At 39.5% G+C, this 72089-nt stretch overlaps 5 protein-coding genes and 3 pseudogenes across 11 annotated transcripts; all 8 read left to right on the forward strand.

Moving 5' to 3' along the window:
- Window positions 1-6204: 6204 nt before the first annotated feature.
- Window positions 6205-10861, forward strand: LOC311490359 (annotated as a pseudogene). Its single transcript has 6 exons — window positions 6205-6304; window positions 6482-6586; window positions 6671-6708; window positions 6938-7028; window positions 9113-9182; window positions 9279-10861. The product of its transcript is annotated as an uncharacterized misc_RNA (transcript).
- Window positions 10862-11926: 1065 nt separating this feature from the next.
- LOC311490360 lies at window positions 11927-13781 on the forward strand (annotated as a pseudogene). The gene is made up of 3 exons: window positions 11927-11987; window positions 12030-12099; window positions 12193-13781. The product of its transcript is annotated as an uncharacterized misc_RNA (transcript).
- A 2239-nt stretch (window positions 13782-16020) lies between these two features.
- On the forward strand, window positions 16021-19048 carry LOC311491202 (uncharacterized protein). The gene is made up of 2 exons (XM_084549061.1): window positions 16021-16300; window positions 16404-19048. The coding sequence occupies exons 1-2, from the start codon at window positions 16141-16143 to the stop codon at window positions 18416-18418; spliced, it is 2175 nt and encodes a 724-aa protein (XP_084405187.1). The 5' UTR covers window positions 16021-16140; the 3' UTR covers window positions 18419-19048.
- Window positions 19049-21311: 2263 nt separating this feature from the next.
- On the forward strand, window positions 21312-26917 carry LOC311490512 (uncharacterized protein). Of its 3 annotated transcripts, none has more exons than XM_084548037.1 (3): window positions 21312-22466; window positions 22551-22636; window positions 24724-26917. In XM_084548037.1, exon 3 carries the CDS (start codon window positions 24736-24738, stop codon window positions 26446-26448), a length of 1713 nt encoding a protein of 570 aa, XP_084404163.1. In that variant the 5' UTR covers window positions 21312-22466; window positions 22551-22636; window positions 24724-24735; the 3' UTR covers window positions 26449-26917. The 3 variants fall into 3 exon arrangements, with proteins under 3 accessions (XP_084404163.1, XP_084404164.1, XP_084404162.1); XM_084548038.1 differs by having other exon boundaries at window positions 24729-26917; XM_084548036.1 differs by having other exon boundaries at window positions 21312-22636.
- Window positions 26918-28261: 1344 nt separating this feature from the next.
- Window positions 28262-36281, forward strand: LOC311490611 (uncharacterized protein). Of its 2 annotated transcripts, none has more exons than XM_084548202.1 (2): window positions 28262-28342; window positions 33312-36281. In XM_084548202.1, the coding sequence occupies exon 2, from the start codon at window positions 33315-33317 to the stop codon at window positions 35676-35678; it is 2364 nt and encodes a 787-aa protein (XP_084404328.1). In that variant the 5' UTR covers window positions 28262-28342; window positions 33312-33314; the 3' UTR covers window positions 35679-36281. The 2 variants fall into 2 exon arrangements, with proteins under 2 accessions (XP_084404328.1, XP_084404327.1); XM_084548201.1 differs by lacking the exon at window positions 28262-28342 and adding an exon at window positions 31758-33170.
- On the forward strand, window positions 28361-31615 carry LOC311490614 (annotated as a pseudogene). Its single transcript has one exon. The product of its transcript is annotated as an uncharacterized misc_RNA (transcript).
- A 155-nt stretch (window positions 36282-36436) lies between the features above and the next one.
- LOC311490613 (uncharacterized protein) lies at window positions 36437-40338 on the forward strand. The gene is made up of 2 exons (XM_084548204.1): window positions 36437-38588; window positions 38739-40338. The coding sequence occupies exon 2, from the start codon at window positions 38742-38744 to the stop codon at window positions 40329-40331; it is 1590 nt and encodes a 529-aa protein (XP_084404330.1). The 5' UTR covers window positions 36437-38588; window positions 38739-38741; the 3' UTR covers window positions 40332-40338.
- Window positions 40339-41384: 1046 nt separating this feature from the next.
- Window positions 41385-50090, forward strand: LOC311490612 (uncharacterized protein; the record flags this gene model as incomplete). Its single annotated transcript, XM_084548203.1, has 15 exons — window positions 41385-41519; window positions 41839-41993; window positions 42087-42152; window positions 42257-42467; window positions 42551-42626; window positions 42909-43237; window positions 43449-43531; window positions 43791-43841; window positions 43926-44131; window positions 44231-44333; window positions 44463-44625; window positions 44891-44994; window positions 45120-45264; window positions 45348-45474; window positions 45756-50090. 15 exons carry the CDS (start codon window positions 41385-41387, stop codon window positions 46079-46081), a joined length of 2280 nt encoding a protein of 759 aa, XP_084404329.1. The 3' UTR covers window positions 46082-50090.
- Between the last annotated feature and the right edge of the window lie 21999 nt (window positions 50091-72089).

A 72089-nucleotide genomic window follows, 5' to 3' on the forward strand; every position in this document is an offset into this window, starting at 1 on the left:
TAACTTGTTTCATTTTAAGTTTGAAGAGAAAATGACAAACGTATTAGTGGCAAGTATCTGATCTTGTCATTTTTTTTTTTTTATGGATTTAGTGCATTTTAAATAAAAACTGCCCCATTCACATTTTTAGACTCTTGAGTAGAAAATTAAAGGCTGCACACAAGACAAAGACCATTCGGATCAAGATGCAGAAAAGCTGTTTTGATTATTTGAATGGGTATATATACAAACTTCCAAAGCCAGTTCCTTGAGGACCATCTGCCCATGGTGTCTGTGGAGCATTACATTTTTCATTCAGAGTGAATAATGAACCTAAACCTAAAGTCAGTTTATAGAACTCAGTGGCCCACCTCACTTTCAGTGCAGCGTCCACAGACTGGACGCTGCACTGTAGTTAGCAGTGAGGAAGCGTTCAGTGTAGCTCCTTCCTGCTGAGAAGATGTGAGCTGCTCCAGTGTTGTCGACCAGCTGGTGCAGGTGTTATACCATGTTCTCTCTTACAGCAACACAGTGATGACTGAGGTAAGACAAAGACAGAGGAATAAGAGACACACAGATCAAGAGATGATGTTCCACTATACTTCACTTCAGTGTTCCTACTGATAATTAATGCAGCCTCTCCTCTACTCTTACCTCAGCCCAGTGTTCAACAGAGCGCTCACTATCTGTCTGTGGCTGCAGTGTTGCACCATGGCATCAAGGGCCAGATTGGTCTGTTGGTGAATGAAGGAGTTTGTTGTTTGTGCCAGTTTAAGCAGCAGGGCTCATCCTGTGCCCTCCTATTCTGGGTCCATGGCCTTCTGGAGGTGAACATCCAGCTCTGCTAAGCTGTTCATAGCTGCACATGCAACTGCAGAGTGTAGGTTTTCCACCTGTACAGGAACAATGAACAATGAACATCACAAGCTTTCCATTTTCTTCCCTCTGTTTATTTCTATGAAAATAATAAATTAATCTGAACAAACGTGATGTCAGGAACAAAACAAATGACACCAACATTGGTAAGATTTCTGAAAATGAAGTATATAAAATGCATTTTTATGCAACACAGTAATCACAATATTTACTGTCTCCTCACTAAAATTGGCAGTATGTATGAATATCACACTGAAAGGTTTAATATCAAAACAGCTAGCTGTAAAGTATGTTGTATGTTTAAAACATGTGTTTTATTGTTCAAAGGTAAAGTGTATCTACAGACCAGGGTCTGTCAGTGAGAACGTGAGAACAGTTTCTATCTTTTGTGAAGGGCTGGTGGTTGAGGTGAAGACAGAATGATAGGATGAACACAGAGTCTCTCAAGAAAACCATCTTTGCAGGCTTTCTGCAAAGTTCACAACCCCGCTGCATATCCCATTAAGGCATCCCTCTAAGATTTGTCAGCCTTTTGTACATCCAGTATCCTGGACTCTACAGTGACACCACAATAGTTTTGCTGTCTACAATGGCTTCCAGTGTGCACTGATGCACTTTCTGTGGGTCCACTTCCAAAAGTGATGGAAGATGTTTGATGATTAGTTTTTTTCCATCTTTTCCAGAATAATCCTTATGAAATCGTTCACAAGCGAAACCAACTCCTTTCCCTCAGTGAGATCAGTGTGTGACTGGCAGGTTCAGGTCCACTGGTTACTAAAGCAGGACATGGAATCCAGGAGCATTCTGTTTTTGAATTTTTGAACATAAACACTTGGATATCATCTCTACTACTGATTGGAATGACCGAATGAAATGACATCAGCCACAGTTTAATAGTTTGAATCACTCATGTATTGCTGTATAAACTCCATTCCAAACAATCCTGCCATGGTTGACCATGTTGTACAGTATCTGTCCAACAGTAGGAGCTACTGTACAACCATCTTACTGGTTTAGAGAACATAGTTTTAATACCTCAGTTTACATATTAAAGCAAAAGCAAATATTGGTCTTCAGTGGTTTTCTGTTGTCAGGGGAATTCACTGATTAACATATAGTGAGAGGAGACGTGTTTGAGTGTTTATGTTCAGGAAAAATAATGAGTTAAATGTTCTACAACAGTTACTAAGTGATTGTTTATGTTCAAGAAAAGATTCTACCAGCTCCAAAGTGTTTGTTGCTGTCAAGTTAATAGTGGTGACAGATTCATTACTCACAAAAGATGATCCTCATTAGGGTACATACTCATTCACTACACTTCCAGCCCATTGCTACTGCTATAATACTGGAATTATGTATACAAATAACATTTATTAGATTTAATTGAATGAACCTGAATGAGTGAGTGAGTATAACTAAATCTGAATTTGTGGTTAATAGTTTATTTAAATAGGGGTGATCTTTGTCAAGTAGCAGAGGACACTAAATGAAATGAAGTTAAACATAAATAATTAAAGTTACTTGTACTATTCAAGCAGTAGTAATTAAGTAATACTTAAACTGAACAACTTGGCTCTAATAAAAGTATTATTACTAACTTATTACTGTACAAAGTTTTCCGGTGATTCAAGTTTTTTTTGGAGCATTTAAGTGCTTTGAATCAAAACCTTCAGTCGATCATTAGTGTTGTTACTTACGTCACCACTGATGCACTTTCTGTGGGTCCACTTCCAAAAATGATGGAAGATGTTTGATGATTATTTTTTTCCATCTTGTACAGAATAATCCTCATGAAATAGTTCACAAGCAAAACCAACTTTGAAAAATGTCCTTTCCCTCAGTGAGATCAGTGTGTGACTGGCAGGTTCAGGTCCACTAGTTACTAAAGCAGGACATGGAATCCAGGAGCATTCTGTTTTTGTTTGATTCAATCAGAAACATTTTCAAAACAAAATACTGACTTTTTGAACATAAACACTTGGATATCATCTCTACTACTGATTGGAATAACTGAATCAAATGACATCAGCCACAGTTTTTTTCCAATAGTTTGAATCACACATATATTGCTGCATAAACTCCATTCCAAACAATCCTGCCATGGTTGACCATGTTGTACAGTATCTGTCCAACAATAGGAGCTACTGTACAAGCATTTTACTGGTTTAGAGAACATAGTTTTAATACCTCAGTTTACATGTTAAAGCAAAAGCAAATATTGGTCTTCAGTGGTTTTCTGTTGTCGGGGGAATTCCCTGATTAACATATTATAGCGAGAGGAGACGTGTTTAAGTGTTTATGTTCAGGAAAAATAATGAGTTAAATGTTGTACAACAGTTACTAAGTGATTGTTTATGTTCAAGAAAAGATTCTACCAGCTCCAAAGTGTTTGTAGCTGTCAAGTTAATAGTGGTGACAGATTCCCACCCTAAGTCTGATGGTTGGAGCGTTCATTGGACCATGTTGATGATGTTGCTTTGTGGAAGAAAGAGAGAAATCTTTTAATTAAACCTCCTGATCCGGGTCTCGTGGCATTACTGTCACCATAAGACTAAATGGAGTTATCTGCTCTGTCATAGTAGATGTTCTGACTGTACTCACACCACTGCTATAATACTGAAATTATGTATAAAAATAAAATGTATATTTCAAATTTATATTTATATTTAATTGAGTGAACCTGAATGAATGAGTGAGTATAACTAAGTCTGAATTTGTGGTTAATGGTTTATTAAAACAGGGAGCAATTATTCTTAAGTAGTAGAGGACACTAAATGAAATAAACAAACTCAGTTACTTAAAGTTAGTTGTTCTACTGAAGTAGTAATAGTAATTAAGTCATACTTAAACAAAATAACTTAGCTCTAATTAACTATTTTAAGTTTACTTTTGAGACAATGAGTTTACATATAAGGTCAACATATTAGATTTTACAGGGTACCAAACGTCATGAAATTGGTCTAATTTTAAAAACTGAGCCATGCAACTGCAACTATAACATGTTAAAGTTTGTTCACATCAATGTGCAATAAATGTGAATGAATACCTGAGCAATTATGACCCGGATTAAAGAATTTAACTTATAATAGACTTTTTTTTTTTTTACTTAGTCTGGTAGGCCCATTTACTGTTTTTATTTAGATGTTTTTCAATACACATTTGTATTCATTCATACATTCATTTTCTGTAACTGCTTGTCCTTTAAACCCAGAGCCTTCTTGTTCTGAGGCATCCATGCTAACCACGTTTGTACAGTATGTACCTAATTTATTTGTATGGATCCTATTATTTATTAATGTTTTACTCCTTTGCTGCTGTAACACAGTAGAAATTCCCCACTGTGAAATTAATAATGGAATATATTATCTTGTGTAGGACTGGTAAGATTCCAAGACTCATGTTATACATCAAATTGTGGATATACTTAGTTTTTGTTTTTTAACAATGCATCGTCCAAAATTACCATTAAAGTACACTGTTCAATGTTGCTGAAAGCTAGTGAAATATATTTCTAATATTTTAGCACAGACGTAATTGTGGATTTAACTATAGCACATATCCTTGTCACTGTTTTTATAAAATGCATCATAGCTTTCGGTTTAAGTTGAAAGACCGGGTTACCACACTTCCGGTGTAATTTTAGCGAAACCTTTTTAACTTGATGCAGCTCGTTCAGTAAGGTTCAGTGCCTGTGGACCTCTGCAGCTGCAGCTTTAATCTTCACGCGAATCCACCCTGTGCCAAAACTATCCACCTAAAGAGACATGCGGCTCTGGGAGAAGTTTTTAAAACAGGGAAGTCTCGTAGACTGACCACACCTTTGTGTTTGCAAAGAACATGACTCACATTTCTAAGTAACAAAAAACAAATACGCACTGGCGCGTCACGTGATCTCGATTATCTTAATATAATTGCTCCCTCTAGTGGTCAGCACTTCAAGTTGCATGTGTCTGCCATACCTGCGTCACACCTGTCTCCAAATATTCATCTTCTGTAACCGCTCGTCCGGTAGGAGTTGGGGGTTGGGGCGGAACCTTCTTGCTGTGAGGCATCAGTGCTAACCACCATGCCACTGATGTTTAATATCTGTGTACATATATATATAAAATGAATAAATACAAATCATTAATTAGAATATATTGATAGTTGCAGTCCATTTACAGTCCACATATGCTCACAGACTGTGCGCAAACTTAATAGTGAATTAGTCTCAAAGTTTATTTTTCAGTGACAGGCTGTGAGGTCAACATGACCCTGACCTCTTTCATTACTGATGCGGTTTAATTGGCTGGAAACAGAAGCCGGATTGATGGCTTCAGGCATTTGACTCACACACTTTGCTCATTTCTCACATCAACAAAACTCTTAACAGAACTCAAGGTTGCCTGGTCTTTGTGCAAGAACGTGACATTTACTTGACATGAACATTAAGAAACTGCCTCCTTCTTATTTATTTCCTTTGCTAATTATTTCTAGCTTCTCTGGATTTGCTACACAATCCTCCCATGAATGCATTTTATTTTACTTTACATGACTAAATCCACAAATTTAGACTCATAGATTCTGTATACAGTCACCCCTTGTGTATGTCCTCACCCCTTCAGTTGTTCCACATTAGTAGTTCTTTCATTGGGTCAATGAGCTGACAGCTGAATAGCTAAAGTACTGGGTTCATGAAAAGTTCTGGATGTGAGGCTCCTAAGTAGTTAGTTAGTTTTAGGAGTCCAACACCAGCCAAATCCAGCAGGTGCCAGCTCATTTCCCTGACACCCAACAAGCAGAAAGCCTGCTCCTCTGGCAAAGGCATGACACGTGATTTTCTTGATGCACACAGCATCAGTGACCTAGGAGGTATTGGATGTTTGGTCTGAGTGATGGATGCTCCTTCATCTCCAAATATGTCCTGAAGCCAAGACTGAGGATCTCATCTCCGTCTATGGTGCACTTAGCCACTGAATCAATTTACTCCCCTCTCCTTTCTCAAACCAACACACTCCTGTGTAGCTATTTAAAGAAGCAATTAATGTAAAAGAAAAAGACTAGCAGGTGCCAAGAACATCTGATTCTGGTCTCTCATAAGCAACAGGCTGATTGATAACTTCCTCTCTGTTTGATTTGCCCATGTCAGAGTGATGTAGGGTTATTGGCTTTGGGTGCAACGTCAGATCACCGTATTTCACTCTATTGACGAAACCAACGACGACTAGCTGTGGATCTAGACTGCCCCCTCCTCCTGGGCCGTGAAAGTATAAATGTACCGACGGGACGGACTCAAGGCAGCGGATTGCTAACCTTGCTTAAAGGAGGGCACATAGTGCAGAGTTTGTTTGAGACCAAACACCGACTGCCATGGACAGGGTTACAGTTGTGAGCTATTGTTTAGGACTCCTGGGTTTGTTACTACTGCAGGGAGTGCTTAATGTGGAGGGGCGGAGCATATTTAACCCTGGTGAGTGTGCAAAATTTGATTCTTTTCAGACAAATTGCAAAAAAAATAATAATAATAATTAAAATGCTGCATGCAACTAGTGCATCTTTTTACAAAGATAGTCATGATAGTCAATAGATTGTATTTTCTATTAGTTTGTTATGTATAAAGTGGTAATTATTTTCTTTGTACATGCAGGAAACCCTGTTTTTGATCCCAAAGAAGTCACAGATTCCCAGAGCAAGATTCTAGCACTATTACTACAAAAGAGCTTAGTTCCTGTTGAAAAGGACGATCATCTGGGTGAGATATGAAGAAACACAAAAATAATAATTAACAATACAAATACATCATTGCTTGTATGTTAACTGGATTTCCAATCCGCAGGTATCGAGCTGGCTAATGCATTAGCTGAGCTAGAAGAGGTAAGGATTTTTTTTAAGTGACCTAAGTGAAGCTGCTCCACAAAGTGTGGATTAATCAGGAATCTTATCATGATGTGTTTGTGTAGAAATGGAGAGCAGGCGTCTTGTTTCAGTGCAGCTCCAAAATGTGAATTAAATCTAAGCAGACAACGTAACACATTAAATGAGCCGCTGAATGGACTGTTTATTTAGATGATGGCAACAGTCCTGGTGTGTTGTTTGCTTATAGCTGCGGGCGCTGAGGGAGGACCTGGAGCTGGAAAGGAAGATTCAAGCTAATATAGCAGAAAGCAAATCCCTAACAAAGAAGCGAGGAGAACGTAAGTTTAATAAGAATCCTACACACAGATTCATTTATGGAATTGAGCGCAACCTTTGCACTATTAATATTCCTAATATCCTTCATCGACAGCTTGTTTCTGGAAATACTGTGTCTGACACAAATGCAAGAAGAGGAGGACCACTGTGAAATCTTGCTGCAAAGCCCAACATAGCCTTAAAACTCTCAACACCAGTATTATAATCACACTGTATTTATTCCAGCAATATAAAATTGTGCCATAATCAATGTCATCAATAAATGTAGGTTTTCTGTGCACTGAGGTGCTTTTGTGAAAGCTCTAAACAATGTCTCTGTACATCTTGAATCTGTAAATAATCGCTGACTCACTGGAAATACTTGAGGGTCAGGTATGACAAAAAAGTACTTGACTGCAAAGTCATATTTTTATTTCACAAGGATATGTTTGCCTGTCGCTTGTGTTTTTGTCGCTCTCCTGTGGCAGAAGTAGGAATTGCACCTTTTTACTCCACTGCCGACAAACGTCTCATCTATCACTGCTTTTACAAACGCACTGCTGTTAAATTTACTCTGTAAATAAAATTACAATGTCAATCTGTATTTTATTGTATTGTTTTGCTTTAGATCTTGAAGTGTGATATTAGATTAGATTAGATTCAACTTTATTGTCATTACACATGTACATGTACAGAGCAACGAAATGCAGTTTAGCATCTAACCAGAAGTGCAATAGGCAGTAAGTGCACGTGGCATAAATATTATGGTAAATAAGTATGGTACAGCATATGGACAATATTTACAGATTAGAACCTATGTACAGATGAGACCATATATACAGGTTAATGATCAAGATATACATAACGATTGAGTGAGGTACTATGAACATATTATACAGATGGATTTGTTCGTTAAATTATGGGTACGACTATGTTATGGGTCGTTATGGGTACGACTTGATGTCTGAGGAGGATGTCTGAGGAGAATTTTCTCATCATGCCAAGAAGATTTTATAATATTATTGTTCACTGTATCAGTATTCATTCCCGTCATACTGATTTAAAATTGAAATCAGTGATTTTAAACTGTGGCAGTAAGCATCTAAGTGACGGAATGTGGCACATGGTGCACATTTGCAGTGAGTCACAAGCTTAGTCTAAACAAAGAGAGAGCTGCGGTGAAAAGGCATGAATCATACAGAGCCCGACAGACAGAATGGGTTTCAGGGAAACCAGACTGAATATGACGCTGAGCTACAGTCACAGACTAAAACAACAGCTTCAAATAAACTGGTGACTTTTGCATTGTAGAGTTTCAGAGTATATTAGCCTCATGAACACACCTAAATAACAAATATAGCCCCTCAGTATTTATGCACACATGAAACACAGCATGACAAAAATAGATTTGGTATACTGAAGATTTAACGTTGTAAAAAATCTCAATATCATTATGTTCACCATTAGCATTTTTTAAATTTCAAACATAGAAAGGAAAAAAATGCTTCTAATTCAATTTTTAACATAATTTTCAGCTGCTTACAAAAGCTGCTGCTTGTTTTTGAAAGCTCTTTGTCCCCATCACGATCAGCTCTCTGAAGATTTTAAAGTGACACCAGCAATTAAACTAAATGGCAGCCAAATGAAAATTTGTAGTCAGAGTCAAAACATCTGTACCCAGTTAAGACAAGTCAAACCATTTTTGCAAAATCTGCATATTGCATCCAAAATATTAGGATAAGATGAGAGGGAGCATTCATGTAACATATATTGTAAAGTGCCTGGGGTAAGATTAAGGCAAATGGACACACAAACTCAAAACAAGGACATGAAAGGGAATGAATGAAAAAACACGAGTAGGTCAAGCACTTATAAATGCGAATATACAGTAAGCATCTCTTTCACAATTTTTTCACGAACATGTTGAAATCAACAAACAGTTCAGGCCCTAACTGTTTTGCTTGAAAAGCGGGAGTTAATAATTGAACTTCAGGGTTGAGATCAATGATTTGGCAACATGAAGGGGGTGTGTGTGATGGAGGGCTTCTGGTTAGTCATGTTGGCGGTAAGAACTGATAGACAGACAGAGGGTGTCCATCTCTTCAAGAGAGCGCGCGAGAGAGGAGCAGCACAGAGCACAGCAGACAAAATGGACAAAATGGATTCCTACTTCAGAGGTCAGTAGAATATTTATCTTGTTTTGGTTTTTGCCCTATATCACATTTGAAAAAAAAATATGTTTAAATGTGTGTGCCTTTGTGTTAACTGTACAGGCACCTTTTGGATGACATTCATCCTCTCCACACTGCCACTCCTCAGCTGCACCATGGTTTGCCCCAGAAGCTGTTGGTGCAACTTTATGGGTGCTGTCCAGTGTATTGGCCTCACCATCACAGATATACCACAACAGCTGCCCCTCCACACATACTTGCTACAGCTCAATGCCACAAACATGACCGTCATAAATGAGCAGAGTTTGGTAAACCAGGACCTCTTATTGCGTTTTAGTCTCACTCACAGCCACCTACACACTATCCATCCGCAGGTCTTCCACATAGCTCCTCAGCTCAAGTCTGTCAAGCTGTCATCCAATGATCTCTCCACCCTCCCTGCTCGAGTGTTCAGTCCACTCAGAATGCTGCAACAGCTGCATTTAGATAGGAACCAGTTGGAGATCCTTTCTCCAGACATGTTCGAAGGACTTGCTGGTCTGCTGGATCTGGATCTGAGTAACAACAAACTCACTAGTCCTGCTCCAGACATTTTTGATGGACTAACAAATCTCACCTTTCTGAACCTCGGCAGGAACTTCATCAAGAAGCTTCCACCTACTATCTTTCACTCCCTCACCAAGCTTCAGGTGCTCTTGATTTATCACAATGAGATAGACATACTAGAAGCTGGGATCTTCGATAATCTTGTCAACCTTGTGGAGCTAAAAATCCATCACAACCATATTGCCAGCATTGCACCTCAGGTGTTCTGGTCACTGAGGAAGCTGAGCACCTTAACTCTGTCCTCCAACCATCTTCAGGCTATCCCAGAGAAGAGCTTCTACAACATGCCCAAGTTGAGCAAACTCACCATTTACAACAACCCTCTATTATCTCTGCCAGACGAGCTGATGGGTCACATGCCTGAAATGAGAGAATTTTATCTGTATGGTACCAACCTCACCACTGTTCCTGGGAATTTGTTTGCTAACATGTCTGGGCTGCTGAGGCTTAACTTCCATTCAAACGTCAAGCTAAGGGAGTTGCCGCCAGATCTCTTCTGCTGTCTTCCCGACCTTCAGAAGCTCTCCCTAAAATACAACAACATCGTCCACTTGCATCCTGAACTGTTCTCTAGACTACCCACACTGAACATACTGCTCCTCAATAACAACAAGCTGCAGAGTCTACCAGAGACCATCTTCCAGGGTCTTGGAGGAATTCTGAGCATAGATTTAAGCAATAACAGCCTAGAAACTCTTCCAGGAGATATCTTTTTGTCAAATACAGTTCTGAAGGCTCTTACTCTGAGGGGCAACCCCTGGAACTGTATCATCAGGGATATTGTACGATGGATAAGAAACAATGAGCACGTTGTTCTGGACAAAGAAGACGCGACATGTCACAGCCCAATGTACCATATGCTCCGTACCATTGCCTCTCTGAGAGAGGATGAGTTCTACATTTGCGATCCCATAAGACCCAATACTGATTTTCCTTGAACTGATGAAGACTTCCATGAGCCAACACAACCATCACATGTTGTTTCAACCCACGGACATACCACATTCACGCCAGCAACAGCAACAGCATCTATCACTGCTTTTACAAACGCACTGCTGTTAAATTTACTCTGTAAATAAAATTACAATCTCAATCTGTATTTTATTGTATTGTTTTGCTTTAGATCTTGAAGTGTCTCAAAAAGAAAATGATATGGGTATGACTTGATGTCTGAGGAGAATTTTCTCATCATGCCAAGAAGACTTTATAATATTATTGTTCACTGTATCAGTATACATTGTCGTCATACTGATTTAAAAATGATATCAGTGATTTTAAACCGTGGCAGTAAGCATCTAAGTGACGGAATGTGGCACATGGTGCACATTTGCAGTGAGTCACAAGCTTAGTCGAAACAGAGAGCTGCGGTGAAAAGGTTGAATGTGACGCTGAGCTACAGTCACACACTAAAACAGCAGCTTCAAATAAACTGGTGACTTTTGCATTGTAGAGTTTCAGAGTATATTAACCTCATGAACACACCTAAATAACAAATATAGCCCCTCAGTATTTATGCACACATGAAACACAACATGACAAAAATAGATTTGGTATACTGAAGATTTAACGTTGTAAAAAATCTCAATATCATTATGTTCACCATTAGCATTTTTTAAATTTCAAACATAGAAAGGAAAAAAATGCTTCTAATTCAATTTTTAACATAATTTTCAGCTGCTTACAAAAGCTGCTGCTTGTTTTTGAAAGCTCTTTGTCCCCATCACGATCAGCTCTCTGAAGATTTTAAAGTGACACCAGCAATTAAACTAAATGGCAGCCAAATGAAAATTTGTAGTCAGAGTCAAAACATCTGTACCCAGTTAAGAGAAGTCAAACCATTTTTGCAAAATCTGCATATTGCATCCAAAATATTAGGATAAGATGAGAGGGAGCATTCATGTAACATATATTGTAAAGTGCCTGGGGTAAGATTAAGGCAAATGGACACACAAACTCAAAACAAGGACATGAAAGGGAATGAATGAAAAAACACGAGTAGGTCAAGCACTTATAAATGCGAATATACAGTAAGCATCTCTTTCACAATTTTTTTTACGAACATGTTGAAATCAACAAACAGTTCAGGCCCTAACTGTTTTGCTTGAAAAGCGGGAGTTAATAATTGAACTTCAGGGTTGAGATCAATGATTGGGCAACATGAAGGGGGTGTGTGTGATGGAGGGCTTCTGGTTAGTCATGTTGGCGGTAAGAACTGATAGACAGACAGAGGGTGTCCATCTCTTCAAGAGAGTGCGCGAGAGAGGAGCAGCACAGAGCACAGCAGACAAAATGGACAAAATGGATTCCTACTTCAGAGGTCAGTAGAATATTTATCTTGTTTTGGTTTTTGCCCTATATCACATTTGAAAAAAAATGTTTAAATGTGTGTGCCTTTGTGTTAACTGTACAGGCACCTTTTGGATGACATTCATCCTCTCCACACTGCCACTCCTCAGCTGCACCATGGTTTGCCCCAGAAGCTGTCGGTGCAACTTTATGGGTGCTGTCCAGTGTATTGGCCTCACCATCACAGATATACCACAACAGCTGCCCCTCCACACATACTTGCTACAGCTCAATGCCACAAACATGACCGTCATAAATGAGCAGAGTTTGGTAAACCAGGACCTCTTATTGCGTTTTAGTCTCACTCACAGCCACCTACACACTATCCATCCGCAGGTCTTCCACATAGCTCCTCAGCTCAAGTCTGTCAAGCTGTCATCCAATGATCTCTCCACCCTCCCTGCTCGAGTGTTCAGTCCACTCAGAATGCTGCAACAGCTGCATTTAGATAGGAACCAGTTGGAGATCCTTTCTCCAGACATGTTCGAAGGACTTGCTGGTCTGCTGGATCTGGATCTGAGTAACAACAAACTCACTAGTCCTGCTCCAGACATTTTTGATGGACTAACAAATCTCACCTTTCTGAACCTCGGCAGGAACTTCATCAAGAAGCTTCCACCTACCATCTTTCACTCCCTCACCAAGCTTCAGGTGCTCTTGATTTATCACAATGAGATAGACGTACTAGAAGCTGGGATCTTCGATAATCTTGTCAACCTTGTGGAGCTAAAAATCCATCACAACCATATTGCCAGCATTGCACCTCAGGTGTTCTGGTCACTGAGGAAGCTGAGCACCTTAACTCTGTCCTCCAACCATCTTCAGGCTATCCCAGAGAAGAGCTTCTACAACATGCCCAAGTTGAGCAAACTCACCATTTACAACAACCCTCTATTATCTCTGCCAGACGAGCTGATGGGTCACATGCCTGAAATGAGAGAATTTTATCTGTATGGTACCAACCTCACCACTGTTCCTGGGAATTTGTTTGCTAACATGTCTGGGCTGCTGAGGCTTAACTTCCATTCAAACGTCAAGCTAAGGGAGTTGCCGCCAGATCTCTTCTGCTGTCTTCCCGACCTTCAGAAGCTCTCCCTAAAATACAACAACATCGTCCACTTGCATCCTGAACTATTCTCTAGACTACCCACACTGAACATACTGCTCCTCAATAACAACAAGCTGCAGAGTCTACCAGAGACCATCTTCCAGGGTCTTGGAGGAATTCTGAGCATAGATTTAAGCAATAACAGCCTAGAAACTCTTCCAGGAGATATCTTTTTGTCAAATACAGTTCTGAAGGCTCTTACTCTGAGGGGCAACCCCTGGAACTGTATCATCAGGGATATTGTACGATGGATAAGAAACAATGAGCACGTTGTTCTGGACAAAGAAGACGCGACATGTCACAGCCCAATGTACCATATGCTCCGTACCATTGCCTCTCTGAGAGAGGATGAGTTCTACATTTGCGATCCCATAAGACCCAATACTGATTTTCCTTGAACTGATGAAGACTTCCATGAGCCAACACAACCATCACATGTTGTTTCAACCCACGGACATACCACATTCACGCCAGCAACAGCAACAGCAACAGCATCTATCACTGCTTTTACAAACGCACTGCTGTTAAATTTACTCTGTAAATAAAATTACAATCTCAATCTGTATTTTATTGTATTGTTTTGCTTTAGATCTTGAAGTGTCTCAAAAAGAAAATGATATGGGTATGACTTGATGTCTGAGGAGAATTTTCTCATCATGCCAAGAAGACTTTATAATATTATTGTTCACTGTATCAGTATACATTGTCGTCATACTGATTTAAAAATGATATCAGTGATTTTAAACCGTGGCAGTAAGCATCTAAGTGACGGAATGTGGCACATGGTGCACATTTGCAGTGAGTCACAAGCTTAGTCGAAACAGAGAGCTGCGGTGAAAAGGTTGAATGTGACGCTGAGCTACAGTCACACACTAAAACAGCAGCTTCAAATAAACTGGTGACTTTTGCATTGTAGAGTTTCAGAGTATATTAACCTCATGAACACACCTAAATAACAAATATAGCCCCTCAGTATTTATGCACACATGAAACACAACATGACAAAAATAGATTTGGTATACTGAAGATTTAACGTTGTAAAAAATCTCAATATCATTATGTTCACCATTAGCATTTTTTAAAGGGGTCCTAGAATCAAAACCACATTTACGTTGTTCCTGTTGAATTTAGGCTCCGAGTGGTGTCTAAGGACCACACCAAAAACTTCACCGCCTTCTCCAGCCAGCTTTCGTATGCAAATTCAAAACTAGAAACGGCCGTGTTGAAATGGGCAAATCTGAACAGAGCTCCGATATTACGTAATAGGCGCCCAGCCCTTTTGGATACACCCTCTCTCATTTGCATGTTCCAGCCCACTGTAAGGGCGGAGGCGTTAGCTAGCTAGTCCCAGCGACAGCTAACCGCAGTTTCTGACAAGAAGGATACGGTATGTCGGACTATGCGTGTAATGTTCCAGGATGTTTGGGGCAGGTCAAGACTCTACACAGACTTCCCCAAGAACTCAACTGTCAGCGGGAATGGTTGATGTTCATTTACAACCGCGTTCCACAGAGCTTCAACCCGAGGTTGGTAGTTTGTTCTGCCCACTTCACCCCGGAGTGTTTCTCCAACCTCGGACAGTATCAAGCTGGCTGTGTCGCCGGGATAGCTCAGTGGGTAGAGCTGGCGACCCATATACCGAGGATGAGTCCTTGTTGCAGCAGCCTAGGGTTCGAGTCCGACCTGTGGCTTTTTGCTGCGTGTTATCCCCTCTCTCTCTGCCCCCCTTTCCTGTCTATCTTCAGCTGTCTCTATAATAAAGGCAGCAAAAAGCCCCCAAAAAATATATTTAAAAAAAAAAAAAAAAAAAGTATCAAGCCGGCTTTGGCTCTAGCTTCAGCCCGGTGGATTAGGCCAATCAGCTTTCAGGATATGTGGGCCAATCAGCCTTTGGGTAAACTGGCCAATCAGCACGCAGCTCATTTCATTATTCATGAACTTGCTGAGTGGGCGGGAAAAACAAACTGTTTCATTGCAGGGCTTATTTATGACCTTGTATTAGGCTCTCTAGCAGTGCTCCTGGGGCGTTTTCAGCCCCACAAATTTACATATGCCATTATTTAGGCTCAAAGATCAATTCCTAATGGTCATAAAATGTATTCTAGGACCCCTTTAAATTTCAAACATAGAAAGGAAAAAAATGCTTCTAATTCAATTTTTAACATAATTTTCAGCTGCTTACAAAAGCTGCTGCTTGTTTTTGAAAGCTCTTTGTCCCCATCACGATCAGCTCTCTGAAGATTTTAAAGTGACACCAGCAATTAAACTAAATGGCAGCCAAATGAAAATTTGTAGTTAGAGTCAAAACATCTGTACCCAGTTAAGAGAAGTCAAACCATTTTTGCAAAATCTGCATATTGCATCCAAAATATTAGGATAAGATGAGAGGGAGAATTCATGTAACATATATTGTAAAGTGTCTGGGGTAAGATTAAGGCAAATGGACACACAAACTCAAAACAAGGACATGAAAGGGAACGAATGAAAAAACACAAGTAGGTCAAGCACTTATAAATGCGAATATACAGTAAGCATCTCTTTCACAATTTTTTCACGAACATGTTGAAATCAACAAACAGTTCAGTCCCTAACTGTTTTGCTTGAAAAGCGGGAGTTATCTGTTTCAGTTCAGTCCATGAACTGGAAGCAGAGGAGGCTGAGACTGCAAAGATAAGTTCTAAGGAAATGAACCAGCACCCTCCGTGCCACTCAAAACAATAGCCAAAACATACAGCATTAAGCCAGTTTTATAAAATCAAACAATAATGTAGAATTCCAGTATTAGGATGAAGATAAACCTAGTTAAATATGTCATCCTAGTCGTAACAGTGTAACGTTTCTTTAAATATTTAAACACTCCGTACAATAATTGAACTTCAGGGTTGAGATCAATGATTGGGCAACATGAAGGGGGTGTGTGTGATGGAGGGCTTCTGGTTAGTCATGTTGGCGGTAAGAACTGATAGACAGACAGAGGGTGTCCATCTCTTCAAGAGAGCGCACGAGAGAGGAGCAGCACAGAGCACAGCAGACAAAATGGACAAAATGGATTCCTACTTCAGAGGTCAGTAGAATATTTATCTTGTTTTGGTTTTTGCCCTAAATCACATTTGAAAAAAATAAATAAAAAATGTTTAAATGTGTGTGCCTTTGTGTTAACTGTACAGGCACCTTTTGGATGACATTCATCCTCTCCACACTGCCACTCCTCAGCTGCACCATGGTTTGCCCCAGAAGCTGTCGGTGCAACTTTATGGGTGCTGTCCAGTGTATTGGCCTCACCATCACAGATATACCACAACAGCTGCCCCTCCACACATACTTGCTACAGCTCAATGCCACAAACATGACCGTCATAAATGAGCAGAGTTTGGCAAACCAGGACCTCTTATTGCGTTTTAGTCTCACTGACAGCCACCTACACAGTATTAATCCGCAGGCCTTCCACATAGCTCCTCAGCTCAAGTCTGTCAAGCTGTCATCCAATGATCTCTCCACCCTCCCTGCTCGAGTGTTCAGTCCACTCAGAATGCTGCAACAGCTGCATTTAGATGGGAACCAGTTGGAGATCCTTTCTCCAGACATGTTCGAAGGACTTGCTGGTCTGCTGGATCTGGATCTGAGTAACAACAAACTCACTAGTCCTGCTCCAGACATTTTTGATGGACTAACAAATCTCACCTTTCTGAACCTTGGCAGGAACTTCATCAAGAAGCTTCCACCTACTATCTTTCACTCCCTTACCAAGCTTCAGGTGCTCTTGATTTATCACAATGAGATAGACGTACTAGAAGCTGGGATCTTTGATAATCTTGTCAACCTTGTGGAGCTAAAAATCCATCACAACCATATAGCTAGCATTGCACCTCAGGTGTTCTGGTCACTGAGGAAGCTGAGCACCTTAACTCTGTCCTCCAACCATCTTCAGGCTATCCCAGAGAAGAGCTTCTACAACATGCCCAAGTTGAGCAAACTCACCATTTACAACAACCCTCTATTATCTCTGCCAGACGAGCTGATGGGTCACATGCCTGAAATGAGAGAATTTTATCTGTATGGTACCAACCTCACCACTGTTCCTGGGAATCTGTTTGCTAACATGTCTGGGCTGCTGAGGCTTAACTTCCATTTAAATGTCAAGCTAAGGGAGTTGCCGCCAGATCTCTTCTGCTGTCTTCCCGACCTTCAGAAGCTCTCCCTAAAATACAACAACATCGTCCACTTGCATCCTGAACTGTTCTCCAAACTACCCACACTGAACATACTGCTCCTCAATAACAACAAGCTGCAGAGTCTACCAGAGACCATCTTCCAGGGTCTTGGAGGAATTCTGAGCATAGATTTAAGCAATAACAGCCTAGAAACTCTTCCAGGAGATATCTTCTTGTCAAATACAGTTCTGAAGGTTCTTACTCTGAGGGGCAACCCCTGGAACTGTATTTGTAGCATCAGGGATATTGTACGATGGATAAGAAATAATGAGCACGTTGTTCTGGACAAAGAAGACGCGATATGTCACAGCCCAAAGTACCATATGCTCCGTACCATTGCCTCTCTGAGAGAGGATGAGTTCTACATTTGCGATCTTAGAAGAGCCAATACTGATTTTCCTTTAACTGATGAAGACTTCTATGAGACAACGCAACCATCACATGTTGTTTCAACCCATGGACAAACCACATTCACGCAACCCACAACAACAACAACAGCAACAGCAGCAACACCAACAGCAACAGCAACGGCAACAGCAACAGCAACGGCAACAGCAACAACAGCAACAGCAACAGCAACAACATCAAGTGCCACTTTGGGAGCTGGCCAGGAAGTCACCCTTGGAACGATCACTTTAGCTGCAAAACCACCCACCTCACATGCTACAACACTCTCAACATCCCTTCATTCTACAGCCACCACTCTACCCAATGAAGCTCCTAAAATGTCACCTGTTTTTTATGGCATGCTGGTGGTTGAACAGGGGCCTGAGTTTGTCCACCATAACTTCCACAAAGGCTGGGTGTATGTGTGGTTTCTGCCCTCCAACACAACCATGGCTGGGTTCCTCATGTTTTGCCACATCAGTCTCGTGGCCACAGGCTTGTTGCTCATTCTCGCTGCCATTTATGGCATGTATCGCCTCAACCAAGCTATGCTAAAAGATGAGTGTGCACATAATGAGGAGTAACACGCTATTATTAAGCCGGCTGCACAAGAAGATAAACTGTCCGTCTCCAGAGGTTTCACTTCCTGAACAATTACAGTTGTTGTTTTTTGAGTTTGAAGTTGAGGACAACTGAACTTGGAATAGAGTGTTTAAAACACAGTGACAAAGCTAAACTTGAGGACATTTTAAAATAGTAAAAGTGCTGTAAGTAATACTGCGCAGTAGTATGTAAGCTTAAAAAAAAAGAACTACTGTAATCTATGCTAACATTTTTCACCACTTGTTTGTTCATAATTAGAAATAATATTTGTAGAGCTATAAGGATTCAATTACTCAATTTAAAATATTCAGCAAGTCTTTGAAAGCACATGACAAAACAAAGAAGTTATCTAAATATTTTGGGGTTTTGGACTCTTTGTCAGAAATAGACCAAGCCACTCATCAGTCAGTCCTTCCTCCTTTGCTTTCTGCCTTGTCTAGTGTTGCATGCAAACATTAATTCACGCTGATGTCTGTCCAGTATGTGTAAATGTACCCTGTTTTATCTGCCTGCTTTTACATCAGAAAATCGCATTGCTAAACTTCATTAAGTTGATTCAAGCCACTTCATCAGAAGTGATTTGGTTCCCTCTAGTGGTTTTTGTATAAATACTGAATAAACTTTTTAGTAAATCATACTATGTCCAGATTTTCTTTTTTTATATATATATTGACATGTATTTATTGAGTTTTAACAGTTTACAAAATTACATTTTAATACATTTAACAAAGCTTACAATTGTCAAACTAGAAAAGAATATTCTCCAACCACCTCAAAGAAAAAATAAATAGAGAAAAGAGCTAAGAAGAAAATAAAACTCAAAACTGGGTAACGACATTATCATACACAGCTTAGCATCACATGGTCGACAGTTAGGGACATAGCATCTTCAAGTTACCAGAGCTTCTTCAACTTCACAGTTCTTTAAGAATGCAAGAAAGCCAGATTTATTTTCTCTCTCTCCCTCGCTGTATTTTTTCCCCCTTTCTCTCTGTGAATGAGTCTTGTTTGTGTAAAGGACGTCGGAGATTTGATGTTCACTTGAGGAATGTAAATGGCAGCAAAATATGTCAGTGTGAGGTCATTCCTGCCTTTCCCATCACTAGTTGAGAGTGTAATTTTATCAACATCTGTTATCTGTTTGCAACTGGCCCAACCTTTAAACTTCTAAATTGCGGTAACAAGAATCGCCACCTATTTAGTCCTCCCAATTTCCATCTCTGAATCTTCCAAAACAAAAATGCTTTTTACTGGAACGAAGGAGAACTGTGCTTTTCCAAAATGAATCACTTGTGGGATACAGGAAAAATGGACCATCATTCATGTAACAGGAAGCACATTTGATGATGATTTTACAAGGTCAGTGAGCATAGAAGGTTTCAAGATAACACATTCCTTAGCAAAACAGCATCCCTGTAATTTCCCAAGCTTCCATTATGGAACAAAACCACAGCAATGTGAACACACAGTGATTGTTTTTTCTGGAACATCCAGAAAAGACAATCACTGTGTCTTTTCACAGAAAAGTTTGACATGAGAGCAGATTGTTAAGGGACTAACCAGCTGGTAACAACAGTTGCACAGATAGCTCTAAATAGTGTTCATATTTCGAGACAAAACAATGGAAAGTGCTGGTTAAATCGTTCAGTCCCTTTTAACTCTCACAAAATGACAGCAGATGCCAGAAATCCCATGAGAAGTGATTAGACTTTAAATAAACCGGCAAACAAAAGAGGATGAATTGCTGAACAGCACCCAAGTTCATTGCCATGACAACAGGTTATTAGGCATTTCCAGTACGCTGAGCACACACAGTGGACACACATACACTCACAGCGACAGAAGGTGACACACGCAGAGGAACTTACACTGCAAAGGGATGAGGAACTCTTGACCACGCAGAAAAACAAGTGAAAAGATTCCGTGATGTACTTAGTCGTTGTTCTGTTGGACTTTCCAAGGAACATTGATAACCTTTGGTCTTAACAGACTAGTGTAGGCAAACACAAATTGTTCCACAAGTAAAAGATAAATTATTGTGACATTAAAAACAAGTAGTTATAGCCAAACGTGCTAATGGAGACAAATACAACAATTATAATAATAATATTAATAAGTTATGTTATCTTTAGTCTCTAATTGGCTCATATCAAAATTTACATGTATTCCCATTTTTTCCCATTTCCAAAAGTCTAGGTTAGTCATGCTGAATTTATATTTGTAATTATTCATTTCCAATAATCTCTTTATCACCATGTGGGTCCAAGTCATTGCTACTGTAACTTGTCCATGTATAGCTGCAACACTTCTGATGCAAAGTCATAGTTTAGATTCAAAACTGTCAGCGGTAAAGGTGCATATGTGGAAGCAGCCCGGACTCTTCATTCTTATATTTGCTTGCTCAAAAAGAGAAATTACTGCAATCTAACAGTAGTCATTTTCTTGTGTTTGTCTTTCCCTTAAACAAGGCTAAATTCAGGAAAGTATGAAAAAACAAAAAATAAAAATCACGTTCTCCGAACTTCTAACAGAAAACTAACAGGATGAGTAAGAGCAGCTCCTCTAACTCCTAATTTAATTAGGTATACTTTCCCACACATGTGGCACAAATTACTGACATAACATAACAGCAAGCTCACATGCTGACCAGATGTTTACTCAGGAAAACAAGGCTGCACTTAACTCTTAAACCCAAGCACTGTAACAGTGAAAAAGTCTCACGACACAGCATTAACTCTTTGATTGCCACACAGTCAGTCACAGTCTTTCCAGTGTATCATCCATCAGCTCCTTGTGGACAAACATCTGTAAAAAGATGTAGAGACTGTGGGACAGAGAGAGGCGGTATAATTGATTATTTTATTAGCTACATAATAGCATTGATGGCTGTGGTAAATTAACTATAAAACAATAGTAGGACCACAGTGCTCCAACAACATCTTTCTATACGTTAACTCCACCCTCACTATCTGTTCTCCTGCGGTTTCATGGGTGAGGCAGTCTAATGTCAAAAACAGAAGTGGCTGCGCAACCCATCTTGTCAAAGGACAAACATTTCGATTTCCATGAACCACTTCAGAAAAACTGAGCAAAGACATTTATTTTTTTCCTGAATTAAGTGAAATCCACTTGATTCAGTCTGGATATTTAATCAGTCAGTCTCATCATACGTATTGTATATGCACAAACTAAAACTCTGTACAAGAGCAAAGAAAGCCTCATTACATAATGTCAGCCAGAATTACCAGTACTGAAGAATTTGACCTGAACATGACTTCACACAGGTTGATTATGGTGTTAAAGCTGCTGTGACATAAGAGAGAGTGAACACAACTCGGTTAATCCTTTTATTTTTTGATCATCTTGAAATTTGTAATCCCCTAAAAGTGGATATGTGTCCGAACCTGCCAAGTGGCCAAACCATCTGTTTCGTCAGTCAGTCATGGTGTCAGTCAGACACCATGACTGACAGAATCAGAATCTGCAGATTTATTTCATGCTAAAACAGAGCAGCAGAGCGGTGAGTGGCACAACAGCAGTAGGCTCTCTCAAAGTGCTGCGTTGTTTAACACGGAAAATTAACAACGTTGCGTTCGAAGTGTGCCTCACTAATTAAAGTCCCCTGCACTACATTTACCCCAAAATTAAAATGCATCCGAATTTCACATACCGATGACGTCATACCAAAGATATGTAGAGATGTTACTTTGCACAACCAAACAAAAAGGCATGCACACACACAAACAATACCACAAACCATAAACATGAAACCAACTATTGTTTTCAACTGAACCAGAGTCCCATCCTCCTTTTAACATCTTATGTACATTCACATGCCCATTTAAACACAAAATCAGTTCCGACACCAAGTAGCACCAGAGGGTGGGGCTTCCTCTTGCCTGATCCCCCTCCACCATGTTAAGGAAAAAAAAGAGACTGTGTGAGAGAGGCACAGAAGGGCCAGAGGGGCGGTCGGGAATCTAAACACTGACGCTGAAGCCTCACAAAAAAAGGACCTACAAATTCCAGGTTAGTCTTTCATAGTCAATCTCGGATTAATGAAAAAAGATGACAAAGAGCAGAAAAATGTGACAGTGTTGAAAACTTTTAAAGGATTACTGAAGCTGAAAAGGAAGGACGTACATAAAAGACAAGCGAACACCACCACTCTGTTAACAAATCGACTGCAACCACTGAAGGTAAGTTCGGCAAAATGGCACAACAGCGTTCTATTGAGGTCTACTGCCTGCTGCTTATTTTTAACATACATATAACCATGTGGCAGCAATATTTCAGAGTTCAAATTAAGTGAATATGATACTTCTGTCTGCATTCTGGTATGGTATTTGGTATTTGATTTCATATCCTGAATACTAACACTATATCTGATAAACATAGAGTAAAGTGTTTAAACAAACCTCAGGGTAACTTTTGTGATTTTACTACTGATCTTTTTTAGTACAGCTTGCTGGATTGTTCTTTTCAGATATAGTGCTAATCTATTTAGCTACAGAAGAGGGGAAAAAAATCTAAGCAATTACAGATAAACTGGTTCCAGGTTGTAACAGCTGAGAGATAGCAGTGCCTTTTTTTTGGACTGGGATGTTAATGTACTGTATAAATCAGAGATGGGACATGTAGTTTAGGGGACTTTTTTCCCCTCTTTGTTTTTTTAGTTGTTGTTTTTCATGATTAGATTCTAGTGAAGAGTCACAACAGGCACATGAGCAGCACTGATCCCATTGATTCTGTGTCAATGATTTTGTGAAGAGGTGCTACCATGTCACATGTCTCAGTGGTTCGAAAGTTGCTTAACTCACTTGTTCCCTATATATGGCAATGTTTTCCATTGTGGCACAAACAATCTGTTACATGGTAGTTGTGTAATAAGATACACACCCTATCTGAACGCTGACCTCCCATATTCACAGCAGTAAAGAAAAGGGAACTGTGTTTAATAATAAAACCCCTGGGTGGTGAGCCACAAAATCACAAGTAAATGAAAAAGCGAAATTTACAACTAAAGGTATAATAGCAGCTTACATTTACTTCCATCCCAATGCAGTGGCATAGAACCCCCTTTTTTTAAGCAGGCATGAACACAAAATGTATTAAAAATGCCAACAGCTGTGAGGTAGCGGGGTGTATTTTACAACCTTTAGTTTTTAATTAAAAAATAAATAAATGAAAGAACAGAAAAAGAATGAGAAAGAAATCTGGTACCTTGGAGCTAATAATGGCCTCTTTAGAAAGTTACTCCCGAAGAAAGACACCTCCTGCACCCTAATACATCTCAGCCACTGAGAAACCACTCACACTTGCCAGAACTTTAAAGGGATTTGTTTGGGGAAGCAGGTCATTATACTGGCACGTCTTTGTCTCTGGAGCCTAATGTGCCATTGAAGACAGTCTTTAATTTTAAAATTCTGTCAAAACTCAAGAATCATGTGCTTGTGACAACAAACTAAACAGCTTGTCCATATCCAATAACAATATCCTCTTCAGTACACTCTGGAGATTCACTTCTGAAAACATTGTGCAGCAATTTTTTAAGCACGTATGAGCAGTTGAACTATTGTTGAACACAAAGAAACCAGTAAATGACTTTAATGCCAAAGGCCTGCTAAGCATTGTGATTTAGAATACAATTTAGTTGGCAATGTTAGTAGGCACGGCTCCTAATCACAGGCAACACTGGACCAGTTTATGCAAATGTCTCTGTCTTGGAAAAAAACAAAACAAAACAAGAAAGCTGAGGCTGCAACATGTCCACTGTTACTAATTAGAGTAGCTTTTGGTGTAACCTCCTCATTGTGGTGGAGATTTAAAGTGCAGAGAATCCCTTTGTGGCAGGATGAAGACAAAAATTAACCACAGTCTCTTCCTTTAACAAAAAGTATTGCACAGTGGCCTTCTGGTGAGTGTTATAGTCAGTCAGTCCTTTACAAACTGTATGACTGACTGATGGGATAGAACACTGATTAAGTACTGTGCTTTTACTAAGTTGGTGGACTTGCAAAGAACTGATTTAAAAAGGAATAAAAAAAATTAAAGAAGATATAAATATACTGATATAAAGATATCAACCTACATGTGTAATTGATATAAACTCCTATAAACTTCTTAAAGAATGTGTTCCCAAGCCCAGAATCACTTAAGTCACTTGAGTATCTTCCTTACATTTGAAAAATGCAGACAGACCAAGTAAAAGTAAGAGTAAAATTGGTGCACTGATATAAGTATCATAACCAACCCTTCAACCCTGCAACATATCTGTTTCTTCCAGTATAGGACGAGAATGGACCGGACACTGACGTGGCCTGTGCTCCTGCTGGTCTATTGCCTCAATGCTGTTGTCTGGGCGTGTCCAGATGGATGCCAGTGTGTAGAAGACAAAGTCGGATGCAGTGGCATCTCAGACTTCCCAGCATCTCTGTCCTCATCTACTGAAGCTCTTATCTTTATCAATTGCAAGTTTTATTCACTGAAACCAGAGGACCTGGCTGGTGTTGGTAATGCCCTTCGATCGTTTGCAATTACAAACAGTGTTTTGAATGAAGTGCGCCCAGGCACATTTGATTCTACTCCTGACTTAGTTACTTTAGGTCTTGCAGATACAGAACTTCAAGATCTCCCAGGGGCCTTGTTCCAAAATCTTCAGAGGCTTAATTATTTGTCTCTGAGGAACAACAAGCTCTTGGTCCTTCACCCTCAGTGGTTCACCCAGTTGACAGAGCTGAAAAAACTTGAGCTCAATAAGAACCTTTTCACATCTGTACCTGTGGAAACCTTTCGCCCTCTTACTAAACTCAATTACCTTTCACTTTCTGGAAACAATATCAGTCAACTATCCGGAGAGACATTCAAGGGTCTTTCTGAACTGAAAACATTACGTCTTAATAAAAACATGCTATCAGAATTACCCATTGGCAGTTTGGATGACCTTGTAAACCTGGAGGAACTATCTTTACAAGACAATCTAATCAGTCACCTCCACCATGACGCGTTCTCCAAGACTCTGAAACTCCAAAAGCTATTCCTCTCCCAAAACAGGCTCACATCTCTTCCACAAGGAATCTTCTTACAGCTGCCCCTCCTTTCCCAGATATCTCTGTATGAAAACCAGCTGGAAAGTCTGTTGCCAGGAGTGTTTGGGCCCATGGCCTTGCAGGAGTTGTGGTTGTATGACAACAAGCTCAGCCGTGTGGAAGACGACACTTTCAAAAACCTGACTCAGTTACGCCTCTTGGTGCTTAGTCGCAACCAGATCAGCTATGTGTCCGCTGGTGCATTTAGAGGGTTGGAACAGCTGGGAGAGGTATCACTGCACACTAATCGACTCAACACCTTGCAGGCTGGGACTTTTCAAGGCCTCCCCCGCCTGGTCAACATTTCCTTAGAGCACAACTACTTCAACTCTTTCCCCTCAGGTGTGCTCCAAGGCGTCAGTCAGCTGGGACAGATAGACCTGCAAGACAATCGTCTTTCAAACCTACCACAGGAGAGTCTAGATGCCCTAAGTATAGCAAACGAAATACTCCTGCAGCAGAACCCCTGGCGGTGCGACAAGGATATCCTGCTTCTTAGGGATTGGCTGAGACAGCACCCTGACAAGGTCAACCAAAGCCTTGTGGTGTGTGAAACTCCTTTCACTCTGAAAGGTGAGGTGATAACGTTGCTGACAGATGAGAACCTAATGCCTCTTTACTCTACTGAGGAACCCATGTCAATGTCAACAGAGAAGAGGAGCCAACCCACTACACCTCCTGCCAGAAAAAGCACTTCCTCGCCTGCTGTCAAGACCACACCCTCCTCAGAGTATGAGGATGTCACCAGCAGTGGACAAGGAGATAATGGAACATTTTCTAACAATACTTCAACCATCCTAATCATCATCGCTGCAGTTTCCACTGTCATCATAAGCACTGTCATTGTAAGCTGTGTGTGCTGGAGGAGAAAGAAGAGAGGCAAGGGAAACATAGACACCAGAAATAAGAACTCTGTGCTGTAGACAAGATCAGTCTAAAACCGAGGAAAATATGGATCAGTTGATAGTAGAGCCTGAAAGGCAACAGAAGTAATTACCGCAGTTCCATTCAAACTAACAAACGGTTTTGCTTTTAAATTCATTTACATTCAGTTATTATTATCAAATATGCTATAAAAAGAGAAAGGACATCTTACACACTAGCTATAAAAACACATACCATACCATCTTGTGCCAACACTTGTTGGCACCACTTGTGGTGAATCTAAACCTTGTTTGTCAGCACTAATAATCCAGCATTTTCACTATACATATACAAAATTAAAATTGTAATTTTGAGTCCGCTGTAACCCACTTCAGTGCAATATGCTTCTGTACATTGAATAAATGCACAACCTTTAGTGTGAGCATTATTTATTGTGTTTATTATTTAGTGAACTTCACTGTTTCTGGTATGAATGCAGGCATTAAAACATCACCAACCTGAATCTGAGAGCAAGTTATCCATTGTTGAATTATTGTTCAATTTTTAAATCACCTACAAAGAAAGTCAAAAGTTTCATTCTAAACAGCGTTACAGTGAAATATTGTGCATATCTAATAACAAGGAGACATGAAGGATGTTACAGCCTACTTACTGCAGGTGTCACGCAAAGTTTTAAGTCAGTGATACATTTCTGATCATGTATGACACAATAGCAAAACCCAGTCCAGACTGAGTAGAAAGGTGGTAACATTCATTTGAAATGGAGGCTTGGTTGCTGTTGTTTTCACAGAATTCTGTCTATAAAGTGAAAACTTGACTCTTAAAGGCATGTTTACCAGTCCTTACATCCCTGACGCCTAATGTGAGGGGAGGGGAAAGAGTTGATGAAGTTGTGCTCTAAGGAACCATGTCAGTACTCCCCCTATAGCTTAGACCGGACAAAACTAATCAGTCACAGATGTTGACATGCGAGTCTAAAAGAAAGAAAGGAAGGAAAATAGAAGTTACAAAAATAAAAACATTCTCAGGAAACTAAAGACAAATGCGGGGGGGGGGGGGGGGGGGGGGGGCTGAGCAGTCTGATGCTGTTGAAATGTTACAAATGTAGTTAATAAACTGACTTTGGAAATCGTTTCAAGTTGTTGCAGGTGTTATCTCAGCTCATTTTATTAATCTATTTAGATAATCAGGCGATTGTGTGCAGAATGCTGGTACCTGCAACTGTTAACATTAAACAAATACAAAAAATAGTGCTGTTATAGCACCACGGAGGGGGTGGGATTGGCAGCTACTAAGCCACACCTGCTGATTAGCCTTTGACCAGAGTGATGGGACATGAAAAGGATTGGTTCCCAAATAACTGATATGTATTAACTCTGTCTTTGTCTACTGATTTCACTGAACTTTAGAACAGTCAGCAAGGCTCTGTGGCAAACATATTTTTATGATGTGAGGCATATTAAATGAATGACGTGATCATTTTGTCCTCCTTAATTTGGAAATTTGAGATGTACTTGTAGATATATATATATTTTATTATTATTATTTTTTACATTTGTAGAAATATACTTGATTTTGTGTTTGGAACTCCACTAAGGATTTTATTGTTGAACTGAAAGCACTTTTAACATTATTTTAAGTAATTTATACTTTTTATGAGTAGGGTAAATAATTATTCATCTTGCATAACATTTTACAGGTGTATGTAAAAAAGGTTTTATAATCTTGGATCCATGCTGCAGAGACATGCAGTAGTTTGAGAACGAAAACTGCTCTTATCTCAAGCTGCAGAAGGGTGTCATGCCACGCCTCACGTGGGATGCAACACACTCGAGGCTTGCTGGCTGACATAGATACAGAATGAAATGAAACTAATGACACTGTGCTTGTTTATGTTTCATCGTGCTTCATCCCGGACCGGGAAATAATCAGGTAGGCAAATGTTTCTTTGACATTTGACTGTAAAAGAACATAGATTTAATGATAATTGAACTTGATAAAGCTTTTATAATGTTACTGATACATTAACAAAAGGTGAATTTTTATATGATCACAAAACTGTTTTCCTTTCATAGTGAATGAAAATGACGAGGGGACAAACTGTCATCCTTTTTCTGTCTTTACTGCTCAAGTTCTTATTGACGGACTGCCTAATAGAGAACCAGGCTGTATTTAGTTCATCTACAACAGAAATCCCACGCGTTCTGTCTGGTGTGACAGAGGTGTTTTTTGTAGCTAGCCTGATAACAACAATCCCCACAGCTGCCTTTGCTCAAAACCCCCAGCTTGATAAGGTGGAGTTCATGAACACCAACACGACAACTGTAGAGCTGGGAGCATTTGAAGGTTTGGTACACCTCAAGCATGTCGAGATCTCCAGCACTCCATTAACATCAGTCCCAGTGGGAGTTTTCCAAAACCTCAGCAACCTGGAGAGAATTATATTAAAGTTTAACAAGCTTCGTAGACTTGAGAAAGGCTTGTTTGAAGACCTTAAAAAACTAAATGAGCTCCTCTTACATGGGAATGAGATTGAATCAATTGAAGACAAGACTTTTGATGGTCTTGACAACCTTTCAGTGCTCAGTTTAGCTAAAAACAATCTCTCCGCTGTATCAACCGACTTGTTCTCGAACCTAACGAAACTGCAGACTATACGTCTCTATGAAAATCAATTGACCACCATTCCTGAAGATATTTTTCACAATTTACCAAATCTGAAGGAAATTGGCTTGCAAGGAAACAAACTAACAGAACTGCCACCCAATCTGTTTCCACATAAAGACAAACTAATGAAGCTGTTACTGGACAGCAATCTTCTGACAGCTTTACCTCAAGAATTTTTTGTTGGCTTCCCTCAGCTTAAAACTCTGACCCTAAAGAACAACATGCTAATGAGTCTGCCACCAATACTTTTTGGAGAAATGCCTAAACTGACTGAGTTAAGCCTCAGTCAAAACAATCTTAGCACTCTTCCCAGAGGAATATTCAGTCCCCTTAAGAAAGTCAAGAAGCTAGATCTGTCCAAAAATCATTTTGTCAACCTGTCCACTGAGTACTTTGATGGTCCTGAGAAGCTCACAGAATTGAATCTACAGAACAACATGATAAAGTCACTGGATGGAGACGTTTTTGAAAAACTACAATCACTGATCACGCTCAAACTTGCTCACAACAAACTCCAGACACTTCCTGAGGATATTTTTGAGCCTTTAACAAAACTCAAAAAACTCGACCTCACCAACAACCCTTGGCACTGTGACTGTGAACTGATCGGATTTTATACCTGGATGAAGAATAACTCTGGCAAGCTTGTATCTAATGTTACCTGTGAGTATCCAGAAGATCTAAAATCGAAGGAAATCATATCCTTATCAGAGGATCAATTAATTTGCCCCACCACTCCCCCAAAAACCACTCTGTTAACCACCACCACGCCAACTCCCACAACTCCGGGTTTACCCATCCACAACGCCAACTACAATGACAACTAGACCTCCAACAACTACGCCCACCAGGTGCGGACTGGGGGGGGGGAAAGTGGGCCGGGAGTCACTGACAGACCGCCCCACTTCATGCGCGGCGTGGTGAGCCAGCCAGCCAGCCGACAACACAAGTTTCGTGTACCTTGATGAAAAAAACTGCATTTGATTTGGTTTTGGACCATAATCATATAGTAATCATTAACCTGAACCCTTAAGTAGCCTACAGTAAAATAATTACAGCAGTATAGTGATTTTACAGCATGTCGTGATTTTAATGCAAACAGGTCATTGATACAATCAAATTTGGCCGACCAATTTGCCAGGCTGTTAGAACTGAATGACACTGACTGTCTATACCAGGGGTGGGCAATTATTTTTCCCAAGGGGCCACATGAGAAACCATAAATATCTTGGAGGGCTGTACCAATAGGCTGAACTCAAGTCTGCGCCCGCAGCATTGGTATGTTTTATTTTGTGCTGGTGTTTTTAGTAAAGGGATGATCAAGAAAGCAATTAGTCATACTTATAGCTTGAAATGCTTTACAACAGGGGTGCCCACACTTTTTTGGCTTGTGAGCTACTTTTACAATGACCAAGTCAAAGTGATCTACCCTTATATACATATATATCCTAAGTCAGTGTTTTTCAACCACTGTGCCGCGGCACACTAGTGTGCTGTGAGAAATCGTTAGGTGTGCCGTGGGAAATTATCCAATTTCACCTAATTGGTCTAAAAAACATTTTTTGAAAACAAATTAATTATTAGCTGCAAATAACATGCCATTGTCAAGTGTCTGTGTATCTGTCTGTGTTTATATATAAGACTTTTTTCTTTGTGTTTATTTGATTCCTATTCAAGACACTTTGACAAAAATGACTTTATATTGTTAATATAGGTTACAGAGTTTCTTTTTTTTTTTAACATTTTCGGTTGGTGGTGTTCCTTGATTTTTTGAACGTTTGTCTTGCTGTTTGCTTTGGATGTGCAACAGATAAATGTTAGACTAACAGCTAAAACATTTTTTTTCAATGGCACTGTCATGGTTTTGTCATGTTCAGTCTAGGTTTTGTCATGTTTTCTGACATGCCCTCCGTTCTATGTTTTCTGTCATGTTTGTCATGTCTTCCGTCATGGTTTAGTTTCTCGTCATGTCCTTCGTCATGTCCTGTCCTTCGTCATGTCTTTCGTCATGTCTTAGTTTCTGTCATGGTTTCCGTCATGGTTTAGTTTTCTGTCATGTCTTTTCGTCATGTCTTTTCGTCATGTCTTTTCTGTTGTATTTTGTCAAGTCTTGGTTTTTTCATAGTCATGGTTTAGGGTTTAGGTTTTCTGCTTCCTGTTTTATTTTGTTAAGTTCTGAATTTCCTGTTTTGCTACTCCATGTTTTCTTTTGATTTGATCATTGGTTTCACCTTGTGTTAATTCTTGATTTGCTTCACCTGTGTCTTGTCACCCCTGCTCCTCGTGTGTGTATATACAGTATAGCCCTGCCTTCCCTTTTGTCCCTGTCGCGTCATACTGCTTGTAAACCATGTTCCACGTCATAGTTTGTTCCACGTTCCATGTCATTGTTCTTGTTCCATGCCATAGTTTCATGCTACGTCTTAGTTTTGATAGTGTTTTGGATTTTTGTTTGCTTTTTGGATTTCCTGCCACCTCGGCAGCGCTATTGGTTTTGTAAGTTTTGTTCTTTGTTAATTAAAAACCTTTTTTTGCCAACTCCTGCCTCCTCAAGTCATGCATCTGGGTCCGTACTCCCAACCCCTGCTACCCACCCGTTGTGACAGGCACGCGATCTACCCGCACTACCTTCGCGATCTACCGGTCGATCGCGATTGACGTAATGAGCACCTCTGGTCTAAAAGAAAGGAAGGAAGGAAAAAATAAGTTTAAAAAAATAAATAAAAACATTCTCAGTAAACTAAAGACAAATGCATTGAACATGGGGAGAACTTGTAAACTTGTTGTTTTTCCTAATCAACAGACTGCCTGTTCAACCCAGTAGAAGAAGTACACAGGAACAGGCCGCTCATTATGCGAGGCAAGCACTGTCAGCCTCGTACAAAGTTGTACACCACATCGTGGGGCAAAAAAAACTCATACGATATCCCAGTGAAGTATTTGCAGCATCAGACTGAGCAGTCTTGTTTAAATGTTAAAAATGGAGTTAATAAACTGACCTTGGAAATCGTTTTAAGTTGATGCAGATGTTATCTCAGCTCATTTTATTAATCTATTTAGATAGTCAGGTGATTGTATGCAGAATGCTGGTGCCAGCAACTAATAGTGGTTTTTACAGATAAATACATGATCAGGTTCTCAGTAAATAAATAATAATAAATAAATTCAAGCTCTGTTTTGTTTATACCTGTGACAGTGGTAAACAACCAAATACATTATATAACACAGCAGGTTGTGCAGTAGGTGCTGCAGACATATTTATGTGCAGTGTTTATGTGCCTGGTATAGACATATGATGGTTATGCCTCAGCTGTTATCAAGAAAGTCACACAATTTGCCTACACCTCCTATAGCACCAAGGACAGTGCACACAAGACAAGGAAAAGTTAACATTAAATAAATACAAAAAATAGTGCTGTTATAGCACCACGGAGGGGGTGGGATTGGCAGCTACTAAGCCACACCTGCTGATTAGCCTTGGACCAGAGTGATGGGACATGAAAAGGATTGGTTCCCAAATAACTGATATGTATTAACTCTGTCTTTGTCTACTGATTCCACTGAACTTTAGAACAGTCAGCAAGGCTCTGTGTCAAACATATTTTTATGATGTGAGGCATAATAAATGAGTGACATGTGATCATTTTGTCCTCCTTAATTTGGAAATTTGAGATGTACTTGTATATGTATATTTTTTTTATTATTATTTTTTACATTTTTAGAAATATACTTGATTTTGTGTTTGGAACTCCACTAAGGATTTTATTGTTGAACTGAAAGCACTTTTAACATTATTTTAAGTATTTTATACTTTTTATGAGTAGGGTAAATAATTATTCATCTTGCATAACATTTTACAGGTGTATGTAAAAAAGGTTTTATAATCTTGGATCCATGCTGCAGAGACATGCAGTAGTTTGAGAACGAAAACTGCTCTTATCTCAAGCTGCAGAAGGGTGTCATGCCACGCCTCACGTGGGATGCAACACACTCGAGGCTTGCTGGCTGACATAGATACAGGATGAAATGAAACTAATGACACTGTGCTTGTTTATGTTTCATCGCGCTTCATCCCGGACCGGGAAATAATCAGGTAGGCAAATGTTTCTTTGACGTTTGACTGCAAAATAACACAGATTTAATGATAACTGAACTTGATGAAGCTTTTATAATGTTACTGATATGAACAAAAGGTGAATTTTTATATGATCACAAAACTGTTTTCCTTTCATAGTGAATGAAAATGACGAGGGGAGAAACTGTCATCCTTTTTCTGTCTTTACTGCTCAAGTTCTTATTGGCTCAAAATTCATGCTCAAAGGAGACGGACTGCCCAAAAGAGAACCAGGATGTATTTAGTTCATCTACAACAGAAATCCCACGCGTTCTGAGACCTGGTGTGACAGAGGTGTTTTTTGTAGCTAGCCTGATAACAACAATCCCCACAGCTGCCTTTGCTCAAAACCCCCAGCTTGAGAAGGTGGAGTTCATGAACACTAACACGACAACTATAGAGCTGGGAGCATTTGAAGGTTTGGTACACCTCAAGCATGTCGAGATCTCCAGCACTCCATTAACATCAGTCCCAGTGGGAGTTTTCCAAAACCTCAGCAACCTGGAGAAAATTATATTAAAGTTTAACAAGCTTCGTAGACTTGAGAAAGGCTTGTTTGAAGACCTTAAAAAACTAAATGAGCTCCTCTTACATGGGAATGAGATTGAATCGATTGAAGACAAGACTTTTGATGGTCTTGACAACCTTTTAGTGCTCAGTTTAGCTAAAAACAATCTCTCCGCTGTATCAACCGACTTGTTCTCGAACCTAACGAAACTGCAGACTATACGTCTCTATGAAAATCAATTGACCACCATTCCTGAAGATATTTTTCACAATTTACCAAATCTGAAGGAAATTGGCTTGCAAGGAAACAAACTAACAGAACTGCCGCCTAATCTGTTTCCACATAAAGACAAACTAATGAAGCTGTTACTGGACAGCAATCTTCTGACAGCTTTACCTCAAGAATTTTTTGTTGGCTTCCCTCAGCTTAAAACTCTGACCCTAAAGAACAACATGCTAATGAGTCTGCCACCAGTACTTTTTGGAGAAATGCCTAAACTGACTGAGTTAAGCCTCAGTCAAAACAATCTTAGCACTCTTCCCAAAGGAATATTCAGTCCCCTTAAGAAAGTCAAGAAGCTAGATCTGTCCAAAAATCAGTTTGTCACCCTGTCCGCTGAGTACTTTGATGGTCCTGAGAAGCTCACAGAATTGAATCTACAGAACAACATGATAAAGTCACTGGTTGGAGACGTTTTTGAAAAACTACAATCACTGATCACGCTCAAGCTTGCTCACAACAAACTCCAGACACTTCCTGAGGATATTTTTGAGCCTTTAACAAAACTCAAAAAACTCGACCTCACCAACAACCCTTGGCACTGTGACTGTGAACTGATCGGATTGTATACCTGGATGAAGGATAACTCTGGCAAGCTTGTATCTAATATTACCTGTGAGTATCCAGAACATCTAAAATTGATTGAAATCATATCCTTATCAGAGGATCAATTAATTTGCCCCACCACTCCCCCAAAAACCACTCTGTTAACCACCACCACGTCAACTCCCACAACTACTACGACACTCCCAACAACCACCATCCTTCCAACCACAACACCTCTCACTACAACACCAACAACAACTTTACCAACCACTACATTAACCACAACGCTCCTTACTACAGAGCAAAGCACCACCAACCTCCAAACCACCGCTATACCTACAACAACAACCACTATCTCTACCACACCACTAGTCACGACAACACCAACAACTACAACCACTATGAGCGCAGCCAGGGCCACCACACACATGACCACGGTGACAACAGTTTCACCCACAACCACCATCACCACAACCCCAACTTTGCCTACAACTACTATGACAACAATTCTGCCCACCACAACAACTGAACCCACAACTGCTGCAACGACAACTGCTCCCACAACTACTGCAACGACAACTGCTCCCACAACTACTGCAAGAACAACTGCTCCCACAACTATCACAACAACTACTGCGCCCACAACTACTGCAACAACAACTACACCCACAACCACAACTGTACCAACAACCGTTCTGACAACGATTCAAAAAACGACCACCACTACAACAACTACACTCGCAACAAGTTTACCCACCACAACAACAACTACAATGACAACTAGACCTCCAACAACTACGCCCACATCAACCACACTCAGGACTACCCAACCAACAACCACCCAAACAACAACATCTTTTCCACCAACCTCTCCTGTCATCTATACCTGTCCCACCATGCCAGCCTATCAAGAGCCTCCGCGTTCTTTCAAGTATCGGGGAGGAACAAAAGTTCAGCAGTGCAAATCTCAGATGATGATTTACATTGCACTGCTGGTGGTGGAGATCACCTGTACACTGACACTGGCTAAGTTCACCATATCTCTATACCGCCTGCTGCAGCACAGAGAGAAGATGCACAGCTGGGTCAAGCTCACCCGCTTCTCCTACAGGAGAGAGGTCATCTTGAGGCCTCTAAGACAGGCAGAGACTTGAAGACTTTAAAAAATAGCAGCACCTCAGGGAAGTTCACAGTTTGATCATCGTTATGGAAAATGGGCCAGTATCAGTTGTGTGACCTGATCTCAGTCCTGTAGTAACTTATTTTCTTCAATGGAGTGGGAGAAGAAACATACAAGTAGTGGTGCGAATGCGTGTGGATTTGTGCATGTCTACGTATGAGAAATAATTTATCTTAGTACAGACTGTTTGCCTTTTTACATTTTTTCTTCTTCTGATAAGACAGTAGAAGACCATGACAATCAACCAGGAGGTTAACATTTTTGAGATTGTTTACATTTACATTCAACAAACCCTGCAAAAAAGTACAGTAACCCACACCCCAGAAATATAAAAAGTCACCAGTTTAACCTCAGAGAATAAAGCAAAAATAATTTAAAAAAACTACCCAAAAACACTTAAACGCTAAAACATCTATGGAACAGCAGATAAAAATGTAAAAAATAAAGAAATAAAATGTTTTGGTAGTGAAAAATACATTTGTATATTACTCCTGTATTCATATTGCTATGTTCTTTTTGTAACTTGTAACTTGTAACAATAGCAAATAAGCAAATAAAGCGATAAAGTATTAGATTTTTTTATTTTGTCATTTTTGTTTTTTTATGTAAGTATATTCATATTGTATGTGTATAAAGGTTCTGTCACTTCCCTACTATCACCTCTATCAAAATGAAAACATCTAAACAACAATGCAATTCAATTAAATTTTATTTATATAGTGTCAATAACAATACAAACTGTCTCAAGATGCTTTACAGAACCCAGCCTAAAACCCCCAGAGCAAGCACCAAAACATTTCTTTGTCTCTTGCAAAGTAGGAACTCAGTAATACAGAGATGTAGAGAAACAAAGCTCTTCCACCAGAGGGCACTTCTGCATTAGATAAAACAGTATCTCACAAACACCACAGAAAAAGAAATGTATTTAACTCCTTCAATTTTTTTAAATGTTCCCATTGGGAGTTTTCCCCTGCTGCTAAATTGCTGTGGAGTAGTGGATTTACATAATTCCCACTTGAATGGGAAGGAAGAGTCTTCTGTAAAGGAAAGAAAATGTGCCAAAGAACAAGAATAGTCAATTGCGGGTGTCACGCAAAGTTTTAAGTCAATGATACATGAGGCTTGGTTGCTGTTGCTTTCACAGAATTCTGTGTATAAAGTCAAAACTTGACTCTTAAAGGCATGTTTACCATCCCTTACATCCCTGGCACCTAATGTGAGCGGAGGGGAAAGAGTTGATGAAGTTGTGCTCGAAGGAGCCATGTTAGTACTCCCCCTATAGCTTAGACCGGACAAAACTAATCAGTCACAAATGTTGTAATGTGAGTCAAAAAGAAAGGAAGGAAGGAAAAAAGAAACAGACATAAAAACATTCTCAGGAAACTAAAGACAAATTCGTTGAACATGGGGAGAACTAGTAAAGTTGTTGTTTCTCCTTGTCCTGAAACTAATCAACAGACTGCCTGTACAACCCAGTAGAAGAAGTACACAGGAACAGGCCACTCATTATGTGAGCGAGGCAAGCACTGTCAGCCTCATACAAAGTTGTCCACCACATCACGGGGCAAAAAAACTCATGCGATATCCCAGTGAATCATTTGCAGCATCAGACTGAGCAGTCTTGTTTAAATGTTACAAATGGAGTTAATAAACTGACCTTGGAAATCGTTTTAAGTTGTTGCAGATGTTATCTCAGCTCATTGTATTAATCAATTTAGATAATCAGGCGATTGTATGCAGAATGCTGGTGCCAGCAACTAATAGTGGTTTGTACAGATAAATAAATGATCAGGTTCTCAATAAATAAATAATAAATAAATTCAAGCTTTGTTTTGTTTATACCTGTGTCAGTGGCAAACAACCAAATACATTATATAACACAGCAGGTTGTGTTTTAGGTGCTGCAGACATATTTATGGAACCAAAGGCAAAAAAATGGAATTTATTTTAACATTAGGTTTATGTATTTGTTCCCTGGTTATTGTATTAGGAACAACATAAAGAATATGTTGATGTATATGTGCAGTGTATATATGATGGTTATGCCTCAGCTATTATCCAGAAAGTCACACAATTTGCCAACACCTCCTATAGTATGGAAATGTGCAGTGTTGCAGCACATATAGCATTAAGGACAATGCGCACAAGACAAGGAAAAGTTAACATTAAATAAATACAAAAAATAGTGCTGTTATAGCACCACGGAGGGGGTGGGATTGTTTTTCCATCAGGAATGACACCCACTAAGCCACACCTGCTGATTAGTCCCTTTGACCAGAGTGATGGGACATGAAAAGGATTGGTTCCCAAATAACTGATATGTATTAACTCTGTCTTTGCCTACTCATTTCACTGAACTTTAGAACAGTCAGCAAGGCTCTGTGTCAAACATATTTTTATGATGTGAGGCATATTAAATGAATGACGTGATCATTTTGTCCTCCTTGATTTGGAAATTTGAAACGTACTTGCTAAATATATATTTTTATTATTATTATTGTTTACATTTTCAGAAATATACTTGATTTTGTGTTTGGAACTCCACCGAGGATTTTATTGTTGAAGTGAAAGCACTTCTGATATTATTTTAAGTAATTTATACTTTTTATGAGTAGGGTAAATAATTATTAATCTTGCATAACATTTTACAGGTGTATGTAAAAAAGGTTTTATAATCTTGGATCCATGCTGCAGAGACATGCAGTAGTTTGAGAACCGAAACTGCTCTTATCTCAAGCTGCAGAAGGGTGTCATGCCACGCCTCACGTGGGATGCAACACACTCGAGGCTTGCTGGCTGACATAGATACAGGATGAAATGAAACTAATGACACTGTGCTTGTTTATGTTTCATCGTGCTTCATCCCGGACCGGGAAATAATCAGGTAGGCAAATGTTTCTTTGACATTTGACTGCAAAAGAACATAGATTTAATGATAACTGAACTTGATAAAGCTTTTATAATGTTACTGATACATTAACAAAAGTTGAATTATGTCTGTTTATATGATCACAAAACTGTTTTCCTTTCACAGTGAATGAAAATGACAAGGGGAGAAACTGTCATTCTTTTTCTGTCTTTACTGCTCGAGTTCTTATTGGCTCAAAATTCATGCTCAAAGGAGACGGACTGCCCAAAAGAGAACCAGGATGTATTTAGTTCATCTACAACAGAAATCCCACGCGTTCTGAGACCTGGTGTGACAGAGGTGTTTTTTGTAGCTAGCCAGATAACAACAATCCCCACAGCTGCCTTTGCTCAAAACCCCCAGCTTGAGAAGGTGGAGTTCATGAACACTAACACAACAACTGTAGAGCTGGGAGCATTTGAAGGTTTGGTACACCTCAAGCATGTCGAGATCTCCAGCACTCCATTAACATCAGTCCCAGTGGGAGTTTTCCAAAACCTCAGCAACCTGGAGAAAATTATATTAAAGTTTAACAAGCTTCGTAGACTTGAGAAAGGCTTGTTTGAAGACCTTAAAAAACTAAATGAGCTCCTCTTACATGGGAATGAGATTGAATCAGTTGAAGACAAGACGTTTGATGGTCTTGACAACCTTTTAGTGCTCAGTTTAGCTAAAAACAATCTCTCTGCTGTATCAACCGACTTGTTCTCGAACCTAAAGAAACTGCAGACTATACGTCTCTATGAAAATCAATTGACCACCATTCCTGAAGACATTTTTCACAATTTACCAAATCTGAAGGAAATTGGCTTGCAAGGAAACAAACTAACAGAACTGCCACCTAATCTGTTTCCACATAAAGACAAACTAATGAAGCTGTTACTGGACAGCAATCTTCTGACAGCTTTACCTCAAGAATTTTTTGTTGGCTTCCCTCAGCTTAAAACTCTGACCCTAAAGAACAACTTGCTAATGAGTCTGCCACCAGTACTTTTTGGAGAAATGCCTAAACTGACTGAGTTAAGCCTCAGTCAAAACAATCTTAGCACTCTTCCCAAAGGAATATTCTGTCCCCTTAAAAAAGTCAAGAAGCTAGATCTGTCCAAAAATCAGTTTGTCACCCTGTCCGCTGAGTACTTTGATGGTCCTGAGAAGCTCACAGAATTGAATCTACAGAACAACATGATAAAGTCACTGGATGGAGACGTTTTTGAAAAACTACAATCACTGATCACGCTCAAACTTGCTCACAACAACCTCCAGACACTTCCTGAGGATATTTTTGAGCCTTTAACAAAACTCAAAAAACTCGACCTCACCAACAACCCTTGGCACTGTGACTGTGAACTGATCGGATTGTATACCTGGATGAAGGATAACTCTGCCAAGCTTGTATCTAATGTTACCTGTGAGTATCCAGAACATCTAAAATCGAAGGAAATCATATCCTTATCAGAGGATCAATTAATTTGCCCCACCACTCCCCCAAAAACCACTCTGTTAACCACCACCACGCCAACTCCCACAACTCCCAGTTTACCCACCACAACACCAACTACAATGACAACTAGACCTCCAACAACTACGCCCACATCAACCACACTCAGGACTACCCAACCAACAACCACCCAAACAACAACATCTTTTCCACCAACCTCTCCTGTCATCTATACCTGTCCCACCATGCCAGCCTATCAAGAGCCTCCGCCTTCTTTCTAGTATCGGGGAGGAACAAAAGTTCAGCAGTACAAATCTCAGATGATGATTTACATTGCACTGCTGGTGGTGGAGATCACCTGTACACTGACACTGGCTAAGTTCACCATATCTCTATACCGCCTGCTGCAGCACAGAGAGAAGATGCACAGCTGGGTCAAACTCACCCGCTTCTCCTACAGGAGAGACATCATCCTGAGGCCTCTACGAGAGGCAGAGACTTGAGGACTTTAAAAAATAGCAGCACCTCAGGGAAGTTCACAGTTTGATCACCGTTATGGAAAATGGGCCAGTATCAGTTGTGTGACCTGATCTCAGTCCTGTAGTAACTTATTTTCTTCAATGGAGTGGGAGAAGAAACATACAAGTAGTGGTGCGAATGCGTGTGGATTTGTGCATGTCTACGTGTGAGAAATAATTTATCTTAGTACAGACTGTTTGCCTTTTTACATTTTTTCTTCTTCTGATAAGACAGCAGAAGACCATGACAATGAACCAGGAGGTTAACATTTTTGATTTACATTCAACAAACCCTGTAAAAAAAAAGTACAGTACCCACACCCCAGAAATAGTTAAAAGTCAGCAGTTTAACCTCAGAGAATAAAGCAAAAATAATTTTAAAAAACTACCCAAAAACACTTGAATGCTAAAACATCTATGGAACAGCAGATAAAAATGTAAAAAACAAAGAAATAAAATGTTTTGGTAGTGAAAAATACATTTGTATATTACTCCTGTATTCATATTGCTACGTTTTTTTTGTAACTTGCAACTTGTAACAATAGCAAATATATGGCGTCAGATAACTGCCATAATCATGAGAGCGCAAATACAAACTTAACGAGCACGGGATCAGAAATCGAGGGCGTAAAAAAGATAAAAGAGAGAGGTAAAAACTTGCTCGCTCTCACTTCTAACCTCCTCACTCGCTCGCTTGGGGACGTTTCAGCGCTCTCGATATTTTTTCCAACCCGAAATACGTCACGGGTGTAAGGCTTGACAAGACGATTGCCGATCATGTTGCCGATCGACGTTTGTCGGCGGTAGGTGGCGGTAATGTGCTTAATGCTCCAAACAAGGAAGAAGGAGGAGTTAACGAAGAAGTTGGTCGGCGCGGCATACACCTGTTTACATGGCAACACGGATAGGTCACTTTTGCATCAGGCCGCGGTGATGGAGCCGGGAGGAAATGTAAGTTAAAATTGTTTTTGCGGCATATGAACTTTGTGCTCAAGGTTTACTGCTAAAGCTGTTATTCATGTTTGTGTAAAACATGTTACATTACTAGACACGTTAGCACCTATGGTTAGCACCAATAACCAACAGGTACGAAACGTCACCAGGCAGCTCGTATGAATGATTCAAAATATCTGGTAGCGTTGTTAGACACTCCTGTTTTATGTATTAATTATTCAAACCAAGAAAAAAAAGAAGAAATTCTGCAAGCTAGCTATTCTGCACGCAAGCTAGAAGAGATGCTCAATGTGTACGTTGTTTTTGTTTGTTCCAGAGCAGCATGAGAGAAATTGTAAATACAGCACAAAACCTGATTGCTGTAATTAACAACACACTGCAGTCTCCCAGTGTCCACATCAGTAGGACTCCTGGACAGCAGGTCAGCCCACAGCTCCCACCTCAGCAACCGGGACAACAGGAACTGCAAAGGTTTGTGGAAAACATTACGGTTTTTAACCAGTGTATCATTCTTTATTTAGCACTATATAATTTTTATTTATTTCTCTATTTTTTGCAATTCAGGGGGAGGGTTCAGCATGCCCACCCACTGGCCTCATGTCAACCCTCAGTCCAGCAAGAAATGATGAGGTTCTCCTTTATCCTGTGTTACAATGGATGAAATACTTCAGATTTTGTGTAGTATAATGTTTTACAGTAATTGCATCTGTGAATTGTTGTTTGTATTGTTTTAGATCATTTCCAGGTGTCTTTCAGAAGGGTCTGAAAGGGAAATCCAAGTTTGTACCCATGAAGCGCAAGGCACAGAAGGACGTTCTAATGACATTTTGCCTTCTGGGTCACATGACCACAAAAACCCCAAAAGGCAGCGACGAATTCAAGTTGATTCAAGCTGGGCTTGGCAAACGAAGCTTTGAGGTCAACAAGAACATCAGCCATGCTGAAGTATGTGCTAGTAGTAGTAGGTAGTAGGAGGAGCTTATTCATATAGTGCACACTCACATTGTACATAAATTCTGTTTGTACAGTTGTCTGAGATCCTTGACGTTCATTTTCCCAAGATGCGAGGCCTGAATGGAGCGTGGTTACTCTATAAAGCAATGGGTATTGTATCATATTCATGTTATTTTGCAGAGACATTTACCTGAAGAAAGTCACATTGATTAGTGCAATATGACACACTGAATAAACGGTTTAAAGTCAAGATTGAAATACATTTAAAGGCAAGATTTAGTAATTAAATAAAGTAAATTTAGAAATGCATTAATTGGGGTAATAAACCAAAATATTTTGTCACAAATAAGAAAGTAACCATACCATATACAAACCAATAACACTTTTTTTTGTCTTTTGCTAACAATATTTTCCAAATTGACATTTTCACAGGTGGGAGTGGACAGAGACCCCTGACAGTCATTTCGCCAGAGACTGAAGGGTATACTGGAACCATTCTCCATAATGCGAGCAATGGGGGCAAATCGGTCCTTTACATAGTGCCACTTCAGGCAGAAATAGATATGACACCTCTGCCATTGAGTTCCAAAGAATTTGACAAAATGCCCAAAGCGCACTGTAATAGGTGCAATGAGGAAATGCCGTTAGCTCTCCTGGTAGTACATGTCAAATCCTGTGGCAGTGGAAGTCTCTCTTGCAGCGAGGAATCAGTGACTGTGGATTATGCAGAAGAAGATGTACATGATGAAGGCAGCACAGAAGTAAGTGGCTGCGTCTTAGCTGTTCTATGTAATCACACTTATTTATGACTAATAGCTAAACAACTGCGAGACAGATGTAGAATTTACCCCACTTGTTCCGGATGCAGAACCCTTCAAAAAGATCAGAGATGTTATGGAATCTTTGCTTCTCTAATTGATGGAATTTTATTCTATACTCATGTTTCCTCATATGTTTTCTTACTTTTTTCAGACAGAGAATGCTTGTTGCCCAATATGCCAGACAGCATTTCCCCTGGATGTTGTTGAGATGCATGCTAGCGTATGTGGTGAGAGGTAGGACTAGTTAAATTGTCCCCTGCGTGGAAAAAACAGATTGTTGCATAAAATATGATTATTCAAACTATGTGTTGCTGTTACTGTTTGTGATCAAAGTAGTTTCTTATTATTGATATATTTCTTATGATATAATAAAGACATACAAGTATTAGCCCATGTTTAAAATCATAAGATGTCTAGTCATTACTGAACATTATTGGTGAGTGTGCAAATACATTGACACAAATTCATCTGTTCTATTGTGTACAATTCTCAGACCTGTGGAAGACAAATTTACCTTGGAGGTTGAAAACAATGATCCTCAAAGGTCAGATCTATAATAGGCAAGTGTAAATGTATTTAATTATATGTAGATGTTTATATAAATGAATAATATACTTTTTTTTTTCAGTCTCGATGACATTTTGCATAAACTAGCCAGCGAGGTGGACCACTCTCAGACATTCTCAGTCTGTGTCACTCGATCCAACTTCTTTCACCGTGCTCTTCAACAATGGAAAAGACAAAAGAAGACCACCCCAAAATCCTCTCTTAAAGTTTGCTTTGTTGGAGAAGCAGGCATAGATACAGGAGCAATAAGAAAGGAGTTTCTTACTGGTAACTATCCTCTCCATTATTTTGTCTTTTTTTAAATAATCTGTTTTGTTGATATTTGCTGCTTGTGCTTAACTTATGTGCACTTATTTATTTTGGCAGAACTGATGAGTGGAATTGAAATGCGCTACTTTGAGCCTGGCAATGACAACAAAGGAAAAAATCCCATATACTCTATAAGTGCCTTGGAGGATGGTTACTTCAGGTAATTTCCATATGTTCATATTATGCCTGTAAATGTACACAACACATTCACCATGTCATAAAATTATGAATTTGGGTACCTTGATAGGAAAGTGCGCCCAAACCTCTGCCCTTTTTAATTGTTCCTTAGGAGCTTTGGGGAGATCATTGCTGTGAGTTTGGCCCAGGGTGGTCCAGCACCAGACTTTATGCGGAACTGGTGCTACACCTATCTTACAACTGGAGATCTTGACAGTTTGGCGGTAACCCCTGAAGACGTGACGGACCTTGAAATTATTCAGTTAGTTGAAAAGGTATTGCAATTATATTATTAGCATGTGCAGTGCTGAAATGAATTTTATGTACTGTATTAACTTTGGGGGTGATTGCTATATGTTCATCTCATTAGGCACAAAGTGCCTTTAATAAATGTTCTCCTGTTTCTGTGGTCAAAAGTACACATGATCTTCAGTAGGATTTTTTGCTATTTCTTCCAAATTAAAGGGTGTAGAAGAATGTGCTGTTAGTTGTCCCTGCACTTAATTAAAAAGTATGTGTGGATCATTGAATATTTTACAGGTAAGAGCAGCCACTGATGGAGAAATGCAGAGTCTGGCTGATGAACTGCTTTCCTGTGGATACACAGGTCCCATAAATGCAGAAAGAAAGGACCCAATAACAAGGTGTTTAGTAACACACTGAATTTTGTATTTTTAGCAGTTGAACCTTTTACGCATGTTAATCATACTGCAGCCTATGTAGCCTACTACTGAATGTGGGTCACTGAATGTGGGCATTTATCTATCAGAACCATCATTCTACATTCCCTGGCCCGACTTTTGCCCATGCTTGACCAAATGCGAAAAGGCCTGCGGCTTTACAACCTTCCAGATATGATGGAGAAAAACACTGACCTATGTCGGCCATTGTTTGTACCACTTCAGGATAACAAGGTAACATCTAACAGATGAACGCATTCAACGCATCTTGGCATAAATTCTGATTCACCTGCTGTATATTCTTTTGTCTTCATTAGCCTGATGCAAACTTCATTATGGCAAGCTGCAAACCTGACTTCAGTGAACAAGGAACCTCAAGACACAATCTTGAACAAAGTCTTCTCAACTGCCTCCAAGATTTTCTTCAAGAACTAGAGGATAATGGTAAGACACATGAGTTAAATATCCAATTTTTAAAGCCTTCCTCTGTTATCCCCTTCTTTATGAAAATACATTTTCTGCCTGTAGAATCTGAAGGTCAATAAGATCTACAAAGCTGTACATTTAAATTTGAGTTAATAACCATTTAAGACTCAAGCATCCGTTTTGTCTGCAAGCAGTTCACATAATTCCTGTGTCAGACACACTGATATACATCACACCCAGTAAATGACTATGATAACAGTTGCTTAGACATAGAATGACCCAGTATTTTCTTTTATTAGATACTCATCCCGAACACTTTGATGAAAGAGAAGAATTGGACACAACAGTGGTTCATAACACAAAACCCCTCACAGTTCCATCAGTCCTGCAATGGTTAACAGGGCAAGCACACAAGCCAGTACTGTCAAGTGAAAAAAAAAACTTTGAAATTCACATCAAGTTCAATCATGGATGTCAAGAGGAAGAGCATGACATTTGTTTCCCAATAGTTAGTGCTTGTACAAACACCATAACTTTTCCTGTGGCACACATGAGCACTTACAGTGAGTTTAAACATGTGCTAACTCTAGCTTTGCGCTTTGGGAGTACCTTTGACCGAGTTTGATTTGTGGATCAGTGATGACAATTACTGTATTTGAGCGTTCAATTTTACACAGCTGACACGTCTTTGCTGTTGAATTTGAAACATTTCTCTTAATGAAGAGTAAAACTTTTGTTACTGTTTTTTTTTTTTAACAGATGTAACATTATTTGGCATGATTAACATGGTGATTGTTATTGGTTCAGTTGGCAAGTCGTCTGTGTACATACTGTACCATGTTCAAATAAATATCTCTGCCAAAGCATTGTGATGGTCCTCTGGGATTAATGGTAGATTGTAGCTGTTCCATTTCTTCAGGATGCAGTGGGCTGGGAATGTTGGGTACTTCGACCCCACAAGAAGACCCGTCTGGAATCCCTGCATTTTCCCAGTCAATGGTGTCGACGTCTGGATGCTGCAACACAAATGCAGATACTGATAGCAAATTGTTCTGAACTTGTGACATTTTAAATTTAGAAACAAAAATCCTGTTGCTGGTGCAGCTAATTAGAGTTTAGTAAAGTTGTCAATTTTAAACACATGGATACTGATGAGTTTATTTTCAACAGATTTAAATCATTACTGTGTTAATGCTGTGATGTACCTGCTCAAAGTTTTCTGCTTCAGTGGGGGGGTTCTGAATGTGGCCCATGACCCACAGCTGATGGGGGGTCAAGTTTTGCTCTGTGCGCAGTGGGTGGTTGTTCCACCCATCGTTGAATTTGGCCAGATCATCATTAAGCCGTGGTAGGAAGATGTAGTGTGCGCAAAACATGTGAATGTCATTGGTAATGTCTAGTAGGCCATCTTCTTCCAGGGTGTGCAGTAAGTTATAGTAGATCTGGGTCACAGCCATCCACACATCTCTCCATAAACGCTCAATTCTGAAAGTACAATTCATGTTTTAAAGTTTTATAAAAGTTGATAATTTCTTAGTTTCTCAATATGGATAACAAACAAACATACCTCTGATTATGTACACTTTTTCCTGACACAAAACTGCCCCGCCCAGTCCCTCGCACAGTGAACATGCACCGTGCTATCCCAAGATTTTCAACTCCTTGATCGGCTCGTACTCTACATTAAGACACAATATAGCAAATTGTCTGGTTCATGAGGAAGCTAACTGACATGCATGACGTTTCAGCTTAGCTGTTTTTAAAACTGTAGAATGTGTTCATGGTTTAAGGAAAAGGTCTAAAGGGATAATAGCCTCAAGTAAGGAAGCATACCTTGATGGCCAACCAAACTGCTGCACAGATTTCAGGAAAAGATGGAGAGCAGTGTTCGACCTGTTGTTATTATCAGCATTCAGGTACAGGATCTAAGAACAATAGAGTGAGCAATTGTATCCATCCTACCAAGAACACATCCGGTAACAGAAACATCTTATCTACCTTTCTTGAATAACCATCCACGCTGCCAAAGATAACAATGTTGTATCTATAGACAAAAATACACAGATAAAAAGTTAGCCATGACGTTTCCAGACATTTTTCAAAACAATCAGTGCCAGTAGAATGTGCAACATGCCATATTATGCAAACCTTATTAGTTTGTGATTAGTGTCCACATGGACAAGTGACAGTGGCCCCCGGACAGAATAGGTTCGTCTCACTGTGCTCCCCATGTGTGTCAATCGAGACAGAACACCAGCAGAGTCAATTCTGTGCATGGATCCTTTAATCCTGTGCCACTGAACACGATGGCCCTCAGCCTGTAACAGTCCTTTAATAAGTCTGTATCCTGCATGTGGAGCGCTAGATTTAAGAGCAGCAATTTTGTTGTCTAGTTCCTGATCAGACATGGAGCTGTATGATGTCTTTGATGAGATGCCATGGTCTTTCATTCTCCTGAAAATGGTTCTCTCACTAACGCCGAGTAGATTGGCCACACATTGTACAGGTAGTGGTATTTCAAAAAGATAATTCAGGAACTCAGCAGAGAAGTTTAACTTAGGGCGTCCTCTTTCCCCTTGCTCCAATGTGAACAATATTGAACCTTGTTTCTCTTCTATGGCATCTTTAACAAGTCTGCCTAGCTGTATTAATGTCTCTGTTATGGAGGAAGGTATCTCAAAAATTCGAGATGCTGCATCAAGTAAGATGTATTCTTGATTGCAAACATACTCCAAATAATCAAGATCGACAGAGGACTGTTCCTGGATCCACTGAAGTCTTGTCATTAGACGTTCCAGTATGCTACGTAGGATTTCCTGAAAGCCCAAGAGAAAGTTTTAGTTTTTAAATGAACAAACGCATTTAAATACAATGTGACTTTAATTAATCATCTCAGTGGTAACCATAGCATCAGTTCAATTTAAATAACTGAAATATTCACAAGAGCTAGCTTCTTTAAGAGGTTTGGTAGATGAGAGAAAAGTCATCAAGCAGCTATTTCAAATATTTAGTAATGTTGTGACACTTGTTTAACGTTCATATGCCGCAAAACAATTTTAACTTACATTTCCTCCCGGCTCCATCACCGCGGCCTGATGCAAAAGTGACCTATCCGTGTTGCCATGTAAACAGGTGTATGCCGCGCCGACCAACTTCTTTGTTAACTCCTCCTTCTTCCTTGTTTGGAGCATTAAGCACATTACTGCCACCTACCGCCGACAAACGTCAATCGGCAACATGATCGGCAATCGTCTTGTCAAGCCTTACACCCGTGACGTATTTCGGGTTGGAAAAAATATCGAGAGCGCTGAAACGTCCCCAAGCTAGCAAGTGAGGAGGTTAGAAGTGAGAGCGAGCAGCGCCACGGCTTCCTCAATTGCTCTCTCTCACAATTGACACACTTGCACAAAAACTTAATTTGCCACATGATTATTTTTTACCTCTCTCTTTTATCTTTTTTACGCCCTCGATTTCTGATCCCGTGCTCGTTAAGTTTGTATTTGCGCTCTCATGATTATGGCAGTTATCTGACGCCATACTAATAAGCAAATAAAGCGATAAAGTATTAGATTTTTTTATTTTATCATTTTTGTTTTTTTATGTAAGTATATTCATATTGTATGTGTATAAAGGTTCTGTCACTTCCCTACTATCACCTCTATCAAAATGAAAACATCTAAACAACAATGCAATTCAATTCAATTTTATTTATATAGTGTCAATAACAATACAAACTGTCTCAAGATGCTTTACAGAACCCAGCCTAAAACCCCCAGAGCAAGCACCAAAACATTTCTTTGTCTCTTGCAAAGTAGGAACTCAGTAATACAGAGATGTAGAGAAACAAAGCTCTTCCACCAGAGGGCACTTCTGCATTAGATAAAACAGTATCTCACAAACACCACAGAAAAAGAAATGTATTTAACTCCTTCAATTGTTCCCATTGGGAGTTTTCCCCTGCTGCTAAATTGCTGTGGAGTAGTGGATTTACATAATTCCCACTTGAATGGGAAGGAAGAGTCTTCTGTAAAGGAAAGAAAATGTGCCAAAGAACAAGATTAGTCAATGAAAATACTTAGCAAGAGTAATATAACTTTGCTTTATTTATCTCGAGGCTGTATGTAAAAGCAAACACACTCAGACAGAGAATACTTAATTACATCAGATGTTCTGATGCTATGAGGGGGAGAAAATGAATAAGAAGCAATATGACCAGATGACAATGACCAGAATATAATAATAACAATCACAGCAATTATAATTACAAAATCAAACCTTTTCCAAACCCATGGGAAGACAGATGTCTGGTGTTGATGAGATGCAAGACAACAACAAACCCAAAGAGTTCTGCCTCCAAATATTTCATCCTGCTCCGAATTGCTGCTATGGTAATGCACAGTTAGCTTTAGTTAAGTTCTCTTCTGTGATGTTGCGCTATTCTTGTCTACACATGTAGTAAGAAGCCTGGCATCTTCCTTATTCATTCAGAATTAAGTGACTGGTGTATTTTAGTACACCCTATACCTGCTGCCCTGTGGCTCTGTTATTTCAGTTAGCTGTAGTTTTGGATAGTTTTCAAATGTGGGTAAAAGCCAAAAAAACAAACAAACAAAAACAAACAAACAAAAAAACAGTGTTTTTGTGTGGAGGCCCTTTTAATTTCCTTATTTGTTGGAATTTAAATTTTGGGAGTTTTTACATATATATATATATATATATATATACTGTATGTGGAAATGGGACAAAAATAAAAAGGAAAAAGGAATTAATTTTAAAAATATATATATATATAAATTTAAAACTATACATGGTTGATTATAAATACAGAAATGTGAAAATAAATAGAAGCAATATTATTTTTTTATTTATTACATTTCCAAATTTATTTTCTTTTTCTTTATTTTCACAAAAAATATCCTGCAAATTGATTAAAAAAAATAAAAAATAAATAAATAAATAATAATAATAATAATAAAAAATACATCAACACATTCAGGATCGCAGTGGAATCTATTGCCTTTCATTTTACTTGTTTTTCCACTTTAAAGAAATCAGTTCAAGCTGCTGGAATTTACTTTTACTAAACGAAGACATTGCATTCGTATTTCATCACATAAAGTTCAGAAAAATTTGTTAGTTCTTCTCAAGCACATGATTTTCTCTGTCTCTAATGATGAGATGTTAATGATACAGTTCACTGGTTGGATTGGACATTTTCGGCAAATTTTAAGAAATTCCTTCAACGTGTTAGTTTGCTTAATGATAATTCTTCACATTGATGGAGTCTACAGTAAACATTGAGTAAACATTGGTGTATTTCTATGTTGCAAAATAGTACACTGCATTATTTTGGTTAATCCACAGACATGTCCCACTTTAACTTCTCATATCCTCAGATCAAGCGATAGCCCGGGCAGCAACGCCCCTCTTGAAGAAACTAAAATGTTTCTCATTCACTTTAAATGTTAACCCACCCAGTGAAATAAAAATAAAGCATCAATAGTTTTCCTCTATAACCTCATAGACATGACTGTTTACCTCAGACACATGCAAAATGGAAAAACAGAGTTTATTCATAAATTGTACACACACTTATCTTCCTTTCAATTACCTCAGCTATAAAGATAAATGTCCTGAAGTTATCTCACTTTTAGTGAATTTCAGTCTCTTTATATTCCTACAGTTTTAGATGAGCTGAACAATCCTCTTCCAGGGGCAGAGGAAGTTGTCATATTCCTCAAAGCCTGTGCTTTTAGGGAAGAATAACCCTGCAAGCTCTGCTAATGAGCTTGAAATGGAGCTGAGGAGGTAATTGCGTGTGAAAAGGGCAATGTGCTGAAGAACATAAGAGGCCATAAAATAAGGAGGAACTCATTAAACCCAAGCTAGGATATTTCAACTGGAAAACAGTTTGCAGTAAGCAGGCAGACGTTCGGCTGGGGGTGATTACCTGGGGTTAATGACCAACACGGGTCTATCATGGAGACTACGAGGAACATATGATAGGGATGTGGCTGAGTGATTTTTAAATCTCATTCTTCTTAATTTCCTTTCTTTATGGAGCCATAAGAAAACTGAGGTCTCAAGAGATATCCAGTTCTTCGTCAACAGTGTCTACAGAAAAGAGATTAATATAAAAGTTAAAATCAGCAGTCACAGAGATTGCAACTCATTAATTATGTTGTTAGATATCAGTTTATTCTTATATAACAGTAGAGAAAGTGATAGTGTTGAATTGTAGGCCAACCATTTACATTTATACATGGAACATACTTTTTTAAAGCGGCCTTTTCAATAACGTGCCAAAAGTCATGATTCTAGGAGATCATCAAATGTAGTGGACAAAACAGGCTGAAGAGTCATGGAAACTATCAAAATAATTGCACTCATGGTGAACACTGTAAACTGACAGATACGTAGCAGTTTGCACTAAATGTTAATTTGAAGTCCTTCAACTGGAACGACCACACAGAATATTTAGCTATTAGAATATTCAAACTATTATGAACAGCAGTCTTACTTCAGGGGTAGTGCCAGTGAATTTTAAACATGCAAAAAAAAAAAAAAAGAAAAAAAAAAAAGAGAGATCTAAATGCACCCTCATACATTTAGATTAATTTTTATTTTATTTTTTTTTATAAAAATGTATTCTGGAAGGTACAGGTAATGAGTGGCATTAAGGCGAAACGAAGTTGCCCGGGAACAGTTTTAGTACTTTTAATCATTTATTAATTTTTACCTCTTCCTCTTCATTGTCTTTGCGTTAACTGTATGTTTTATTTACAAAAAAAAATAGAACAAAATGACCATCTTGCTAAAAAAGCATATTAGCATATAAGGGGTGTAATAAACCCATGAGATAGATACAGATAAAGAGGACATTTTAATTCTCCTCAGATGAGGCTGAACATGCAGCTTTGGGGCCCCCTGGTGGCTTGAGGGCCCTAAGCATTCACCTAGTTCGCCTATAGCAAGAAACGCCCATGCTTGACTACTCTGTACAGCACTTTTGTTTGGCATTTGTTGGTTTTAAAATAATAAAAAGAAGTGGTCACACAGCAAAGACAGACATAGAAAACAGGCAGATGAAGGGCTTTGAACAAACACTTACATAATCAAAAGTACAAGTCCTGTCCAAAGGATAATGTGACCGAGTGAGGCGGCAATAATTGCTGAACAGATCTGATGAGTGTATAATGTCTGTACTGTAGATTTTGTGGCTTTGAGAGCAAGTGAGGGATAGGGTGCGACTTTGATTTTCGCGGTCAAATGTAGGAAATTTTAAAGTTTGTTATAAATAGGACTCTCTGAGGAAACCCATCTCTGTAAGTACCGCAAAATTATCAAGAGTTTGTTTGGTGTGGTCTTTAGCCACTATATTACTTGTAGGCACATAAAAAAGAAGTCCTCCAATTGCTTTGTACTTTTTCTTACAAATGTTTTTTCTTTTATATTTTCTAGAATCAGTTACCATATGAAGTGACTCAGTGTTGTTTCTGTATAATAGTTGTAGATAGATAATAGTTATATCTTCTCCTGGGTCATTGGACAAAGCTCTCCAGCCTTTCACTCAGGCTCCTTATCGGACATCTGTCATCTACGGTCATAATGCACATACAATCAAATGTCAGACACACCAGAAAAAATGTGTATTCACTTTTAGATTTCACTTTACTATATTGATGGCCTAAAAGTAAAATCACAGAGGAGCCAGTCCTCCCTAAATATATTCCTTAATAACAGGTAATAACGCTGTTGGACCTGCTGTGTTCCTGTGCACAGTGGGAACAAATAGCAGTTGAAGTAACTGTCCAGTCGTGACATCCATTAGATATTTCAGATTACCAAATCCCAAATACTGGAGCCAGCCTTGACAGTATTAACATTTCTCCAAGGGATACATTTGAATACAAACACATCTGAGACACATTTCCGAGGAACACAGAACACCTGCCGCTCTAAAAATTAAATTCTTATTTGAATCTTCTATATTTATCCATTGATTTGTCTAACCTGTAAGCACTGTTAGACATTTTTTTTCTTCATCTTTTAGGGTTTGTCATCTCTGAACCTTCAAATAGGTTCTATGACAATGTTTTTCCTGCTTACAGCAAACCAGCAAAGTAATCGCTAGCATATTGTTCCATTTACAGAGCAGCTTCCTTATTCCTGTATTTTGAGGCAATGGTCTCCAAACAGGGAAACAAGAGCACAGATGCACAAACAGCCTCACACATGCAGAAAGCGCTGAGGGCCAGCCCTGGCCTCTGGCGCTGGAAGACATAGCCACCTTGCTCTGGTGTCTCACACATTGCACCCCACAACTGTAACCTCCCTCCTGAGGAGTCTCCAGCAGTGCCAGCTGAGCCCAATCTCTGCCTGCCAGCTGCACCCCTGCAGGCAATCTGTAGCACCATAGAGCTGAGGTCACCATTACACCGTCTCATGTGCTTCTGAAAGTGGAATCTGCCAGGTACTAAAGCCTCATGCTGTACGGTGGCACAGTGGACACAGCTTTTAATAGCAGTTGTTTCCATGAAATGATTAGCCTAACTCAATCTCCATAAATATTTGATTCCCTCAGGGAATTTATATATTTTTTATATTATATCAAAGCAGTGCATTAGGGCTTTTGAATGTGATTTGCATTTGAGCATGCAATTTTCTTTACAATAAAAATCTTGTTTGGATATTTCAGTATTTCTATGCAGCAGTTTATTCAGAAAAATAGTAAAATATAGCACTTAATGATGACTGTGAATAAAAAACTTTGCTGAAAACATAAGTCAAAGAGTGCAAGGTGCTGCAAAAATCTAAAAATCTTCCACAGATTGGCTGTGCATATAATGTTGAAGGTCACAGAAAGAAACATAGACTAGCATCGAATAATTCTTTTGGCGAAAGAAGTTAAAGAAGCAGAATGACAATTAAAAGAAAGAATGGCAAGGATCTATCAGAGGCTGGTCAATACAAAAGCACAGTATTCCTCTTCTCTTGCTATAATGTTAGGCTGATATGGCAATCAAAATAATTACCTTGTGACTGTTAGTGTGTGGACTAAACTCTAGAAAACTGGTGGTGGAAGGCCTGAAAGTCTAAGTTTGTAGTAATATGAGACTGTCGTGCAGGACAAATCAAGGTTAAGCAGTTATTTCAGGTCTATCAGTATGCTCTCTCAGATCTTCTTTGGTTGTGTGGTACTTGTAAATCAAAGACATCTGAACATGGTTCATGGATTTCTAGAGGTACCAGGTTAACAAAATAAAATGCCACATGCCAAAGTGTCCTTGAGCAAGACTCTAAACCCCAGTTGCTCCCAGTGCATGGCACTGGTGTGTGAATGCGTGTGTGCTTGTGTGACTGAATGGGTAGATGCGTCTGTGACTATAAAGGACTTTGAGTAACAAAAGGTAGAAAAGCGCTATGTAAAAACAAGGCCATTTACCATAACAGACTGTTATCCAGTAAATATTAAAGCTGAGATTACAATCAGCTAAAGATTGTTATGCAGTCATAGTTAATGATGTTAATGCAAAAATGTTTTAAATTCAGCCAACAGTGATGTTAGTTTCAGTAAGAACCATATTTGCATCACTGTCCCTGTAGAAGATTTACAAAAAAGGAGGTGGAAAATGTTCAAGGACCTGAGCTGATGAGAAGATGAATCTTGGATGATACTTTGAAAAGTGAGGCCAATGGCCCAGCTGCCAAAACAAGAAGAAATAATGGCTCCGAATAATGACTCTTTAGAATTTTTATGAAGACGAGAGACGGAAATAGATCTATTTGAATAAAAAAAAAATGATGCGCCTATTTTTATCCTGTCCTCATTTTTATCTAATTTTAGTTAAGAATTACTCTTGCTGGCTTCCCAGGCAGCAGCCTCATCCATCTGCAAAAGGGTGTTGCAAATATTACAGTACAAATGTGAAGAGCAGTGAGAATTCATACTTGCAAAACTGCATAGTTCTCAAAGTCACATAGGTTTGTTCATTTGGGGGTCAATTAGAAGAGACGGAAGCTTTAGATATTTTGGGAGCTTTTGGTGTTGTTCTAAAATACGCCAGAGATAGTGGTGTCATTGAGTTAATGAGATGTTTCACCTTCGCAATAGCCCCAGTATATGGTGAAGCCTTAGCTCAGGGTGCAGTTCACCAGAGAACACTTCTGCCATTTAATTTAAACATGCAGGCACATCATTTGGGTCTTAATTGGCCATGTGCAATTACAATGAGTCTTTGTGTTCTATTTGCCGACCCCACAGGACTGAACTGTGGGTCAAAAGCTGAGTAGAGGTTTAGGCTTTAATTAGAGGAAAATTAAGTTTATTGCAGGTTTTAACTTGACCTATAGATATGTGTGCTGACAACGATTAACAGTCCACAAAAAAAAAATATGCAGCCTAAAGAGCAACGGTGATGTCTGTGGATTGGATTGAAAAATGGATTGCAGGTGTCTTGTGGTGTCTGGTAACAGAATGTTTTTAGTGGAGGCCTTCGGGTCCTATGGGTTGAGGGGAGGGGCCTCTGTGGATCAGGCTTGTTTCAGTGCATCCCACAAATACTGCTCAAAGAGGTCAAATTGTTATTATTATTATTGCCATTTTAACCATATATAGCAGGTACAGTACATGGTGAGATGAGAGGACATTCCTCCAGGACCATGGAGCTACAAGTACAAAGCCCCTGGGAGACAATGCACTTACAAAAGGGCATTACACAAAAACAGAGAGCAGCACTGACTAATAAACAGACTAACAGAGTATGAGTTAGGGTGATTGTAAATGTTTAACTGATTAGCAGCATAGTGTGTGCAAAGGATGCAAAGATGTGTGCAAAGGGCTGCATATAGTGTGTGTATTGTGTATGCAGTTTCAGTGAGTTCCAGAGTCTGATGGCTTGAGGGAAGAAACTGTTACACAGTCTGGTTGTGTGAGAAGGTGGAAGGAGGGTGAAGAATGCATGTGAGGGGTGTGTGCGGTCATCCACGATGCAATCAGTTAGGGATCTAGTGAATCTGGAGGCCAGGTGAACACCTTGTGCTGCTTTTCATGTTTTTTTGAGTTGTTCCTAATGGCTGCTGCCATCAAGGAGTGTCATTGCTATGGGGTGGGGGAGCCTTGATGACCATCTTGTGCCATCAAATGTCACAAGATGGTCAACGTTATTTACTTTTCCTGTTAGTGGTTATAATGTTGTGGCTAAGCGGTGTGTATTGGAATGTGTTTTTTTAACACTACACTGTATGTGGGTGTAACATCAGGATTATTTTGCCTGTGTTTGGGTCAGACTAAAAAAACTGAAACTTACATGAACAGAGACCTTAGTAATTTAGAACTGAAGAAGCTACTTGGATGAGCGGCAAAGTGTCTTCAAGAAACCAAGCCCAGTTGTTTTGTTTTTGGCTAAACCATAACCTGGAAGACTGAGAACTTCCCTGGACCGAATAAACCTGAATTAATCAATATGTGGATAGGAGACTGAAAGAATTACCACTCTGCAGCTCTACAGAGGTTTTTATTCTATTGGTTTTACACGTCCAAACATCAGCTATCTGGAGGAATCTCTCATGTAGGAATCAGATTCTGGAAAACCAGTTCTGACAAACACACTGTGAGCACCAAACAGAAAATAGACATAGTTAACTTCTACAGCTTTGAGAGAGTCACAATCTCAGCGTCTCAAATCTCACTTCTGTGTGCTTACACTTGCTGTTTTGAGTGCATACGTGTGTTTACATATACTGTGACCACATGGATGGTGGTCTTGGCTGCAAAGCAGAAGGATAGTGACCACAAACCAATTTTCCAACTTGTAAAAATGACATCAAGGAAGATGCAGCTTGCGCGGACAGAACAGTATTGCAGTATGAGTTCTTGTTCATTTACAAATTACACAATAAATAAAGGGCAGAGAGACTTTTGAGGTGCGCAGCCTGTTTGTCCCTACTTAAACTGGCTCACATTCTCACTGAAAGCTGGATATTTTTAGATAACAGTATCACCATTCTGTCAGATTAGACTCAAACATTATGAGACAACCAAGGAAATCTTCCAAACAATCCAACTACATCTCATCAACTGAACTGCCTTAAATAGGACAGCCAGTGCAGCTGATTATACCACAGTGCATAAATATCACATACACAGTGTGTTTGTGAACGTACAATTTCACCACTGTCTTTCATGACATAATCAAAAAAAAATTATAAAAAATGACAATTGTGTTATATTACATATTAGATTGTCAGTATCTTTTTGTATACCTCAGCTCAAGCAGTGTGCTATAAACCATCATATGGGTATGTTTGCTGCTATCATTGCTAGATACATTCAAACACATGTACCACAATAGTTTAAACCTGTAGAGCCACACCCTTTCAGCTTCACAGAAGCAGTGACTTGGTTTGTTTAATTTATTTATTTATTTTGCTGGAACAACTGTGAGATTTCTACATTACATGGAGGCAGCACACAACCTCACTGTTGCTCAGACATTTACTTTTCATATTTGCAGTCAGTGTGCTCAGCAAAAATACCTACAGAAGCTAAGCCAATCATGGATAATTCCTCAAGAAAAGTCAAAAAGAAACAAAAAAGCTATATCTTGAGGTTATTTCAAACCCATATTTGATTGGTGCTCAGCAGGTTTCCTGTACTTATCTTTTATCACCAGAATCTGTGACAAACAACATAATGTAATTATGGATGGTTATTAAATTAAGATTGCAGTCTAAGGTTTTTGGTTATAATTATGCCTTGCTCTTTGGTTGCACTACTGGACCCTCAAGGCCTATGTATGATTCTGTCTCTTCTGGTTTCAAATTTGAATGCACTTTATATACAATTTTATGCATTGTAGTTTTGACCAGAGAGAGGGAAGGAAGTTGGACTGTAATTAATATCACTGTTAATGGATGCTTTTTCAAATCATGTTAGTTGATCACTCCCATAAACTTTATGTAATAGTCTGTGGTTCTCAATCCAGTCCAACACTCAAAGCAGTTTCAAAGCATTTCAAAGAACCATCATTATGCATGGTTACACCCATCTTTTAAACCACATCATAGCAGTTCCTCATGTTTCACCAAACCATGCTAACAGAATTTAACTGAAACAGGAAACGGGGTGGTTACAGAGAAGAGACAGGAGAAGTTTGACTAGTTTGAGAGATTCAATCAATTACTGGCAAACTAGGCCTGCATCTAATTTTGTTTTCACAGTATTTTCTCTATTAATCAACTAACCGTGTGGTGTATAACATGTCCCAAAATGAAAGACAAAATACCCAAAACAATAATCCAAAAAAATGTAATTAGATTACTTGTTTTGTCACGCCAGCACAAAGGTATAAAGCTTTACCAAACAACTGATTGATCACCTAACTTAATCTGCAGTCATTTATTTTGTTACACCTACACTGTCAACTCAGAGAATGTGCAATCTAGGAGAAAAATAGACCTAAATGGCACAGCAGGTTGGATCACAACACTCTCCCTGAGAATGGGCCAGTGTTGGGGTGGCAAAGTGTCACCTCAGCCTGAAATCAATTGCAATCTCCCTCCATTCAAGTCTCCCAGGACTTGGTTGTTGCTCTGCTGCGCAGTCCCTCTCTGCCTGTGTAGCACAGAAGATGATACCCGGCACTTTGTGAACTCCCTGCTGGATCTAGAGCTGATGGAAAACTAGGAGTGTTTTGTGGCTCATTGCCTCGAATCATTGAGAAAATAAGTTAAGACAAGCGAATAGTTTTTATATTTTTTGGTAATAGTAAATAGAATGTAGCAATTTAAATATGTATACATCATATATTGTAAAAGCACTGTATCGCTCACCTCGAGAGGTCTGATTGGCGGTGTGTAGTTTAGTCATTGTGAAGTGATACTGCAGGGAGAGATGACACAGCAGGTGATTTGGGGCTCAGCTTGCAGCCACCATCCCACAGATCTACACTTTGCACAATAACAGCAACCAAACGATTTATTTAGATGAGAAAAATTCTCTGTCAGGCGGTCAGAGCTCCGTCTGTAGGAAAAAACTGTCTCCATTTCCTCGACCTGGAAATATTCTAATTCTGCCACCTTTGAAGTTTCCTCAATAAACAAAACATCCTGTAGAAAACTGTAGTTAGGAATGACTAAAAATATAATATATATATAACACATTGTCTGAGATAATAAAATGTACAGTGTATAGACTTGAACAGTTGTTATTATAACAGACCAGTGTACATAGACTTCCTGAATCATAGGATTCAGTATTAATTTGAGTACTGTATGCTCAGGTTAAGGTCATTAAAGTTCTGTGCAGAGGCTCTTGTTCAGAAAATCTATTCTAGCTACTGTATATAACCACTGTTGATAAAGGGTCTCTGTTGTCTTAATTTTAGTATAGGGCAACAAATGTTTCATTACTCACTGACTTCTGGTGCCGACGTCAGTGTCTCAGGAAACTGTGAAGATGTCTGATAATGAGTGTCAGCACTGGTGTAATGTCCTTTACACAATGAATGCTCTGATAACTTGTTTTCCTGAACTTCAAAACAACAAAACAAGTTCAAAAGAGTAAGAGTCTGTTGTTCGGGGTTATTTAAGTTCACTGGCTTGTTTGGACCTACGCTTTGGGCTTCCCCAATTAAGTCGTTAATTCGACTTTTCTGCATGTTATCACTAATGAAACCAAGCAGGTATGATTATATAATAAGTTACAGAAATGACATGTGTAAACAAATATATCACAGCATCAGAAACAACTGAAAACTTATATTCATAGTGATGCAGAATCAGTAAATAAGAATGACGATTCCACTTATACTTATTTAGATGACAAATTATGAATTTAAGAGTTACATGGCAGGCCTTGTAGTGGTAATGTGAACCACAGACTGTTTGGAGGCCAAAATTAACATATGCCAATATTTTTAATAGTTTCCTTATCCAATTGATTGGTAGGATAATATTAATAATACCCACCTCAATGCTGCAATGGGCACATTAGAGATCAACTGCTTTTCATTCTGTTTTGACCCAAAGGTTTTCAGCTAATCACACGTGTCATCAAACTAAACTCTAATGTAATGTATCTGTCTTTTCCTATCTTGACTCTGCCTTCTTACTGAAATTCAGTTGACCTACAAGGAGTCATCTCTGTACACATGTCAGCAGCGTTGGCCCAGCGAGGGGCCTGTCTGCTGTGTCAGGTTGTTCCCTGAGTTAACCTCACCATGGGCGACGGTCAGTGTTAAGTAGCAATATAAATGGAAATTAGGCCTTCCAATGAAGAGAAGATGGAGTGCAAGGAAACAATATATGTTTCCAGATAAGTAGCGTCGATAAAGATGCCATGGAAATGACTGCCTGGATTATGTACTTGTTGTGAGGACCAAAGCTTCAGTGTGAACGCAACATTTATTTCTTGATTTATGTGTCTGTTGTCTGTAGAGAACTGTTACATACAGGCACCTGAAAATGCACGATTAGTTAGTTAGACCAATGTGCAGTCAGTGTACCAATGTGTGCTTTTAGGTGGACTCTAGCTTGACACATGGCAGCTTCTTTAATCCTAAAATACCATGCCTGGAAAAGAGTTTGGGTTTTTTCACTGACACTGTCAAAGTATTTCAAATTGTGGGCCAAATACAGGCTAGACTGGTAAATGTCCAGTGTGACAGTTCAATGCTTATGCTCCATTAGTGAAGAATCTGCCAGGATCTGGGGTATTCAGAAAAATGGTGAAGACCCTGACAGGGAAAGAAAACTACTCACCACGATAAAGCCTTAACATTTGGGTGGCGGATGGTAGCTGTGTAAATGGCTGTGTTTTTTGAAACTGGAGACAATATGTGGTTTTACATGTCCCCTAAGGGCTTCAAAACAGTGACCACAGCAGTAAACATGTAGGCATCATCTGTACAGCCAGAAGTGGTAAATGACTGTGTGAGTCCATCAGAGCCTCACTCACTTCTTCCTGCTGCTGCCAACCTCCTGGCATGACTGCTGATGTGTGTCTGCAAGTACCTTTAGACACAATCATTTATGTTGGAATTGAGCAGTGATGGTTTTAACAGATCATGTATTGGGTATCCTGAATAAATCTGTAATGTGTCTTTATTTTAGATTTAGTATGAGTGCAATGTAATAGGTTTTCATTCTGTAAGTCACCCAATATTATAAAATGGATTATTTTTTTCAGTTAAAATTGCTTCAAGAATTATTTGTGCCTTGTGATTCAAAATACTCAGTGAGATGCTCATATTAGCTCCCCTTTTGTTTTTCTTTCTTTTTCTCTAAGGAAATAAAAACAAAGAAAAAAAAAAGGTTTTACATCAATGAATTCTTCATTTGGAATAATTTACTTGAATATATTTATACTGACTTCATTCTGCTTTTGTGTTAATTTTGTGTTAATTCATCTTAATGCAAATTGCGTCTTCAGGAATGTTATAACTGTTTCAATGAAGTTTGATCTATTTTCTGATTAATAATTTCTTATGTATTGTTGTGTTGTGCATTTTGTTTTGTTTGTTTTTGTTTTTAGTTTGTTCTCATGACTACTGTATGATTCCATGAAACCAAGATAATACATCCCATGGGATTTTGTCCAGATAAATTTGACTTATTAAGAAATGTGGACTTGCTTTTAACATGACTGAACTGACTGAATGACAGCGCTCAGAGCTACAGGAAATGTTATTTTTTTTCTGGCAACATGCTATAGAATAGAAAATACCAATCAATCTATCATCCTATGATTTATGTATGAGTTATTGTAAATTGCCCCTGAGAGTGAATGTTTGTTGGCCCAGTTATAGGATGGCCGACTTGTCAAGGTTGAACCTCACCTCTCACTCAGTGTGTTGGGATGTGCTGCAGCCTTCTGTGACCCTGTGCAGGATAAGCAGGCATAGAAAATGGATGGATGGATGTTTGCTGTTGTTTGTGTCGAGAGGGAGTATGACTCAGCGGTCAACCGCATGGACTGGGACTGGCAGGTTAGATGAGCCACTTTTCTCAGAGCTCTCAAACATGACATATTAATCTCACATCTCAGCTCTCCTTGACCTGCCACTTTTCATTTAATGTTTTGCTTACCAGGCTCGGGTCACCTCCTCCTCAATCAAAACACAAGACTTTTTCAGGTCAAGATCACTGTGAACAATGCCTAGTTTTGAAGTTCAGCAAAGGAAATCATGCAAATGCTGCTTGCAAAATTATACAAATCATTCATCACAGAGAGGATTGGGAATAAACCATGAATCAAAACAGATGCATAGAAAGTGCTGATAGACTCAGAGGGATTTAGATAAAAATAAATAAAACTTCCAATGAATACACACAACAAATGCCAATAGCAGATGAAAGTGTGTTCTCCGTTAACTAAAACTAAATTGGATAGTAATCCCTCAAAACGGCAGTAGCACATTAATGCAGATATTTAAATCCACAAGTCTTCCTCTGTGCACTCTGCTCTCCAATGCACTCTGCCTGTTTTGTCAGAACAGTTTTTGTTAGCTGTTGATGTACTTGTAACACTGATACATCTCAATTAACGGTGGCATATCTCAATGCTCTCATGCTCAGTTACAGTCTAACACAGCTCCACTTTCCACTTGCATTGGCAACAATATGTGACTCATAGGAAAACATCTGGTCTGACTGTATTTAGCCTGATGGTCAACCATGATGTATAAACACATACTATACAGTGTATACGCACTAAGCAGGACATTCCGCTGGATTTGTTTGTATTCAAGTTGTGCTCCACTAATACTGATAATACACCTGTCAGGTGTGCAGAGACTGTAAAAGGAGAATCGTTATCTAAAAAATCCTAAACAATAACAAATTCACATGCCGGCTATGCACTCATCATCCTCTCTCCCTAATTTTCTCCACATTTCGAAAAGATTTTATTTGCTTAATAATATTCCAGTAAGGCTAATTTCCTGAGATGATTAGCAAGAACTAAAGTCAGCTGTCGGTTCACTGACTGATGAGTTGCAAAGAGCTGTCAGGTGAGTGATGGAAACAAGACTGTGAATCTTGAAATTGATGAGGAGTCCTTAAAAGTTAATCTATGCTGATGCTGAAAACCACAGTCAAAACGGCCTGATTACATTAAAATTCAGTTGGCACTCCTCAAACATTAAACTCAGTGTCCACATTCACCTGAGCCTCAAACTCATGATGTCCATGTTAAGCATGCAAACATTGCCTCAGATTCATACAGACCACACTATTTCACATTTCAAGTAATTTAATTGTAACTGTTTTAAGTGTCTGATGAAAACACTTCAACCAGCGAGCTAGTGTGTTTTGAATGTGTTTCATTAATTCTTCAGTAAAATGAAAATGTTAATGAAATGCAGGAATTTCTTGAGGCTTTTCAGGCAAAGTTTGAACAAATTGCAGGTGTGAGTGTGTGCCATGGGGCATATACTGTACAGGCAAATGATGCTGCTTGGAGCAGTATGGTGAATAGCCACTACTGTTTCTTTGTAGCTGGTCTCCTCTCCTTTCCTCTTTATGTTTTTGACATTTTATACACAGTGAATACCCTAAAATATATTGCATGCATGAATCAAGTTGGAAAGAGGATATCTGACTGACCTTATTTAAGAATAATAATACGTTTTATTGTCATTGTCCAGTGAAAAACAACAAAATACAGTGACCTGTATAGTGTCTTGTGTATGTGTGTTTGTGAGATGTTGTCACTTACACACAGGAGATGTGTTGAAAATGAAGGGAAAAGAACTGTGAACTCCCTTGGAGGCAATATAGCAAGCTTACCAGTGTTACATAAGGCAGCAATTGCTCCTTTTACAGACACTAGCACTCCTGTCCTTTTCTCAACTCCTAGATCACATTGTTCGTATACTGGCAAAGATAGGATGTATTACATGCTGAAATGTCAGTAGTTTTCATTAAAAATAGTGTGAAATAATGGAATGAATGGGCCAAAGTTATCACAGAGTAATCTCAGTCCTTATAGAAAGAAGGACAGTTGTTTATCATCTGCATGGGATCCAACATGCGACATGATGCAATGTTAAACTATACAGACACGAGTTTATCAAAGTTGTGGGCGTCACAATGACACATCCTCTCATCACAGCCTTCATTAGAATCAATCAAGACCAATTTTTGTGTTTTTGCTTCCTAGCATGTTGGTAAGGTTGTCCCCCTTTAGTAAGGATGTTGTGAGCAGAGCAGAGAACATTAACTACACCAAAACCTAACCATCATTAGCCAAACTTTAAATGTGACAATTTTCAATTTAAACATGATAATCTAAAGTCTCATAATCACTGACTATTAAGTTTATGGCTTCATAATCCTTCAATTTGGACACTGCTTCTTCTCATAATCCTTGTACTCACTTATAACATACCATATTAAGGGGACAGAAAACATTGCATCATTGTGTGCAGACAGATAATTGCTCTTCTTTGTGAAAAGGGTATGCAATCTCATGCATTATCAGTAACAGATTTGAAATATTCGACTTGGACCCATAATGCTTTCTATGTCAAGACTTCTTGACACAGAACAAGTTTTCACTCCGCTACTTACTAAGCAAACTCAAATGTAATGTTTCTCTGCTCCGAGTTGATCAATACAGTTATTACAACTCTATAAACTATAAATTCGAATCTATGACGGTTATTTCTTTATGGATTTCTAGAAAATATATCAGGCATAACATTATGACCACCTTCCTAATAATGTGTAGGTCTCTCTTGTGCCTCCAAAACAGTTCTGACTCATCAGAAAATGGTCATGGGCCTTCTGAGGGTGTCCTGTGGTGTCTGACAACATAATGTTGTTAGTGGGGGCCTTTGGGTCCTATGGGTTGAGGGGAAGGGCCTCTGTGGATCATCTCATGGATACTTGATCAGTTTAAAATCTAGGGAATTTGGAGGCTAGTCTGTTGTTGCGAGTGCCTTGTACTTTACTGTGGTTTGTTGGGGGAGCAGTACCAGCAAAAAGGACATAAGTAGGATCGATAAATTAATCCAAAAGGCCTGTCACGTTATTGGCAGTGAGTTGCAGATGTTTGTCTCATCGAGGAACAGGAGGACACCGGACAAACTGCTCTCCATCATGGACAATCCATCACATCCACTACACCAGACTATAGAGGGGCAGCAGAGCTCATTCTCCAACAGACTGATTCAGCTCTGCTCCTACAGTGACTGCCACAGGACTTCTTTCATACCCTACTCTATCCAGCTGTATGACAACTCACCTTTCTTAAATTCTTATGTATTCTTTAAGTTAGTGGATGTTTACCCTTGAGTAAAGTGGTCCATTTTCTTTGGCTTCCCATTAACTATTAGACTTATTGTGAACAGTATTGACTTATGACTTGCAGAATAATAACGCTTGGAGTGGTTTTGAATACTGGGATTTCTGCTCATCTCTCTGTGTGCTGCTGCATGAACAACTCATTCAGATGCAGGTAAGCAATACAGTCCAGGCTAATCGAATTACATTCTGAATGTGTATATTGCTGGTTGTTAGCTCTGGTGTAGATAATTTCATTAGTTTGAAGCCATTTTTTTCTATTTTTTTCTTCTGATATAATATGACGTAAAATTCAAAACAATTAGAATCTACAACTTAGTCAACAAAAATAATTAATCACCATCACGTCTTGGTTATAAGCAAAAATGTGATGTTAAATAAAGAAATAAATATTCACTGTGATCCTGCTCTGTCTTCTAAAGGACTAGAACATTCATTAAACTTAATGAGGTACCTTAAGATGCAGAAACATAAAACATGCATGTACATACATAAGCATTTCTTTGCTTACTGCATTTTGCAGCAGCTTCTTTGTGCGTGACTTTTTGCTCTCTTTACTTTGACAGACTGTTACACAACAAAGTAATTATAAGTCAGAGAAGAAAATCAAGTTCATGATAATTTGTTCCTTTTAAAAACCGAGGGCATAAATATGACATGAAAAAAAAAACAAGAACAAAAATAGCCTCATTCTTCCTTCAATTGCCCACTCAATTATCTGCTCTGACTCAATACAATGATAACTTAAGCTATTACACAAAACAGTTGGTTCAGTGATTTTGATTGTAATAAGAAAAAAAGTGCGTGTAGATTTTAATTTTGTAATGTGTCATTTTATTCACTGAAGTTGCACTGAGGACTGAGTAATTTATTTGTGAGACTGTCATACTATTTTCTAAAGAACTCACTTCATCATGTAAGGGAAAAGTGCAATCTGTTTGCACCGCAGTTTCCTCTGATCAGAGGTCATTTAAGTTCACCAGTAATTGGTCACTAGTGAATTATGTGTTTGCAAATGGGTGCAGACATGGCTAATCGGTATAAAGCATGTGTGTGTGGGTGTGTACGTGTTGGTATTTGTGGCTTATAAGGACATTTGATATGAATACAGACCACACTATAAGAACATTTTTGATTGTGGGGACAGGGCCAGTGTCCTAACATAGTTGAAGGGCATCTATAGGCAGGGGGAGCCCCAATTCAAATTTTCTTCACATTTCCTTATAGTTCACAATTATCCTACTTTGCGTAAAATCTGTGTATCAACACAGTGCCTCTGCAGGATGGTCTGAGTTATTGCACCCACTCATGAATATGCGCATTTGTGTATTGTTTCACAGCTTTTGATTGGTGGGCTGCCGGAAGTCCCCATAATACACTATTTTGTCAAATCCACTGTGTTAATCAGATTTACACACAGGATGCTCAGTTATAGAGGATACCTCAACTGACACAACTTTACCAGAATTGTTACTGCAAACAGGTTGATAGACTTTTCTTAGCAAGGCTTTTGGTCGAATCAGCTCAACAAAGATGAGCAGTTGTGTTAGAAAAATATCTGATTCTCTGAGAAATACTGCATTCCACTGCAACAATGGCCACATACATGGATTGATTGGGTTTATCTATAACTTGGTATAATGGAGCAGGTTATAAGATCAAATTGAAATTCCTCACAATTTCCTCACAGGGAGGCATTGTATAGTCTTATGGCCTGAGGGACAAATGACCTCCACAACCTGTCCGTGGAGCAAGACAGAGACAGCAGCCTGTCACTGAACAAGCTTCTCTGCCTGACTGTGGTGTCATGGGGGAGGGTGGTGGACATTGTTCATAATGGTCCCCCAATGAAGATGGAATGAAAGCGCAAATTAAAAGAAATTAAGAAAAAGAAATTACAGTCAAATAAAATAAAATCAGTCCTTCACAGAGGACAGAGGGGCGCCATCAGCATCCAAAGGCCGCTTCAATTTTGTGGAAGAAACTGCAAAGAGGTGGTAAGGAGGCTGAATATACATTATGACATTCATGAATATTATGAATAAAAACAAACTCCAATGGGAGTTTGCACAAAGTATTGCACAAAAAAGACATGCGGAAATGACAGGGATGAGTTGGTATATACAGTACATATGTATTATGCACTTGTATGTCCAAGAAAAGAAGCTCAGCTGTAGTGCTAAGAAATGCTCATGTTAAAGCGTCTGACGACTGAAGGGACAAAAGACCTCTGGAAGCATTCCTTCTTGCACTCTAGCTTCGGGCTCACCAGGGTTCAGAGGTCGTTCATAATCAGCCTCTCCATGGTCTTCATCAGGTGAGATGGTAAAGCCACAGGTCTAAAGTGGCTGGGCTCCCTGGGGTGTGTGATCTTGGTACTGGAACCACACAGGAAATCTTCCACAGAACAGGAACTTTCTTCAGACTAAGCCTCAGGTTGAAGATGTACATGACCAACCGACTGAACTGGTCTGCGCAGTCCCTGAGCAGTCTGGAGCAGATGCCGTCTGGACCTGTAGCTTTCCTTGCCTTAATCCTTCCCAGTTCTTTTCTCACCTGATGATTTGTTATGCAGAGGCTGGGAGGAAGGGTGGGGGTTGGATAGGTGTCAGTGGGTGGAGTAGGGACATGTGAGGATGGTCCAGGAGATGTTGTGGGGGAGGAGGGAGTTGGTAGCCAGAGAGGACATGGCCAGGATGCAGACTGATGGTCACAGTTCTAGGGGAGTGAGGGAGTGGATCCTGAGTCAAATCCGTTAAAAAACAGATTAAGTTAATTTGCCAAACCCCTGTCTCCGGGTTCGGGGATGCTGCTGGATCACAAAATTGTCTTCAGCCCTCTCCAGACCTCCATGGAGTTCTTCTTGCAAAGTTGTTTTTTCCTGTAGATGTCCTTGCCTTTTTTATTTACTTTTTAAGTTTACTCTGTATCCTCTTTAGCTCCTCCTCGTCCCCAGATCTAAAAACCCTATTCTTCTCATTAAGTAGGGCTTTCAGTTCAGGGGTCACCCAGGGTTTGTTATTTGAGAAACACTGCATTGTCTTGGTGGGCACAGTGTTCTCCACGCAGAGGTTAATGTAGTTGGTAATGCAGTGGGTCAGACAGTGGGTCTTTGTCTTCCTCATCATGCGCTCTACACAGCACCTACCAGTCAGTGGATTCGAAGAAGTACCTCAGCTTCCTGCTGGCCTCCTCTGTCCATCTCCTCACAGTTCTTGAAGTTAGAGGTTGTTGTTTCACTACAGGTTTGCAGACAGGCATGAGGTGGACCAGAGTGAACAAGTGAGGGGAGGAGGGATGATCTGTAGGCATTCTTTACATTTGCATACAGTAAGTCCAAAGTCCTATTGTCCCTAGTGTGGCAGGTAACATAATGTGTGACGGTGGGGAGAATGGAGGACAAAGAGGCATGGTTGAAGTCTCTTAAGATAAGATGAAGAGAGAGAGAATCAGAATCAGAATACTTTCCTTCAAGGAAATTGTTTTGTTGCTGTTGCTCCCATTAAGTGATAGTTGCTAGTTGAATAAAGGTAATACAAAAATATATAAAAAATAAGTAAGATGCATTTAAAGTAAAGGAACAATATTGCACAAGTATTCACAATATACAGAGGTAGAGATTGCAAATAAATTAACGGCGTCTGAAGTGTTAAAGGTGTTAAGAGTGACCAACACTCAGCGGGAGGAATTATAAAGTTTGATGGCCACAGGCAGGAATGACCTCCTGTGGCGTTCTGTTGTACATTTGGGTAGAATGAGTCTGTTACTGAAGGTACTTCTTAGACTGGCCAGTGTGTTGTGGAGTGGGTGAGATGTGTTGTCCAGGATGGTCTTAACTCTTGCCAGCATCCTCCTCTCTGACACTGTGTTTAAAGAGTCCAACTCCACCCCGACAACATCACTGGCCTTGCGGATCAGTTTGTTGAGTCTATTTGCGTCTGCCACTTGCAGCCTGCTGCCCCAGCATGCAACAGCGTACAGGAGCGCACTGGCCACCACAGACTCATAGAACATCCTCAACATTGTCCAACAGATGTTGAAGGACCTCAGTCTCCTCAAAAGGTAGAGTCGACTCTGTCCCTTCTTGTAGAAGTGACTGGTCACTTCTTTGACCAGTCCAGTTTATTGTCAATGTACACTCCCAGATACTTGTAGTACTCCACAATGTCCACCTGGGCCCCCCGGATGGTAACAGGGGTCACTGGAGCCTTTTTCCTCCGCATGTCCACAACCATTTCCTTTGTCTTTGTCACATTCAGCTGAAGGAAGTTGCCTCGCACCATGTGACAAAGTTTCCCACCACAGTTCTGTACTCAGCCTCCTCACCATCACTGATACATGGGTGGGTGCGATGTGTGGAGGAGCTCACAGCCCACTGTAGTGTTGCGGAGGGAGGGATGCACACAGTTATCGCAACAATTGCAATGCAAGAATTCCGATTACGATTCAGTTCAATGTCCTGAGTGCAAAGTCTATTCAACCAAGTCTCAGTGAAGCACATGATGTTACACTCTCTGTACTCTCTATGCAGCCAGGGTAGCACCATTAGCTCCTCCAGGTTCTCCTGTCACGGCGCTTTACTCCAGTTCAACATCCCCTCCGTCTCCTTCTCCTTATTTGTAAGGGGATGTTCTCCAAAGCAGAGCAGAAAGCCAGTTCCCAGAAAGCATGGGAACAGCACATGTGTACACAATAGAGGCATGGCCGAAGAGTTTTCCTGATGCCTAAAAACAAAAAAAAGTAGAAAAAGACAGAAAACTAATCTCACCGCTCGCACACCCATAGTAGTACACTGGTCCAAGATTAGTGTAGAAAAAACAACAACATGTAATCCACAAAACAACGAAAAAGACGAAGATGGAGCTGGCATAACAGACTGCCGCTACACGCAGTGCCGGAAACAGAGTTACTTACTCGTCTCCAGAGTCAGGGAGCTCAGTGAAGTGGGACATTGTGATGAACAGGTGCTGCAGAGCTTCACGGGGTGTGATTCCACGAAAGCATTCCTGTCCTCAAATTCAGCAGCCTCCTCTTTGCCAGGACGCAGCTGACTCCACACCCATCTATAGCGTGGTTGAAGGGGAGGCCGAGGGCAACTTCTGGGGCCCTGACGAGGGAAGATAAGGGAAAAGTATGAGCTTGTCGCCAAGATTTTGGGGAGAAAAATGTAGCTGAATGTGTGAAGACAGTGTGTTCAGAGACCTAAACATCTAATCATGAATCATGTCCTTGCATTAATCCAACTAGAAATCTATCAAATACTGTTCTACTGACTAAATTGCAATACTTTGATTTGGAAAAGGGATTTAATAAACAGATCTGAGAAACCAACACTGGCATATTTTGGGCTGATATGTAAAGTTAAATGTGTTTTCTAAGAATGATCATCTCTTGTACAGAGCGTGACACAGAGCTGCTCTGTCCTGTGTTACATTCACAGTTTTACTGGTTTCCAGTTTTCATAGCTTAAATGTTCAGCATCATCTTCATTTTGTTTGTGTTGAGTCTGTCGTACCTAATGCACCACAGGAGTCTGAGTCGGGCCACGATGACATGTTTCAGTCAGAGCTTCTCAGTTTTGTGTTGAATAGGTTGAGAATGAACCTTCAAAGTTGAATTTTGTAATTCAGAACAACTCTTTACAAACGATTTCAAATCACTCATGTCACCAACGTGTGTGTGTCTCCCTCAGTTTTGATGGTGAACTGAAAATTCCAATCGAGCAGCTCTTTGCACAGTTCCACCTCTTATGACATACTGTATATGACATGTGTCACCTACTGTGTTCTGTTCCAGAAGTCACACAAATTCACAGGAGGTCTAGGTCAAAAGGTCATTCCAATCATATACAGCAGATGAAGCACAGAGTAAAATGAAACAATGTTCCTCCAGCGTAGTGGTGCTACTTAACTACCCACAACTGAGACAGAAAAACACAGAACTAACACTTTTCTACATAAAGTTCAAAGTTCAGTTTGCACAGATAAAGTGAACTAGGTCTAGTTCATAATCCACATTTTTTAATTTTGAACTAAGGTCATAGACTCCAAAATGAACAGTTCGCGTTCATTTTTTCCGTTTTTTTTTTTTTTTTTTTTAATGAGCAGCTTTGAGCTTTTCTTGTTCAATAGCATCTCTGACCGGCCTGCATCCATCCCGGCACATCATATTTTTTCCGCTAGGATCTGTACTGCGTTGTTGAATAACTATTGACTGTATATACTAGGAAATAACTCAAATGATTGTGTGGATCAGCTGCTTCTGCAGGCCCGGAGGCGGCTTCTCTTTCCGCTAAAACAGCCATGCTGTATGCCGTAAATCGCACA

This window comes from Chelon labrosus (genome assembly GCF_963514085.1).
Source record: "Chelon labrosus genome assembly, chromosome: 7".
NCBI lineage: Eukaryota > Metazoa > Chordata > Actinopteri > Mugiliformes > Mugilidae > Chelon > Chelon labrosus.

What these genes read in the sequence shown, in the direction of transcription:
- LOC311491202 (XM_084549061.1), top strand. Translation starts at nt 16,141, where the DNA reads ATGAAGGGGGTGTGTGTGATGGAGGGCTTCTGGTTAGTCATGTTGGCG. An exon ending in AATGGATTCCTACTTCAGAG is followed by an intron (nt 16,301 to 16,403) that starts GTCAGTAGAATA and finishes TTAACTGTACAG; the next exon opens with GCACCTTTTGGATGACATTC.
- LOC311490611 (XM_084548202.1), top strand. Translation starts at nt 33,315, where the DNA reads ATGAAAATGACGAGGGGAGAAACTGTCATCCTTTTTCTGTCTTTACTG.
- LOC311490512 (XM_084548036.1), top strand. Translation starts at nt 22,496, where the DNA reads ATGAAAAAAGATGACAAAGAGCAGAAAAATGTGACAGTGTTGAAAACT. An exon ending in ATCGACTGCAACCACTGAAG is followed by an intron (nt 22,637 to 24,723) that starts GTAAGTTCGGCA and finishes TGTTTCTTCCAG; the next exon opens with TATAGGACGAGAATGGACCG.
- LOC311490613 (XM_084548204.1), top strand. Translation starts at nt 38,742, where the DNA reads ATGAAAATGACAAGGGGAGAAACTGTCATTCTTTTTCTGTCTTTACTG.